Source organism: Cyprinus carpio, chromosome A23 (assembly GCF_018340385.1).
Source record: "Cyprinus carpio isolate SPL01 chromosome A23, ASM1834038v1, whole genome shotgun sequence".
NCBI classification, from domain to species: Eukaryota; Metazoa; Chordata; class Actinopteri; order Cypriniformes; family Cyprinidae; genus Cyprinus; species Cyprinus carpio.
The window spans coordinates 1,733,733-1,800,714 of record NC_056594.1 but is presented as its reverse complement, the minus strand read 5'-3'; the positions used below and the strand labels follow the sequence as shown (position 1 = coordinate 1,800,714).

The 66,982-nt window shown below is 38.6% G+C and overlaps 1 protein-coding gene across 1 annotated transcript; it reads right to left on the bottom strand.

The window, feature by feature from the left end:
• Positions 1-17,476: 17,476 nt before the first annotated feature.
• LOC109103279 (NLR family CARD domain-containing protein 3-like) lies at positions 17,477-44,758 on the bottom strand. Its single transcript, XM_042712574.1, is given in 9 exon segments — positions 17,477-18,073; positions 18,166-18,212; positions 18,758-18,931; positions 19,755-19,928; positions 21,856-22,729; positions 22,732-23,696; positions 38,816-38,926; positions 39,022-39,187; positions 44,522-44,758. Coding segments are annotated over 8 exon segments (3,048 nt in total). The 5' UTR covers positions 39,186-39,187; positions 44,522-44,758; the 3' UTR covers positions 17,477-17,534.
• Between the last annotated feature and the right edge of the window lie 22,224 nt (positions 44,759-66,982).

The window sequence follows — 66,982 nt, the reverse complement described above, 5'->3', positions numbered from 1 at the left end:
AAAAATAAAAAAAAAAAATAAAAAATGTAATACAGGCCATTCCCCCCACAATTTAAGCAAAAACTCACTTGATTTAGATAAATATTTCAGAAAACAAGACGTAGTATTCCAAGCAATTTGCTTCTAATTATTTAAGAAAGTTGAGATATTTGTACTGGGAAACTAGAAAAAAACACCAAAAAAATCACTGGGTTTTGCTGATTAAGACTCATTTTAGTAGACATTTTTGATGGTTTTGCAGCGGTTAGAAAAGCAGCACAGATGCATTGATGCATACATGCCCTTTTCATCTATTTGTGTGAATATTTGCAACTGCAGCCTCAGGCTACAGCATAAACTGTGATGGTTTTGTCTACAATTGATTATGAGCCTTTGATCTGTCATTTCAACTTTGCATTTTCAATCGATCTGTTTCAAGTTTTGTTTTCAACAGCTAGTTCATAAAATAGAAGGAAAACTCACGTAGCCTAATCAGAATCAGGAACAAGTTTGACTTGTTTAGAAATACAAGTTTATAGCTTTCTCATGCCTGCTTCTCTTGATTAAAATAATAGCTAAAACAGCTATTTCTCAGAAAAATTCCTTTCATCTGAATAATGAAACATACCCACAATTGATTGTGCATAGACACCACACACACACACACACACACACACACACACACACACAGAACATGTGCACTTTAAAAGATCATGAAACCCTGAAATGCATTTTTGAGATTTGCTGAGGAGGATATACAGGAGTATTTAAGCACAGAAGAGAACTCAAAAGAGAGTGATTTCTTCAATTTGATTTGTTCCTGACTTTAATATTAGTATTGTCACAGGAATTTCTGAGAAAATATCCTATATGGCCAAAGAAATCCTGGTTTTGGTATCGGTGGTGCTTTGTTCTCTTTTCCTCATGAACCTCTAACTGAGCTATGAATTAAACAAACTCATGGCTTGTTTAATCAAATTCATTTGGAGGCTTGGTTTTAACCATATGAGTAATTAGTTTAGATTATTTTCCACCTGTTTCAACATTTTTATTTGTGTATATTGGCATGAATCTTTTCTATTTATTCACTAAAATGTAAACAAAGGGATCAATTATGCAGAAGAAAACGTATGCAAGTCTGCACAATAAGCCAATTAACAAATAACTCTTTATTAGCCAGGAAAAACTAAACTAGAAATTAGAAATGACATTACAGAATTCATAATGAAATGCTGGTGATGTCAGGGTACTCAGTGTGAATACTTTGGGGAGAAACTGAGTGAGTGGCTCTTGACCAGAATAAGCAGTGAAAAGGTCCAGACTGTAAAACAACAATTTGTTGAGTCAACTTTTGTCTATTTTCTTGTTGTCTGGACAATTTATAAAAAAAAAATAAAAAAATAAAAAAATAGTTATGTCTACAAAAAAAAGTTGAAATGGCAAATCTCAAAATAATGTTTTACAAGGTAGTCTTTCTGCTCTGAGTCAAAGTCTGACCATGCAAGACTACAAAAGGAATAACTTCAAGGGTTCCTTCGCGTCCCCTTCGCGGTCAGTGAGCAAGCAGTTCCTAGTGGTTTTATCACAATGAAGCACAAAGTAGCTTTCTAGGGCCTTTACTCTCTCTGTGGAACAAACTTCCAAACACCATCTGATCTGCTGAGATGCTCACAATCTTCAAGAAACTGTTAAAGACATACTTCCTACTCTTGTCTTAACTAAAGAAACATCTAATAAACTTCTATCTTTTCTCTAATTTTAAGTCCTGCTCAAACCTCTGTAATGCTCTAGTTTACACTTGCATTGCGATACTGCACATATTGTTAATTCTTTGATAAATTGTGATGTATCATTTGTTGCTTTGGATGAAAGGGCCTGCTAATTTCATAATTTAATTATTATTAAATTATTATTATAGCTGTTCCACAGGCATAAACAAAACATAGCACATTTGTTGCATATTAATTGTTGAATAATAAAACAAAGATAGCAAACATCAGACAGCTTAAATGATGTCATCCATGTGTCTTGTTTGCAGCTGTGAGATGCCAAAGGTTTGCTATGATCATCGCTAAAACATGTTCAAGAGTGATCCCTGTATTCCATACATCTGACTTAGGTCAGGGGTTTTCAGCTTTTACAAACCCAGGCATCCCTCCTCCATCGTCAAATCACCTTTATTTCTATAGCACTTTATGAACTACAGATTCAATAACTGTAAAGTTTACCAATTATAAAACAAGTTCAATTAAGCTATAAGCAGCTCTACAGAAGGCAACAGTATCATTATTCATCCCAAGTTCAATGTTGATTGAATTTCATTTAATAACTGTAAATTTCATCAATTATGAAACAAATTTGATTCAGCTAGAAAGCAGCTCTACATAAGACAGTAGTGCCATCTTACAGCTCAATTCAAGTTTTGTTTTCATCTGATAGTGTCAATTGGGCATTTCTAAATTGTCTAAAATGTCTGGGTTTCGACTTTGTTAGGCTATTGTTTTCATACTTGTTGTAGGTAATGACTGAAAAGTATTTTGACCAATAGCATGCAGGCATTGTACATAATCGACCAATCGTGGTGTACGAGAAGGTGGGATCAAAGTGATGCAAACACACATAAATATAATGCATGAGGACTGTAGAGAGCAAGTCAATAGGAAAACAAAGCCAAAATTATATTATAATAACTTTACTGTAGCTAAATGTATTGCTGAACATGGTAATTAACCAGCCATTCATTAATGTCTATTCAAAAAATAGAAATAACATTCAATTTTTACACAAAACACAATTTTTCATTTCTTCTAAACATATCACCCTGCAGTATGTTCACAGATCTGCAGGAGATTCACTCACGAAACTTGTGTACGTGGCCCAAAAGCCCAAACCAAGAGCAGGCAGACAAGTGACACACACATACTTAGTCTGTAATTTGTCTCTCTCACACACTTTCGTTGCCTCTTTATTTCCACTCCAGTATGACAGCATGATCAACACAAGATAGCTGATGCACACAACAACACGTGTGCTTAATCACAGGGACTGTGGGTGATGAAAGACAGCAAGATGAAGTAAAGAAGTGACGATGAGAGACTTCTTTGTGATTCACACTAATCACAACAACCTCATACACTGCATCATAACTGACAGACAAACACTCATTCTCACATGCGCATAATGCTTTTTAGAAGAGCATTATGGGATAGTTTTCTTTTTTTATTGAGATTATTTTGTTGCAAACATTGACATGATTAATATTGCTCTGTCCCAGCAGAAAAGAATGTAAGCATTTCATGGTGTGCTAAGGCAAGCATCATCACTACTATTGCTCATGCTTTGGGTTTGGATCTCCTAAATGGATGATTTCAGCTTACAACCTACATCATTTGCACTACACACTTAACCATTCTTTTATTGTATGACCTCACACACACAGACATGTTGGCAGTGTTTTCTTATTTATCAAGTTCAGTCACAAACACCCAAATGATTACTTATTTTGGGACACACTATCATTTGACATAATCATAGTTCCTCCATTTGACTCTCACCTCAGTTGTGGATATATGAGTGTCTTTGCTAACACATACACATACAACTCAGCATACATTTGAGAACAACTGATTTTCCCATCAAGAGACATGTTTTACAAAGGACATCAAGGCCCAAGCACAATACCAAAAATGGGTCAGTTTACAAAAGTAAACAGAAATGTTCTTATTAAGGTAGCCCTTCAAGTTTAGCGAATACCTCAATGAGACGAGCCCTTGGCACAGACTTTGATGACTAAACCAGCCCCAGGAGAGATCCCTATGGACAGCTATCAACATGTCATGCCAGGACCAGCTGGGACCATTGTGCATTTTAATCAAGAAGGACATTCATTATGCTTAAGCTAAACACAAGCTCTACTTAAATGTTTCAACCTGCTGAACAGACTGCAACTTTTTCCATCCTAATGCCAGTGTGACGTACCACGATCAATATCACACAGTGTTAATTCGCTTAAACCAGAGCAGAACTGCTCCCCCAACTGAGCCTGGTTTCTCCCAAGATGTTTTCTCAGTTTGTGTCACCTGATTTTGAGTTTGGGTTCCTTTCCACTGTTGATTTCTGGATTGCTTTGTTGGGGTTTGAAAGACACTTAGCCTTCAGAAATGTTTCAATATAATCACACTTTCACCAATGGATAAGTCAGGGCTAGATATAACAGTTCCTAATTAATCAGTTTTGACAAGGTTGACAAGACTGCGGGGAGGGGGGGCTTTTAGAGGTTACCAACATCAAGGTCATCAGGTGGGCACCTTCTGTCCTTGATATTTCATGACATGCTCACAACATCTCCAGAGGTCTCAGTGGGGAACCTTGCAGCCATAGTTTACCCCTCTTATTTAATTTGAGGCCCAAGTATAGTCCTTTCTTTTCAACCATAGCCACACAAAAAACAAAACAAAAAAAAACATTAAACTGAATTAAGCTGGATGATAGCACTACTGCCTTGGTATTGAACTAAACTGAATCAACATAGAACTGATTTGAACTAAATAACGACATTGCTGCTTTTTGTACAGCTGCTTATAGCTGAACTGTCCTGATGATTTTCACACTGTTATTGATATGAACTGACTTCTAAATTATTGTTTTATTTTCCTGTTTATCTGTGTGATAAGCAGCTTTGACACAATCTGTATTGTAATGAAATAAAGGTGACGACTTAAAATTAAAAACATGGAAATTTCTTTAGCTAATATTACCATGAACTGTACAGGCCCAATAACATGCAAAAATATTAACATGACAATATGAATAAGAAAACAGAAAATATTGTAAAAACAACAGGACAAGCTAATATTTATTCAAATCACTTACTTTATGGATATGGCTTATTTTATTCAATATTTTATTCAATGTTCAAATATTTTATTCAATGTGTCAATTTTATTTATTTTTTATATCCATATACATTATTAATATATATTATTATAATTCTACTTATTCTATGATAGCTATCTGTATAGCTATCAGAAAAGAACTGTGACCCATTTTGGGGACACGACCCACCAGTTGAGCTGGACTGTAGGATTGACTTTTCAGCTACTCTCAACACTTCCACATTCAGCTCATACCCCCTCATCTTCTTGCTCTTTGATTTATTGTTTGTCAGTCTCTGCACAGATTCATATTATTTGGCTTGAATGCATCCAGATGTGAGAGAGTGTTCCTGTCTGTGTGTTTATGTGTTTCCACATGTACTTTCTTATTGTGTTGTTCTTATAGGCCTGTGGTTGTCAACTGGTGGGGTCGTAACCAAATATGGGTGGCAGATCTGTTCTGATATGGTTGTGGACAGCTGGCGAAAACAATGTGAAATGCAAATAATACAAGGCAACTAACCATAAAATCATGCATAATTAGGACAGCAAAAGAATACAACTCAGACTACAATACAGTTGGGTTCACGTTTGGGATGGATATTAAGTTGACAACAGTGTGTTTTGTGCAGTGAACTGTTTTATACAAAGAAACAACTGAAGTTTAATTTTGTGCAGTATCAATAATTTTGGTGGGCCTAATGTGTTGGGACACCAATTGATGTTCTGTGTAAAAATCTGGGTCCTGATGCAAAACCATTTGAAAACCACTGGCACAAGCAGTTCGTTTTGAAGCAGATCAATTTCCAAATTCAGTGTCAATAAGGAGCTCAGTTTACTTAAATTCACCCTACAGTTCAATAGTTTAAGAGGAGGAATGGATCTGACAGATGTTTGTGTTTGTGGATGCACGTGTGTAACACTTTATGTGATAGAATTTTTTTATTCATTGTGTTTAGTCAGCTTTGATTTCATATGTCTATTCTAATAATTGTTTATACTGAGTGTGGGAAAGTGCAAGAAAAGCCTATTCTGAAAATTCATGATAAATTCATCGCAACCCCTCTAATCCATCCATAAGTGCTCTAAACATAAAGGACACTGAACATTCTGCATTCACTGATGATTACTAAATTTTAGCTTGTCATTTCCTTTTTATCTGGGAATCAAGTTTACCAATAGCTAACACTTCGAGATGCTAAAGCTTCGACATGCCCACGAGATATTAATTTGTGGGAACGTCATATTAACTCATGGGAACGTGATATTATGTTGTGGTCACAAGATCATTTTGACGAGGTAAGGACATTTATATATCGTGGCCTCAAGATGCTACGTTGTGGGAACGACATCCATTTCTTGTGGCCAGAAGTTTAATGCGTAAACAAACCTGCATGACCATAGCAACCTGGGATTATCAGAGATTAATTCATTAATATTTTATTTTGAATTAAGAAATTATTATATTATTTATTATAGAAATTATTACATTATTGTATTATTATATTAACCATAGGCCTTGGCTACCGGACTGTCTTACGTGTGATAGTTAGCATTTAATTGAAGTTTATCATGAATAAATGTTACATAAATTGCATAATATAAAATAAGACTACAAGAAAACATGTTTATCCATCCTACAGTCTTGTAAGTCCATTAATTGATAGTCTTTTCCTGTAATATTTGTATATTATTATTATTATTATTATTATTATTGGTTATATTTTTATATTTCAGAATATTATTTTTTCCCCTTCATTACGATCTCTTTACTTAACGTTCTGAATACTTTTGTAAATATTAAATATTTTGCTGACTGGAATTTTTGTTGGAATGCAGTTTAAATTTTACATGTATTTCTTTTTATTTCGGCTAATTAATAGACCATAATTATAAATACTATAGTGTTTTGTTGAGGAATTCATCATTCACATAGTTTCATTTGTAAATGAAAACACAACACGCTCATTTATCATCACACATGGGCATAAATACAATCATAAAGTAAAAACTTTGTTGGTATAATTGTCAGGCGTTTATTTGCTAAATATATGGTAGGCTAGCAAATACTAGCATAATTATACAAAACATTAACTAGGTAAAGCGATACACTAATTGAAAGGGGAAATAAGCATATATAACAATAAATATAAAACTATAGCTCTAATAAGTTAATAATAATATACAAATGTTAAATTAAATGTTTATTGTTAATAAAAATGTTTTATCCATCTCTGATAATCCCGGGTTGCTATGGTCACGCAGGTTTGTTTACGCATTAAACTCATGGCCACGAGAAAAATATGTTGTTCCCTCAACATAGCATCTTGAGGCCATGACATAATATCACGTTCCCACGAGTTAATATGACATTCCCATGAATTAATATCTGGTGGCCACAACATATTATCACGTTCCCACGAGTTATGTCGTGGCCACAACAAAACTACGTGAACCAAACATGTCAGCTCCCGGGCACTGTAGGGAATAGGTCTCTTCATGCAATCTCACATTATGAGGTAAACAGAATAACTGATCTCTGATTAGCAGCAAACAGGAACATCTTCCTGTGAGGTGCAAATACAAGATACTCTGACTGATTTACTGAAAGACTGAAACTGGCAATCAACAGAATTTAAATAAATTCAAATGTAATCTTTAGTAGATTGAGGAGAAACTATTCATGCATCCTTTTGTCATTTTTGACAAACGTGAATATTATTTAGAATTTCTCATGCATGTTCCATAAAAGGGTTTGGAATGACATGAATAATAATGAAAATATTAATTTTTGGTCAAATATTACTTCAAACTTTTTTTTTTTTTTTTTTTAGAATGAATTAATTAATTTGTAAATAATTTATTCAGGGTGAATAAATGTGATTTCAGTAATATACACTCACTGGCCACTTTATTAGGTAGACCTATTTGCTTGGTAAAACAAATTGCTAATCAGCCAATCACATGGCAGCAACTCAATGCATTTAGGCATCTAGATGTGAAGACGACTTGCTGAAGTTCAGACCGAGCATCAGAATGGGGAAGAGAGGGGATTTAAGTGATTTTGAACGTGGAATGGTTGTTGGTGCCAGACGGGATGGTCTGAGTATTTCAAAAACTGCTCATCTACGGGAATTTAATGCACAACCATCTCTAGGGTTTACAGAGAATGGTCCGAAAAAGAGAAAATATCCAGTGAGCGGCAGTTGTGTGGACGAAAATGCCTTGTTGATGTCAGAGGTCAGAGGAGAAGACAGACTGCAGACTGGTTAGAGATGATAGAAAGGCAACAGTAACTCAAATAACCACTCGTTACAACCAAGGTATACAGAATACCATCTCTGAATGCAAAACACGTAGAACCCAGAAGCAGATGGGCTACAGCAGCAGAAGACCACACCGGCTGCCGCTCCTGTCAGCTAAGAACAGGAAACGGAGGATACAATTCACACAGGCTCACCAAAATTGGAAAACAGAAGATTAGAAAAACGTTGCCTGGTCTAATGAGTCTTGATTTCTGCTGCGACATTTAGATGGTAGGGTCAGAATTTGGTGTAAAGAACATGAAAGCATACTGTAGATCCATCCTGCCTTATCTCAACGGTTCAGGCTGCTGGTGGTGGTGTAATGGTGTGGGGGATTTTCTTGGCACACTTTGGGCCCCTTAGTACCAACTGAGCATCGTTTAAATGCCACAGCCTACCTGAGTATTGTTGCTGACCATGTCCATCGCTTTATCACTACAGTGTACACATCCTCTGATGGCTACTTCCAGCAGGATAATGCACCATGTCACAAGGCTCAAATCATCTCAGACTGGTTTCTTGAACATGACAATGAGTTCACTTTACTCAAATGGCCTCCACAGTCACCAGATCTCAATCCAACAGAGCAGCTTAGGGATGTGGTGGAACGGGAGATTCACATCATGGATGTGCATCAAATCTGCAGCAACTGCGTGATGCTATCATGTCAATATGGACCAAAATCTCTGAGCAATGTTTCCAACACCTTGTTGAATCTATGCCACAAAGAATTAAGGCAGTTCTGAAGGCAAAAGGGGGCCCAACCAGGTACTAGCAAGGTGTAGCTAATAAAGTGGCCAGAGTGTGTGTGTGTGTGTGTGTGTGTGTGTGTGTGTGTGTGTGTGTGTGTGTGTGTGTGTGTGTATATATATATATATATATATATATATATATATATATATATATACACACACACACATTTTTTAAGGAAGTGTTTCCAATTTCTTTCTTGCCATCTGTTTATCAAAATAGTCTCATAAGTGATGCTAATAAGACCATCTGCTACATGTCTTAAATAAATTCTAAAATATGTTTTGAAACATGTCCATAATATATTCAGTCATCTGATTCATGATATATTTCTCAACAAACATACTGCTGATTATTCTCAAATATTCCACCATGAATAAAGAAATAAAATACAAACAGATAGATAAACACAAAGAGCAAATGTATTATACAAATTCTGTTAAAAGATAGGACAAAAATATGTTTTGTCTTGAATGGCTGGCATTTTCTGGTATTTAGTATGTTTCTCATGATTGTCACACATTGGTAATTTGCTAAACTGGAGTTTCCCAGCCATGGTGGCGATGTTTCAGTAACCGAGATTCACACATGGGACTGATCAAGAGTTCAGCTTAATAAACAGATGCAATACCTGCCAACTAGCATGCGCGCACTCACACGCACACACAAACATACAGAAACACAAATAAATAAGTACACGCCAGTATGCATGGATGTGCAACACACACTCTTTTAAGCTCTTCTTAAATTCCCACACACAGTAGTTTCTGTAATGATCACTTATATAAAACATTAAAAAGTTCACTATTTTACAGCACTCCAAGGAAAATTTATCTAAATGTCACCAGTGCATCTATTTAAAGAAAAAAAAAAAGGCCATGATGCTTCCCACAAATTCCTAGCTTCTCTTTTTTGGGGTGTCAACCACAGACATTTTAATCAGCATAATTATTTTGTATGATATTTTAACAAGCTTAAATAAAGTTTAAGTATGCTGGCGGAGAGATAAGGAGCAAAGCGTCATGGGTTAAACAGCTTTAAGATGGTATTTACACAGATGTCTATAAACACAATAGGAGAATTAACCTACCAATGATCATATAGAACAGATCCCAAACTTTAAGCATTAAACTTTTATCCTCCACCATTTGTGCTAATGACACTGTGCTGGTAGTGATTAGCAACAACACTATTTTTCAATAAACTCCTGACGGAGTTGAACATTTTAATTATTATTTGAATTGTCATTTAGTGAGTGTCAACATGTTACACAGGGATTCCCAAACTTTTTTGTCAGCCGGACCTCTTTGACCTAATACTATTTACCATGGGTGTCCAATGCTGCTCTTGGAGTAACACTGTTCTGTAGACTTCAGCTCCAACCCCAATTCTTCTTCTTCTTCTTCTTCTTCTTCTTCTTTTTTTTTCTTCTTCTTCTTCTTGTGTGATTTGCGGCAGCTTAGACACTTCAAAGGCGTATTGCTGCCCTCCTCAGTTAATCTCAAGAACTCCATCTCATAGATTAAATTCTCAAATAAAGAGTAAAAAGTGTGGAGTAAAAAACTTATAACAACCTGTGTTATTTCATATTGCTTATTTCCAAGAATCGATTTTAAAGATAAAGACGAGACTCTGGATTCCAACAGGTCAGAAAAAAATGCGGTTTCTTGCAGCACGAAGAATTTCACACTCCATTACATGCTTCACGGTTTCTAATTCTCCACACAAACATCTGCCGTCAGGATGCTTGCCAACCCTTGCCAGACCATAATTTAGTGCACAATGCCCCAGTCTTAATCTAGTGATTACCACACTATCCCTCCTCTCTAATCTTGTGAATGATGTGTGCATCAATGTAGGCTGAATTGAAAAATAAATGTCTGCCTTTATTTCCTTCTTCCCATTCTTTCTGCCATATTTGCTTTATTTTTTATTTATTTTTTGCTGTATAATATTCTTGCACTCAACTCTTCCATACATTACTTTCAAATCAACTTCATTCTTGTGTGTAGCTTTTTTTGCCATCTCATCAGCTTCTTCATTCCCCTAAATCCCTACTGTGCTGGAACCCACATAAACCCCACTGTATTTCCCTCTTTTATCACCCAATTTAGTGCAATCAGAACTTCAATGATTAAGTCTGGTCTGGCCTCACTCTTCCTGCTCTTAATTGCCATTAGAGCTGCAGTGGAATCTGAACATAAAACATTTCTCCCAGGTGTTTGTCCCTCCAACCACCCAAGGGCCCACAAAATTGCTACTAATTCTATATAAAAGGCTGTCATGTTATCTGACAACCGAAAACCTTGTTTTATACATAACTGAGGGATACTTATCCCTATTGCTGCTTTTCCATCGAGTGGATTCATAGAGCCATCTGTATATATCTGCACACAGCCTGACCAATTTCCTTTTTAAATGTTCACAAACCATGGCTACAGTATCACCACTATCTTCCTTAACCTGATCTAGCACTGAAAAATCAATTGTAGGCTCTGGCAGGAGCCATGGTGGGATTGGAGACCAACACACTGCTGGTCCTATTATGTAGTCTTTCATACCTAATTCTTGAGCTCTCTTGTCCACAGAGTTAATCATGCTCCTCTTTCTATCCCTTTCACCCCTTCTCTGAAACTCCCAGTGTTCCTCTAATAAACTTCTGGCTGGATTTTTGAAATTAAAACTTCCATTTACCACCTTTTCCTCACTGGAAAGAAATCTGTCGACTTTAACTTGAATAGTACGATCCCTCATAAAATTATTTATCCAATTTAACATTTTACCTCTAATCCCTGCATCATACAGCTTAATCACCAGCACCTCCTTCCATACCATGTCATATGCTTTTTCAATATCTAGAAAGACTCCCACAACTGCTTCTTTATTAGCTAAAACTTTTTAATATCTAAATCTAATAGTAAAACAGAATCCATTGTGGATCTACCTATTCTAAAACCGCTTTGATAAGTAGTAAAGTATTCCTGTTTTTCCAAAATATATACCAATCTATCAGTAACCATTCGTTCCATCGTTTTACATAGCACTGATGTAAGAGCAATTGGGCGGTAAGAGCTGGGTTCTCCTGCATTTTTGCCAGGCTTCAGTATCGGCATAATTATTGCATGTTTCCATTCCCTTGGCAATATACCACACTCCCATATACTGTTTATTAGCTTCAACAATTCATCTAACACTGGATCATCTAAGTTGCGAAGAATCTGACATCCTATCCCATCTCTACCAGGTGCGTATCTGTTCCCTTTTGGATAGCTTGCTTATGTTCTCCCATAGAAAAGAAAGCATTCACTGCATTTGTATTATCTTTATTATACTCTAATTTAAATTTCTCATTCTTCAATTTCTCCTCTCTTTTCTTTTTGCTAGCCGAACTTAAATTCTTTGAACTATGCACTTCCTTAAATATTTTTAACCAACATCTCTCCTTTATCCTTACTATTAACTGCTTCTTGCCCCTCACTCTGTAAAACTGGTACTTTTATTGATTTGTACACAACAAAAAAAACACAATAATCAGAATCAGAATCAGAATGAGCTTTATTGCCATGTATGTTTACACATACGAGGAATTTGTTTTCGTGACAGAAGCTCCGCAGTGCAACAGAATGACAGCAACAGAACAAAAAACACACAATAAAAGAATAAAAAATACAAATAAGTAGGTAAGGAATGACAATATACAAATTGACAATTGTATGGCAGACATATTACAATGAGCAGTTAAGTATGTACAGGATATATTATGTGCAAAAATTTTTACGTGTACACTAAGTATGTGTGTTAGATAAATAAGTGTGTGTGTCTGTAAATATAAATAGTGTAGTGTGTTCCACAGTTATTATCAAGTGTTCATGAGATGGATTGCCTGGGGGAAGAAACTGTTCCTGTGTCTGGTCGTTCTTGTGCTCAGAGCTCTGTAGCGTCGACCAGATGGCAACAGTTCAAAGAGGAAGTGTGCTAGATGTGAGGGGTCCAGAGTGAATTTGCCAGCCCTTTTGCTCACTCTGGATAAGTACAGTTCTTGAATAGACGGGAGGGTTGTACCTATGATTCTCTCAGCAGTCCGGACTACCCTCTGCAGTCTTCTGAGGTCAGATTTAGAAGCTGAGCTAAACCAGACAGTTACTGAAGTGCAGAGGACGGATTCAATGATGGCAGAGTAGAACTGTTTCAGCAGCTCCTGTGTCAGGTTAAGCTTCCTCAGCTGGCAAAGGAAATACAACCTCTGCTGGGCCTTTTTCACAATGTGAATGTCCCACTTAAGGTCCTGAGAGATAGTGGTGCCCAGGAACCTGAATGACTCCACTGCAGTCACAGTGCTGTTCATTATGGTTAGTGGGGGGAGAGCAGGGGGGTTTCTCCTAAAGTCCACGATCATTTCCACTGTTTTGAGCATGTTGACCTCCAGGTCGTGAGAGTGCACCAGACAGCCAGCTCTTTAACCTCCTGTCTGTAAACAGACTCGTCACCATCCTGAATGAGGCCGATGAGTGTAGTGTCATCTGCAAACTTCAGGAGCTTGACAGAGGGGTCCTTAGATGTGCAATCGTTAGTGTACAGGGAGAAGAGCATTGGGGAGAGAACGCAGCCCGGGGGAGCTCTGGTGCTGATTGTATGGGTGCTGGATGTGTATTTTCCCAGCCTCACTAGCTGCTGCCTGTCTGTCAGAAAGCTGTTGATCCACTGACAGATGGAGGTGGGCACGGAGAGCTGAGTTAGTTTGGGCAGGAGGAGGTTTGGGATGATCGTGTTAAAGACTGAGCTGAAGTCCACAAACAGGATCCTCACATAAGTCCCCGGTCTGTCTAGGTGTTGCAGAACATAATGCAGTCCAATGTTTACTGCATCGTCCACAGACCTGTTTGCTCTGTAGGCAAACTGAAGAGGATCCAGCAAGGGTCAAGTGATGTCCTTCAGGTGGGCCAGCACCAGTTTTTCAAATTACTGCATGAACACATACGTTAAATGTATTAGTGACCATAGTTTCCTAACATTTGTTTACATTCCTAAAGAACTACAAAATTTGCGCCAACTCTCCCTCTTTGTCTCTTTTATGACTCTTCTAGCTTTTGCCCTTAATTTTTTATATAAAATGGATTGTTCTTCTATTGGGTTTTTCCTCAATCTTCGATATGCTTTATTTCTAGCTCGAACAACAATAGTACATGCCTCATTCAGACCATACATGCAATCACTTCTCTTGCAACATCTGATTTATTCTTTGCCAACTCTTTAATTCTCCACACTGCTTCTGAAAAGAAGGCCAAAATTGCTTTCTTTTTGATCACTATCTAATCATCTGGGACTTTTGAGAACACTTGTTGTGGCCTCACCGGTCCTGTAGCTTGACCACTACCACTTGCTCCTTCAATCCTTCTCACTGCTTCAGCATATGAAACCTTGTTCTCATCTCTTACTTTCTGCACTACCATAACCTTTTCATGAGAGGGACACCCTTTAAATGCAGCCACATGGTTTCCTCCACAATTACAGCATTTAGTCTGGCTTTTACACTCTTTAATGTCATGATCTTCACTACAATTTCCACATCTGCGTTTACCTCTACATATTGCTGCTATGTGCCCAAACCTCTGACACTTATAACATCTCAGAGGAGGTCTTTCATACTTCCTAACTCTGAAACCATGAATATCAATAGCTTTCTCTACCTTCTCCTCTTTGGTTCTTTCCCATGCGGGTAGCTTTAACCACCTTCCCTCCTTTCAGACTGTTTCTTCCTCTGAAATTTCGTAAAACACATTATAAATAACTCCTTTTGCTCCATTTGAACCAGGGATTAAACCCTCTACACTCTTATCACTGAAATGCTTTACTTTACAGGCTTTAGTTTGTTGTTCAGCTGTTTTACACATTATCATCAACATACCATTCGCTAAAGTCTTAGCTTGGCTGACAAACTCCCGTTTTATAGCACTTGAGATTTTCAGTGGGCTAATAGTTCCAAAAACCCCCGCTGTCATCCCTCACTTTAAAGAGCACTTTAACCTGTTAGCCAGCACCCCCCATTATGGGACTCACAGCTGAAAGTGCCCTACCCAACTTAAAATTGTAATGCTGCATTCACACCAAACGCGAATAGAGCATCTGGCGCAAATGATTTCAATGTTAAGTCAATGTAAAGACGCGTTTACGTGCATCTGGAGGTCTCGCAGCGCGAATGAGGCGTTTGGCGCGGTAGACGCGAATTCGCCTCACTCGCGTGTCTAGTTTGCACGAATGACGCGAATTAACGCGTGAATGATGCGAATTGAGCATCTGGCGTGATACACACGTTACGCGCGAATGGTGCTTTTTGTGCATTTACACGTTTGACGTGAATTTGCATCTGACGCCCAAGTTAAAAAAAATGTACTTTGGCGTCAATTCACGCAGCGTTAACCAATCAGCAGCCTGCTTGCTGCTGTGGCGTGTTCAAGCGGCAAACTAGACACGGTAGATGCGAATTTGACGCTCTATTCATGTTTGGTCTGAACGCAGCATAACAGTTCCTTACTTCAGTGTGTCACACACATAATTTTGGTGTCTTTTGAAAGAAGACCCTTTGGACTGTACTTTTTATCAACCAGAGTTGATAATGCTCAAAAATATTAAAAGTTTTAGACACTGAAGTGCCTTGAAATTTTTTTTTTACCACACTGAATTTCTTTTTCTTTTATTTGATATAAAAATACATGAAATCAGTCCTGGAGCAATCTAGAAAAGTAATGGGTTGAAAGTCAAATGTCTCATGAGTTTCTATTTCAGATCTGAAGGGGATACCATGAAAAATTAGATTCCTGCAACCATTTTTCTGAGATATGTCTAGTATGTAGAAACAATAGTAGATAAGTTACCTAGCAGGCTACTATAATACACAAGTTCTAGAGCACCACAGCTATTTGCTAATTGCTTTATTCATCTGTCCTATAATGACATTCAGTGAGCAATATCTGATAAACTGATAATCCAGTAAACATACTGTACCTTAGGGCAGTTTGCACTGAGCACCAAAGCAGCTTTCCAGTTGGGTCCAACCGAGAGACCTGCACGGGACGATTTTTCCTGATTTTTTCCCATATGATGTTGCTAAAAAGAACATTATTTTGTGTATTTGGTGTAATGAAATGTGTTTACGCCGTTTAAGGTTATTAAGGTTATCATTATTTTCCACATACTATACATTATTGCCTTTCTAAAACGAGTCGTTTTTTTACAAAGCTCATCATTCTTAAAAGCGAGGTGTGCTCTGATTGGCCAGCTATCCAGTGCATTGTGATTGGCTGAATGCCAAAAGCGTGTGACGGAAATGTTACACCCCTTGCCATACTGTGTTGGTGTCCCAGTCAGAAAACCGGCTCGACAATAAAACCCATTAAAAACTAGCCATTTGTTGCATAATTATGGATTATAATGACTTATACTGTGTTTTTACGTGTTGCATTGCATCGTGCCTCATAAACATAAAACCATGTCTGTATTTGTGATCGGAGAAACGACAAACAACAAGCACTAGTACACCAGCGGTCCTCAATTCCAGTCCTCACACCCCCCAGCTCTGCATATTTTGCATGTCTCTCTTTGTTAACACACCTGATTCAGATAATCAGCTCATTATAAGTGAGCTCCATGCATGAACTGTGTAACCATTGACATGGTCCACACACCGTGTTCATTGCTCCCTACTCCCTGAGCAGGGGAAATCTGTTGAAGTTTACTTCACTTCGGAACATTCATTCACGGATTTGCGCTGCGCAATGTCTTCACACATGTACAAGTGTGACATCATATACCTCTGTAAATAAATACAATTTAAATTCACATCTTGCGCACTTCAATGCACTTTGAATGGAACATATACATTCGCTTCAAACTGGAATCATGGCAAGATTTCCTGTGATGTCCACTTCGGAGGGCACTTAAGTCCAAATAGAACAAACGTCTGAAGCGATAAGAGAAACATACAAAATGTGCAGAGCAAGGGGCGCGAGGATTGGACTTGAGAACCGCTGCTCAAAACATGCCTTTGAATCATTAGTGTCAAATCCTTTACATATGTAAACGTGCTTACAGACTGTGAGTCAGAACATACGACAATGTAGTCTTCTCACCCAGGATCAGGAAACAGTCCTCCATAAAATGTGCTGCACACACTCGAATATTTGGGTTGCACTGTTCTGGAACAGTGTTGTAAATACATGATAACCACTGATTTATAGTTGTGTCCTCTTTTGGAAGGCCAAACAAAGTACTTTCACAAAGAAACAGCATCTCCACGATGTAGCGGTGGCGGCAACAGCGAGAATCAAAGGTTACACCTTCTTTCTTTGCGTAAACATTTGGGCGGTGTTACGCAAATCTTCCCACATCATGACGAAGACATGTGGGGGCGTGTTTAAACGAAGGGTTTTAGGAGGGTGTGGACCAGTCTTAACTATTATAAAGAAAATCTATTTGGGTTTGAGACTTTAGTCTTTGCAACTTTACAGATCTTTTTTTATTCACCAAGAGCTTGTAACACTCCAAAGAAAAAGGAAAACTTGAAATTGCATCATATGACTCCTTTAATGAAACTTCACTGACAAGACAAGATAGCAGTTTGTGGATGCTGTTAAATCCGACGAAGAGACACTGAAGAGTCAATAAAAACCCTAAATCCAGCACAGAGGGGTTCAGTGAATGTGGAGTAAAATGTGTGTAAGTGTGTGAGTGTGTGTGTGTCATAGACTCTGTAGAAGGACAGAGTGCCACCCTGCCAGTCCAGAAACACTCCTACTCTCTTAGAGGAGAATGGGATGGGGGCTATGTCAGTGCTTTTTTTATTGTGCCAGACAGTGAAAATGTCATCAGAGCAATCAAGGCTCCAGGACTTTTCATTGAACCCAAACCTACAATCATCACTTCCTCCTTTCCTGCTCATTCCTTTATGTGCCACTGATATAACAGCCCCCCTCCAGCCGCTCCATTCGACCTCCCAGTAGCAGCGTCCCGACAGACTCTCTCTACACAGAACCTGAGGAAAGTAATCAAATCTCTCTGGATGATCAGGAAATGACTGCTGCTCCTCCAAACGTGTCACCTTTTTGTTCTGCTCAGACAGACAGAGATGAATGTTTACTGTGTTTGGATCCAGTGTGAGATCACAGGCATCTGAACACAAGAGAAAAAACAGAGGAGAGAATGAGAACACAACAGGGCAACAGTGACAAAAGGTGTGTGTGTGTGTGTGTGTGTGAACTTACACTTGCGTAGTCCTGCTGTAATCATGACCTCTCCAGCATGATCCACACTGTAAAAATAAATAACAACAATAACAATCTCTGCTTTTCTGATTCAATAAGAGCATAAAATAAGTGAAATGTGAAAAGTAAATAAAATATACATTTCTATAGAAAATCTTTCCTTTTAATGGGAAGTATGCCCTCTTTCTTCTGTCTGGTGTGAGTTAGTTTGTCTTAGCACATGGATTTGTCTCTTATAAAATTCTCTCTTATTATTCCTCTGTTCCTTCATCTTCTCCTCTATCTCTCTCTGGACACAGTCCTTTTTGGGCACCCATGTCTTCCTGACCATTACATAGTCTTTGAGTGCAATCAGCTCTACTCCTCCCAGCAGAGGAACTCAGTGTTTGCCTTGGAGTGGAGTTGGTTTTTGTTGTGTGAGTTTATAGTGTAACTCTCCCTCTCTTTTCTCACTTAATAAACCTGAATTTATCCCTCACCTCTCTGGGTCCTCTTTCCAGTGAACATGAGATTACAGCTCCTACACAATTTAACTTGTTTACACTTTGAACTCCAAATAAACAGAAAAACTTTACCATAAGGCCCAACATACTTGAGTTTCTCCAGTTTATAGTGTGGATCCTCCAGTATATCAGAGAGCAGCTTCATTCCTGAGTCTCCTGGGTGATTGTAGCTCAGATCCAGTTCTCTCAGGTGTGAGGGGTTTGCCCTTAGAACTGAAGCCAGATAACAACAGCCTTCCTCTGTCACCATACAGCCAGATAATCTAAGACACACACATCAATAGTAAAGACCCTCAAGACACTACTACTTACTACTACTTACTACCATGTAAATGAAACATAAGGGTTGTGATATTTTCTTTTTCTATAAAAGATCTATTCATTGTAATATAAATTATGTTCTTTCCACATATTTTAAAATGGAGCCAAATTTGGCAAAGATCTGATGAATGCTGTAAGGAGAGTTAAAAAAAAAAAAAAAACTTTAAATAGAACTCAAAATTGCAGGGATCATGATGGACCATGGCAAATACAATGTCATGTTCTAAAAATTCAAAAACTCAAAATGGCAGAAGCCCAAATAGGAACTTTTAAGCAATTGTAGCTATTATCCATATTTATTGAACAGCTGGTCATGCTGTGCTGAAACTGCTCACATACCCTGTGGGCATCACTACTATGGCATATACCAAGTTTCAGTTGGATAAAATTGACATTGTGGAGAAACAGCCTCAAGTCCTGTTTGGTTCATGCATTAAATTCATTAAATTATTATGAGAATCGATTTGTCTATCATAATAGTTTTATACAATTTTTGTTAGCGTGGTCTAATGATGATCTGAACTAAATACGGTGATTGTCTGATCAACTGCCTAGGATGGAAAGGTAGGTTTTTCAGAAAATTCAAAGTGGCATGTTTCTAGGCCATACTGTTCAAAAGTTCAAAACATGAGTGAAATTTGCTGTATATGATCAGATTGTCTTCTACCTGTGTGCCAAGATTTCTTTTCACTATTCTATGGACTGACATAGACTTCAAGAGTTGTAGAAGAAGAAAGAGATTATCTTAGTAATGTAATGAAATACCTCAGTATCTTCAGTGTACAGTCTGAACTCTTCAGTCCAGCACAGAGAAATTTGACTCCTGAATTCTGCAGGTCATTGTTACTCAGGTCCAGCTCTCTCAGTGATGAGTTTGATGATTGAAGTGCTGAAGCCAAGCCTTTGCAGGATTGATCAGTCAGATTACAGATTGACAGTCTAAACAGAACAACCAATTTTCAAAATAATCAAACAACTATTTAAAACTCCACTACAATTTATTTTATTTTATTTTTTTGGTTAAAAATGTTAGTGTTAAGTTTCTATGTAGCCTATGCTTATAAATTGTGTAAAATAGAAACCAATGGCAGGTTTTACAGCAAAAAGTTTAAATTGTTAAATTAAAAGGGATAATAAGGAAAAAGCACAAACTCAGTGTTAACAGTTAAGAGGAATGTTCTGCAGGAACAAACACATTCTCTTTCCTCTAAACAGTAACATGCAACTGTCATTCCTTTATCTGTTCTTGATAATTATATGAATTTGGAACATCATTACAGATAAGGATATAACTGTAAAATGCAAAAGCCTTAAAGAACAGCAAGTCTGTCAAAGAACCTGACAGCACAGGTTATATGCTCATGAGTTTGTTTGGAGGGCTTAATATACAGGTGCATATCAATAAATTAGAATGTCATGGAAAAGTTCATTTATTTCAGTAATTTAACACAAATTGTGAAACTTGTGTATTAAATAAATTCAGTGCACACAGACTGGAGTAGTTTTAAGTCTTTGGTTCTTTTAATTGTGATCATTTTGGCTCACATTTAACAAAAACCCACCAATTCTCAACAAATTAGAATATGGTGACATGCCAATCAGCTAATCAACTTAAAACACCTGCAAAGGTTTCCTGAGCCTTCAAAGACAACCATCAGTTTGGTTCACTAGACAATCATGGGGAAGACTGCTGATCTGACAGTTGTCCAGAAGACAATCATTGACACCCTTCACAAGGAGGGTAAGCCACAAACATTCATTGCCAAAGAAGCTGGCTGTTCACAGAGTGCTGTTTCCAAGCATGTTAACAGAAAGTTAATTGGAAGGAAAAAGTGTGGAAGAAAAAGATGCACAACCAACCGAGAGAACCACAGCCTTATGAGGTTTGTCAAGCAAAATCGATTTAAGAATTTGAGTGAACTTCACAAGGAATGGACTGAGGCTGGGTTAAGTTTCCACAGTCTGTGATGATTTGGGGTGCAATGTCATCTGCTGGTGTTGGTCCATTGTGTTTTTTGAAAACCAAAGTCACTGCACCCGTTTACCAAGAAATTTTGGAGCACATCATGCTTCCTTCTGCTGACCAGCTTTTGAAGATGCTGATTTCATTTTCCAGCAGGATTTGGCACCTGCCCACACTGCCAAAAGCACCAAAAGTTGGTAAAATGACCATGGTGTTGCTGTGCTTGACTGGCCAGCAAACTCACCAGACCTGAACCCCATAGAGAATCTATGGGGTATTGTCAAGAGGAAAATAAGAAACAAGAGACCAAAAAATGCAGATGAGCTGAAGGCGACTGTCAAAGAAACCTGGGCTTCCATACCACCCCAGCAGTGCCACAAACTGATCACCTACTTGCCACGCCGAATTGAGGCAGTAATTAAAGCAAAAGGAGCCCCTACCAAGTATTGAGTACATGTACAGTAAATGAACATGCTTTCCAGAAGGCCAACAATTCACTAAAAAAGTTTTTTTTTTTTTTTTTTTTTTTTTTTAATGGTCTTATGAAGTATTCAAATTTTTTGATATAGTGAATTGGTGGGTTTTTGTTAAATGTGAGTCAAAATCATCACAATTAAAAGAACCAAAGACTTAAATAAATGTAATAATGTAATAAATGTATTGTTCATTGTTCATCATTGACATCTTATTGTTAAGTGTTACTTATGTTGATTGGGCGAAAAAGAAAAAACTCAATAAACAAAGTAAAAAATTATTTGACTGATATCTTTTTTACTCCAAGGTTTCTGTAGAAATCATGATATATCAATATCATGAATTATTATGGCCACAATAACCATGATATGAAAAATCTAATATCGTGACAGTCCTAGAATATACATTATAAGATAAATGAATACTCACATAGCTTTTCTGCAGTTGTTCAGAGCTGTTATCAGTCTTCTCGTACCCTCTTCTGTTGTGTTGTATTTCTTGCAGTCAAGCTCATCCAGCACCTCCTCTGACATCTGAAGCATGTAAGCTATTGCTGAGCAGTGAGCAGCAGAGAGTTTATTCTTTGAGTGTTTGTCTGACTTCACAAAGTCCTGAATCTCTTTGTAAAGAGTCAGATCATTCACTTCCAGCAGACAGAGGAACAGATTGATGGATCTGTCAGCTGAAAAAACATCATTAGCTCTGATTGTGCTTTTAATGTACCGAGTGGTGTTCCTGATGCTCTCTGAGCTGTTCTCTGTTTGTCTCAGAAGACCCTGTAGGAGTTTCTGATTGGACTCTAGCGAGATGCCCAGTAGGAACCGCAGGAACAGATCCAGGTGTCCATCTACACTCCATAGGGTTTGGTCAACTGCTGAAAGTAGTATCTCAGAAAGTGAGATCTTCCTAAACCCGAAACATTCAAAAGTGTCCAATGCTTGCATGTTTTTAGTGATATATGAATGAAACACAAAGTAAGCAGCAAGAAACTCCTGAAAGCTCAGATGTATGAAGCTATAAACTTTTCTCTGATGAATCACAGATTCCTCCTTAAAGATCTCTATGCAAATCCCAGAATACACTGTGGCCTCAGTGAGGTCTATGCCGCTCTCAATCAGGTCCTCCTCATAGAACATCACATTGCCCTTCATCAGCTGTTTGAAAGCCAGTTCAGCAAGTTTCACAATCATTTCTCTGTTTGACTTAAGGAGCTTCTCTAGATTGTCCTCTTCATATTTCTGATTCCTTGTATTTATTTGAATGAGCAAGAAATGTATGTACATTTCAGTCAGAGTTTTAGGAATTCGTCATTGTGTTTTAGGATGTTTTGAAGCACAGTGGCTGAAATCCAGCAGAAGACGGGAATGTGGCACATGATGTGGAGGGTTCTTGCCCTTCTGATATGTGAGATGATTCTGCTGGCTTGATGCTCGTCACTGATTCTCTTCCTGAAATATTCCTCTTTCTGAGGGTCACTGAATCCTTGAATTTCTGTCACACGGTTGATGTATATGGAGGGGATGAGTTTGGCTGCTGCTGGTCTGGAGGTGATCCAGATGTGAGAGAAAGGAAGAAGTTCTCCTTTGAAGAGGTTTGTTATCAATACACCCACTGATGAAATCTCAGTAACATCTGAAACTTTCTGTCTGTGTGAAAACATCAGTGTAATTCTGTTTTCATCCAGACCATCAAAGATGAAGACAACTTTATACTCCTCATAAATCTTAGAGTCCAGATCTTTAAGTTCAGGATGAAAGTCCAGCAGAAGTCTGTGAAGACTGTATTGGTGATCTTTAATCAAGTTCAGCTCTCGAAATGGAAGCACAAACATGAAATCTACATCCTGATTGGCTTTGCCCTCTGCCCAATCCAGAATGAACTTCTGCACAGAGACGGTTTTGCCAATTCCAGCAATGCCTTTAGTAAGAACAGTCTTGATTTGGTCTTTCTCCTCACATCCTGGTTCAGGTAAGGGTTTAAAGATGTCATTGCAGTGGATTGGAGTGTCTTGTGAGTATTGTGGTCTCTGTGTTTTCTCCATCTGTACAACCTCATGTTCTTCATGCACTTCTTCACTCTCTCCTTCTGTGATGTAAAGCTGTGTGTAGATTCTGTTCAGCAAAGTTTGATTCTTTTGTAATTTGATTCCTTCAAATAAGCTCTCATATTTGTTCTTCATGCATGTTTTGTGAGTGTGTTTGATTCTCTGGTGTCTGATGTCAGTCTCCACTAAGTATGAAGTGCAGGTCAGATGATCATTGTGTTCATTACTGGAGAGACAGCAACAAGAAAAGCAAAACAACAAACTGAGGAAAAAATGTGAAAGTACAGAAAACTATTATACAAAAATATCAATCATGATTTGATATTTTTATAGTTAGAACAGAAAATGACCTGCATTCTTAATGTTTACCGTTAAAACATGTTACCAATGTCCATTATATTTTCTAATTCTAGTCAAACACAGTGTATTTTTTCTTGTTTTGTTGTTTTTACAATTTTAGTATCACAAGCATCTGCACATACAACTGCTTGGCTTAATCTTTGAGACAAGCATGTTATTTGAAGTATGTAGTCAGACATTAGCATAGCTTCAGGAAATATATATATATATATATTAAATGATTACTATATTATACTATAAATAAATACAAAATACACACATCTTTACATTAATACTGCACATTGAACATGGCAAAAATCAAATGTATTCTGAGATGATTCATTAATCATTGCTGTTCTCTGTATTTTCTGGGAAGCCCCTTTGCCTAATTTAATATAGAAGAACTGTCCCAGATAGCAAAAGTGTTTGGGGCACAAACAGCTCTCTAAAAAAATTAAGAGACCACTCACAATTTTTCTTAAATCAGCATCTGAATTTCTGCCCAGTCCTGCAGATTTGCTTATACAACATTAGGAAGGTCAGGCCCTTTCTTTAGGAACATACTTACTCCTTGTTAAAGCACTTTTTTTTTTCCAGATTTGACTATGGCAACACTCTCTTTGCAGGTCTTCCAGCCAGTTCTATCAAACCTCTACATGTACTGTGTTAGGCTAACCAAGACTTGTCACGACTCTTACTGTACATATCATTGCTCTTTTGTTGGTTTTGATTGCTTCTATTGTCCTCATTTGTAAGTCGCTTTGGATAAAAGCGTCTGCTTAATGACTAAATGTAAAAGTAAATCTCTACATGTATGGCAGCCATTCCATTCCATTGTCTGTTGAATTACAACATGGGCACACCTCATTCTGCTTAATTAAGTACTGATTAGGTGATAACCTAAACTAAATCATAACAAGGAAAAATATAAAAACTGTTGCTGTGGTCATTACTATCCTATCCTCCTGCAAAAGGATCAGCTGGATGGCAAAACAATGCTAGTGTGATGGGATGAATATTGCTTCCACAACCCCCTCTGCTGGAGAATAGGAAGAACTCACTACAAGTTTAGCTGCCAGTCACTGGCTGGTTAATGATTAACATGACTGTATCACAATAAAAGTAGAGCGTGCCAGTGACATAGTGAGCAACGCTGGTTTGCCAATGTAACAAAAAAAAAAAAAAAACACCCCGAGAGAGGAGGAGGAAGAAGAAGAAGACATACAGTAGGTTGACAACCAAAATGGGTAATACCGCCACGGCGTTAACTGCAAGTCAGTCGCATGTTAAAATCATTCGTGAAACTACCGCCAGGTGGCGCAAAGGGACGGATTGCGAAATGAATGTAATTGTAAAATGAAAGGAAGACGTAAAACAACCATAACATTATAATATACATTATAACATCCTTAAAAGCCATTAAAAAATAGGCTAGCCTTAGGCTACAGTCTACTCAAAAATTTAAAGAAAGACCTTTACACAAAGGCTCTTATGCATGCTATTGTTATTAAACAGTCATTACATATATATATATATATATATATATATAATATATTATATATAGATATATATATATATATATATATATATATATATATATATACGGATTAAAAAGCTAAATGTTTTCATTTCTCTTTTCATTCTTGGTTAAAAAAAAATATTAATAATCTTCAGGTTCCATATGCAGAGCGAAATGAGAATGGTCCAGCATTTACAAATAATTCTTATTCATTCTGTTATTATTCTTGATTTTTCAAACTGCTAACACTTTGCATTTTTGCATTTACTGCGTGACCAAAAATTGTGAATTGTGACTTTGATCGCGCTGGTGCCTCACGCGCACATATCTGGAAACAGCAGTCGTTCACCGAGCCATGCGGCGCCAGCAACGGTCCACTTTGGCATATTTTTGCTCATTATGATTTTTTTTTGTGTGTGTAGATACTGAAACACGTGTGAAATCCAAAGCCTATTTTACCTAATGAATAAGAGTTTAGCTTCAAATGGGCAACATGTTTGGATTTGTCCCGAATGAGAGAGATAAGCCCAACCTTGTGTATCGCTTTAAATTATTTTTAATTATTATTTTTGTTTTGTTTATAAGCCTATATTATTATATACTGCAATAATATTTATCCATTAGAATTATATATTTGTAATTCTTGTTCTGTTCTGATAAATGTGTTGAATTTAAAGGATTTGTTGTAAAGTGAAGGGAACTAAAAATATCCTGTTGGTACATTAGCCTATAGCATTATTAGGCCTGCCGTTATTATTTCTGAATGTAGTAAAATGCAACTCTCACAAATTTAATTTATTTTTTAGCGTATTTAAAAAAAATGCAGCAAACGAAAATAGGTGATTAATCGGTTAACATGTGTTATTGTCGGTTAACAAATTTACATTATATACTTAGGAATAGAGTATGGGCCTAATCTAGGCTATGTTGTTAACTATTTACAAGTTATGTGTAGCTATAATTTTTCCAGCTTTATTTTTCCATTGCATCTGAAAATGACTTTGTGCATCACATTCACTTTGCATGCTCAATCTGCCTCCCGTGATGCTCAGCTGTGGACGATTTCAAAATGTTTGATATAAAGGTTGCTGTCACATATTAGCAATTGTTCATTAAAAAAAAAAGTCAAAATATATTGTTTTATGCTAACATGCAATCACTTTCTTCAGATACTATACAAGATACAAGTTCATTTAGGCTATTTAACATGCACTGTGACATTTTACCGTTTCAACTTATAAACTCCTTAAGATTTTAAAATAATATTAAAATTAAAGAAAAACAAGTTAAATAAAAAAATTTAAAAAAAGGTTTTAATTGCTTATTATAAAATCCAAACGTGGACGGAAGCGGGAGCAGCTGACGGAGGACTCCGCTTGGTCTTAAAGCCTGCCTCAAACGTCTACGTTCACAAACGTCTACAATTTTCTCAAAAATAATGATTAATTATCAATTGATAATTTGTTATTATTTTGGTCTAGTGATAATAATAATATGGGCTGCGGGAAAATAATGAATAAAAAGAGAACGGCTGCTGTGAGTGCAGGCATGTTTCAGCCTAGTAACATAACAACACACCGTTCCTCACAGCCAAAAAAACAGACTGAGTTCAGTTCAGCTGGAGGGGTTGGGGGTTTTGGGGTAGTTCTGTATAGTTTGTGGGGGTCGAGATAAAGGTGTGAATCTCTTGCTCTTTCATATGCACAGTGTCTTATGAGGGTTTAAAACTTGCAGAACAGGTTTTTAGGACATATTGGTTTTAAAACAACTTTAAAGAAAGGTTTGATCCACTTCAAATGTCGACTACTGTATAGCGCAATAAAGTTTATTAGTTATTATAACTTAATTTCAGAGGAAGTTACCTTAATTAAAAAAATAAAAATAAAAAATAAATCTGTTGCATTAGGCCCTGATTTTTTTCACAAAAAAAAATCGATTTACGATTTAAATCGATTTTTTTGCCTCCCTACTTAAAATCAATATTCAAATGACAAATAAATTGTTCAAAACAAGTTTTAATATAATTCTTTATCATTTACCAGTCAAATTTATAACTGAAACAAGATGATTTAAAAAAGCAGTAGGCCTAGCTAATGTTATTACCTTAATGCTGGAAAGACCTTTATTTTATTTATTAATTTATTTTTTTAATACTAGCCCATCATGCATCTAACCATCCACTCGGCGTTAAGAGCTGTTCAGATTAAAACTGGCGACTCCGCCAGTCAGTGTCATGGACGTTGGACAGACCAAGTGTAAATATATTTTCTAGTCTATATTTTCATCTCGTTATACCGCTGGTTTAGGTTATGTATTTATTTCTTATATAATTTCTTATATAAATTATTTGTAAACATAGCAGACACTGTCTAACCATGTCTACACCGGACGGTCTTGTTCATTTCGTAGGGCGAAACATCTCTCTCACTCGGCAGCAGAGTATGTGAGAGTGGAGCAGCAACAATTTCCCTCCATGCTCCGAGCATTTAATAATCGCTCCCGCTCACTGATACCAGAAACACCGCTCAACCTTCACTCCGTGGCTGAAGTTGAAATGTTATGTTCATAACGTAGCCTATAAAAATAAAATTAAAAAAATAAATAAAATAACAGGAGAGTTTCAAAGTGTAAGGAGGGTTTAGTCTGAGTGGATTCCATAAGCGGGTCTTTATTATAGGATCTGAGCATAAAATCCAAACAATAGGCACTACTCGTGGTCAGGTCACAGGCTTGGGTCAAAACACAGGCAAAACAATCCACAGGCAGATAAATCCAAAACAGTAATCCAAAAACGTTAGTCAAAAGAGCAAAAGCAAAGGTCATAACAGATAGCATCAATGGAACAATGAAAGAACGCTTAGTAAGGCAGTGAACTGGCAATACTTCGCAAAGTGGCAGTACAAACAAATGCCTTAAATACAGGGTGACAGGAAATGACAAGACAGGAACTGATGTGGCAGGAACAGGAAGTGGCAGAGTTCAATATTCAGGTGAAGGCTCCCTCTGGTGGACTGGAGCCTGATCAAACGTTACAGATTCCCTCCCCCTAGGAACACCTCTAGGTGTTCTTCTAGGACGACCCCTTGGTCTGGGTGCCGGACGATCTGGGTGAGTTTGGTGAAAGTCTCTGATAAGTGATGAATCCAAGATGTCCTTAGTTGTTACCCACGATCTCTCTTCCAGGCCGTATCCCTCCCAGTCAATGAGATATTGCATCTGATCCCTCCTCCTGCGAGAATCTAGGATCTCCCGGACTAGGTAGGCAGGAGCTCCCTCGATCTCAAGCGGTGGAGGCGGTTCTTCGTCAGTGGCTTCGGGGCTCAATAGGCCGTGGGCCGGTTTCAGGAGGGACACATGAAAGGAAGGAGAGATGCGGTAATTAGCAGGCAACTCTAAACGGTACGTAACAGGATTAACTTGACGTATAATCTTAAAAGGACCAACGTACCTTGGACTTAATTTCTTGCACGGGAGTTTCAGGCGTAGGTCACGAGTGGAAAGCCACACCATTTGACCTGGCTGATACTCAGGATGTGGACGTCTGTGTCGATCAGCTTGGATCTTTTGAGATCGAATAGCCCGCTGGACACGGACATGAGCATTGTCCCAGACCTGTTCACTTCTTCTAATCCACTCATCCACAGCAGGCACTTCAGATGGCTCCCCAGACCAGGGAAACAGAGGAGGCTGGTTTCCAAGGACACATTGGAAGGGGGTAAGCCCAGTTGAAGAGTGAGTGAGGGAATTTTGGGCATACTCTGCCCATGGGAGGAATATGCTCCATTTCTCCTGTTCCTGGCTACAGTATGATCTCAAGTATCTGCCAATCTCCTGATTAAGACGCTCTACTTGACCATTAGCTTGAGGATGATAGCCAGATGTGAGACTGACATTGATGTTTAAATGTTTGCAAAAAGCTCTCCAAACACGGGATGTGAACTGTGGCCCTCGATCAGTCACAATATCATCTGGTAGTCCGTAAATCCTAAATACTTGATTAAACAAAACTTGGGCAGTTTCCATGGCAGTGGGTATTCCTTTCAATGGAATGAGATGACAAGACTTAGAGAAGCGGTCAATAGACCATAATGGTGGTGAATCCTTGAGAGTTAGGCAGATCAGTGACAAAGTCAATAGACAGGTGTGACCAGGGCCGTTGGGGAATTGGTAGCGGTTCTAGAAGTCCTGCAGGCAATTGTCGAGGTGTTCGTGACTGAGCACAGATCTGACAAGCACTTACATAATTACTGACATCTGCAGATAATGTGTGCCCACCAAAAAGAATTTCTGACCAAAGCCGTGGTGCGATTAATTCCAGGATGTCCAGAAGCAGGGGATGTGTGAACCCATTGAATGATTCTGTTACGAAGACTGGTGGGAACATAGATTTTCCCAGCTGGGCACTCTGGAGGGGATGGCTCTTCGTGTTGGGCATGTTGAATCTCTTCCATAATATCCCACTGGATGGGTGCGATGATTATGGAGGGTGGTAAGATGGTTTCTGGTCTCATCTGTGAATTAGCAGAGTCATGGATACGTGACAATGCATCCGCCTTACTATTTTTGCTCCCTGGACGGTATGTGACTGAGAAATTGAATCGAGTGAAAAAGAGTGCCCATCTTGCCTGACGAGGATTCAAACGCTTGGCATCCTTGATATACTCTAGGTTTTTGTGGTCTGTAATGACCTGAAAGGGATGAAGGGCGCCTTCTAGCCAGTGTCTCCATTCTTCAAGAGCGGCCTTGATGGATAATAATTCCTTGTTACCAATATCGTAATTGTTTTCGGCTGGAGTTAACTTTCTTGAGAAGAATGCACAAGGGTGTAACTTGCCGGGTGTTCCATGATGCTGAGAGAGGACAGCACCGATTCCACAGTCGGATGCATCAACCTCGACGATGAAGGGAAGTTTAGGATCTGGATGCTTAAGAATGGGAGCTGTGGTGAAACTGGACTTGAGCTTGTTGATTGCTGAAGTAGCTGCCTCCGTCCATACTAACTTCTTGGGTTTTCCTTTAAGTAGTGAGGTGACAGGTGCAGCTATGGTACTAAAAATCACGGATGAATCTACGGTAGAAGTTTGCAAATCCTAGAAATCGTTCCAAAAACATAAAAGTGCTTGGTATGGGCCAGTCCGTGACAGCTTTTACTTTGTTGTCATCCATTTCAACCCCTGAATGGCTAATATTGTATCCCAGGAACTTAATTGATGTAACATGAAACTCACACTTTTCCGCCTTGACAAAAAGACCATTCTGGAGTAGGCGTGACAACACAGTTCTTACATGAGAGATATGATCCTCCATGGAGCAAGAGTAGATCAAGATATCGTCTATGTAGACAATCACATACTGATTCAAGAGATCCTTGAAAACTTCATTAACGAAGGACTGGAAAATTGAAGGTGCATTGGCCAACCCAAATGGCATAACCAAATACTCGTAGTGCCCCCTGCTGCTGAGAAAAGCCGTCTTCCATTCATCACCCTCACGGATTCTGATGAGATTGTTGGCAGATCTGAGGTCCAATTTAGTGAAATAGCTGGCCTCACGTAATTGCTCCAAAGAAGAAGGGATAAGAGGCAAAGGATGGCGATTCTTAACAGTGATAGCGTTGAGTGCACGATAGTCAATACAAGGTCTTAAACCACCATCTTTCTTGTCAACAAAAAAGAACCCAGATGCTGCAGGAGAGGTGGATGGCCTAATAAACCCATAATAAAATGATCCTTCAATCAAACAAACAAACACCATGGTTTCAGGAATAGACAGCGGGTAAACACGACTCTTAGGTGGAGAGGTGTTAGGAAGGAGGTCAATGGCACAGTCCCAGGGGCGATGAGGTGGCAACTTGGTGGCCTTGTCTTTGCTAAATACCTCGGCTAAGTCGGCATACTCAGTAGGGACATTAGTGGGTAGTGAAATTGGATTCTTGGCTAGATGAGTCATGCAGACTGGAAGCTTGGTGGGCAGCTCTAGACAGTGAGAGTGACAATGAGGTGACCAACTGACCAACTCCCTCTCCTTCCAGGAAAACTGTGGGTCGTGCGTAGACAACCAAGGATATCCGAGGATAACTTGGTTTCGTGGTGATGATATAACATAGAGAGTGATTTCTTCCATGTGAAACAGGCCAACTCTAAGTTTTATGGGAAGTGTTTGATGTGTGATATGACCTTTACCGACAGGACCATCATCAACGGCAGTAACAGCAATAGGTGGTTCACATTTGGTTGTAGGAATGTTCAACTGCTTAACTAAATCTTGATGAATCACATTTGCAGCAGCTCCAGAATCTATTAACGCTGAAAAATGATGGTCTTGATTGGCAACTGACAAAATGATGGGAAGTGACAAGCATAAACTGATTTGTAAAGTATTGAACCTGTGACTCACTCGATAACTTGAAGAGGGGTTTGCAGCAGGTTTAACAGGACAGTCGGAACAGCGATGTCCTGATTCACCACAGTAGAAACAGAGTTGATTGAGTAATCTTCTTCTCCGTTCATCAGGGTGGTAAGTGAGTTCGTCCAATTTGCATGGCTTCAGTAGGAACAGACTGACATGGTGTTTGCGCAGTAATAGTAGGCACATAAGCGAAGTTAGACTTGGGACTTGGTTGAGTTCGTAAAAGATTGTCAATCTTGATAGCAAGGGTAACAAACTGGAAGAAGTCGAGGGAGTCATCTTTACATAGTAATTCCGCTTGTAATTTAGCAGACAGACTTGAAAGAAAAATGTGCTTCAAAGCAACATCATTAAACCCACTTTGTGCTGCGAGAGTGCGAAACTGGATAGCATAGTCAGAAGCTGGTCTGTTGCCTTGACGTAACTGAGTTAGTTGAGTTGCTGCGTCCATGCCCCCAGCAGGATATTGGAAGACATCACGAATCAATTGAGTGAAATAACTATAAGACTGCTGGATATGTGTGTCATGATCCCAAACAGCTGTAGCCCACTCTAATGCTTTCCCGGTAAGCAAGGTCATGATAAACGAACACTTTGTATGGTCTTGGTGGTAAGTTTCAGGTTGGTTAGAGAAATAGATAGAACACTGTCGTAGGAAACCAATACAGTTGTCAGGAGAGCCATCAAACTTATCAGGTAAAGCAAATCTTACCGGGTCAGGTCGTGGGGCAGGGAGAGACCGAATGTACTGTGTCAAATGCTCATTGGTGGCTTGTAGCGTCAACAACTGGTGTTGAAAACCATTCAGCAGATCCTTTTGATACTCGATGGTAGAAAGGAGTTGAGAGACTTCCGCTGGATCCGCACCAGGCAAAGTATTCTGTAAGGAGGGTTTAGGCTGAGTGGATTCCATAAGCGGGTCTTTATTATAGGATCTGAGCATAAAATCCAAACAATAGGCACTACTCGTGGTCAGGTCACAGGCTTGGGTCAAAACACAGGCAAAACAATCCACAGGCAGATAAATCCAAAACAGTAATCCAAAAACGTGAGTCAAAAGAGCAAAAGCAAAGGTCATAACAAATAGCATCAATGGAACAATGAAAGAACGCTTAGTAAGGCAGTGAACTGGCAATACTTCGCAAAGTGGCAGTTCAAACAAAGGCCTTAAATACAGGGTGACAGGAAATGACAAGACAGGAACTGATGTGGCAGGAACAGGAAGTGGCAGAGTTCAATATTCAGGTGAAGGCTCCCTCTGGTGGACTGGAGCCTGATCAAACGTTACACAAAGGGGATTAGGCTATTGTGTGCAAACTTTTTTTTCCTACCATATGCCAAACTAATAACATTGTCAGCATTAAAAGGTATAATTGCTGCTTTTTGCTGTGCAAATTTTGTTTGTGATGAATATAACAGTACATTTTCGTCAGTTATTTTATCTACAGATCGATGCATTTCTTACAGATTTCAAAATCAGTTACAGATGAAGTAGCACTGTAAAATTACATTTGTTTGAATGCATTATTGCGACAGCGATTACATGTGAATGTGCTGTATCTGTTTAAATCATGCTTTAACCCAAAAATAATCAGTAAAAGGAAGACAAATTTCTTGATAACTAGCCTGTAAAATCCCGCTTGACTATTGCCGTCATTATAACCTTCTGATCGGAGAGATTATGTGTATTCTATCAAGCTATAGCTAAATATGTTTATCATGTGAATTCTTGCTAAATATGCAGTTATATTACGGGCTGTTGGCATGAATTGTACTCGTGATGGAGTGGTGCTGGAGCGCTCTTGGAGCGAGTGAAAACCAGACGCTCCGACTTTTAAAAAATCCGCTCCTCGCTCCAGTCAGAATAACACCGCTCCGCTCATACTCTGCTCGGCAGCGTATCTCAAACGCGCGGGGGAGGGTTGAGCCCAATCAGAACTACGGGAGCCCTGAGTGGAGCGTCTGCGGTTTTATTTTGTTGCGTCCATACAATATTTTTGTGTGAAATATAAATTTTCACAGATTGTAGCTTATGCATGACCAATATTGAAGTTTTCTAAATCCCAAACATCCAGACATCAGTAAAGTATCCGTTTATGAACATGAATGTTTTATAGGCTTTTTTTTTACGGACGTAACAAAAAACAAGAGTTTTTTTATATTTTGTAGATTTTATGTGATTTAAAATGCACAAACCAGAATCACAATATCTGCAGAGAAGGGCTGGCCATTCTCAAAACATAAAATATCAATTTCATTTCATATTTTATGAAAAAAATAAAAATAAAATCTGAGTTAAGACATCTCTGCATTACAGACCGTTCTGAAAGAAGAATTTATGCAAACGCGTATAAAATGCTTTAAAAACTTTAACAAAGATGTCTAGAGGATGTTTAATAGATCTGCCTCCCACATAAGATTTTTCTAGTTACTAGTCGTTCATTTGTCATTATTCAACTAATCGCAGGTTTATATTAAATTAACATCTATAATCCATAATGAGCCTTATATATTCCGCACTCAAGCACATGCATTAAGTTTGCCCCAAAGCACAGGCAGAAGTAGCTTAATAATTGTGAAAAAGGAGACATTTTAATTATTTATTAATAAACAAATGTTTTCTTGTTGGCTTCAAGATGAAATTCACAGTGCTGACTCTCTCCACATGGACGTGCCTTTAGAGAGTTAAATTGATTTGTTTAAAAGATATTTCAAGCTTTCTGTAGATATATTTCTCATGTATGTGAGACACCCCGATTTTCAGTTATTTCATTATTAGGAAAAAAATCATGTGACCGAGACGGCGCCTCCATTTCATGCATGCGTAATAATTTTCGCACAAACACTTGAATATGAATAATAATTCACATTTTGCATATGCATTACAAAGCAAATATTTTTTTTTTACATGCAATTATCCTAAATAAAACCAAACAAGATTTGTAATGAAGATAGAATATGTAGACAAATAAGAATAAATGCTGCATGTGCACTCAGCATTATGTGCGCCTAGCAAATCTTGCACTGATATTTTAAGGAATATTATACAAACCTGCATTTAAATGATTGAATGATTTTTTTACTTAAATTACATGAAAGAAGACTGAAGTTGTCAATTAATGAAGCTCTTTTTTTACATTGTGTGTATTTCGTTGATTATAATGAGAGAACTTGAGTTTAATCATGAGGACGTTTTATTAATCAGTCCATTCTTTAGAGTTTCAATGATTTAGTTAAATTGTGCAGGTTTAATTTATTAATTTCTTGTTTTAATGAGGCCTAAATAATGGGAGCGAAATTATACAGTGACTCACGTTTTACTAAAATAAAGAAAATATTTTATAAAACACGCAAGCCTAGCTCACTATGCTACCACTTTTAATGCTCCAATGCAAAGTAAACCACAATTTCTTTTAAATAATAAAACACATAATTCATATTATATAAATAATACTGCACACTATTTAAATGTGTCAAATCTAAAATATGGTGTAGAGAAAATATAAGCACAGGCTCATAGGCTTGATATTTATCCTGCTTGAATTCATTTAAAGAAATGCACATATCTTCATAAGGACTAAACTTTCATCTGTGAATATTAAATATTTTTTCTTTCATTTTCCCCGACTGCAGTCAAATATAACACTTCGGTGAGGCAAAGCTGACGTCTATTCTTGACAATGTGCTTTGATGCACTTGTTTGAAAACTTGTGATTAAAGCGCCACTCAGCAGTCAAAAGCTGCAAATGCACTTTGCAGACGCGGCGGCGGCGGTACGTGCGGCGGTAGAACCAACGTTTTGGATGGCCACCTACTGTAGTGAGCACTTAACTAATTTCCCATACCTTACGGTTTCCATTGTGTTGCCCTTGCCTGGTGGAGTCGTGTGGTTTGGGTTTTCTATTCCTTTCTCTGTTTAAACCCAGGTATGTGAATGAATGGAATTCCATATGTGGGAGGTGTAATACTGTGTGTAACCAAAGTCAGTGTCCTGCAGTTCGGGGGCAGCGGGATATGTCATAGCAGGAGCTTATAGCTCATAGCTTTTTCATATCAGTCGGATTGACCCAGTGAATATGACCCAGGTTTTATATTTTAAATGTTTAAGTTTAATGGACGTCAGTGTCTGAGCAGGTTGAGGGGAAGTGCCTATCGACTTATGTCCAGCGTAGAGCCGTGGAGTGGGTCAATATTTGGCAGGACATACAGACCTAGACTGCACTGCTGTTTTGTCTCTACAGTTCCTGCTGTGTTTATTGCAGTCATTGTCTTTATTAGATTTTTGGTTTGATTATTTGGGCTGTTTCTTTGTGTCAGTTGTTTGCTGTTGGTTTTGGGGACATTAAAGGGTTTATTTAGTTGTTTTCTTTTCTTGTTAACCTCTTGGGTAACAGTGATCAAGATGGCTGGTGTGATATACTGTACTTTCAGTGATTTACAGGGCTGCTAGTCACATACCCTAATATCTTGCATAGATTTGTAGTTTCTTTTCTTTCTTTTCTATTTTTGTGTAATTGTATATTTGTTTTGACTTGTATTTCCTTGTCAGTGCTGAAAGTTCTCCCTTTGGGGACCTAGAGAGATACACCATTTACTCTTTGGGGAGCAGTGTTTTTTCAGTCATTTCTGGGTAGACCGAACCTGTATTGTGGAGTGGTTGTTTATATCCTGGCGTGGAAGTCCCTAGGTGGTGTAGTGGGTTACTATTGCAGATTTTAAGTCAAGGTTGTGGTCTTTCTCTCGATTTTTTCTCTGCTTTACTGTCCTGCCACACTAGCAGTACCTCAAAAGTAATTGGAATCAAATAACAACTATTAAAATCCCAAAAGAGTGGAAATGAAAAGATTTGAGTGAGGAAAAGAAGGGTTCAGTTCTGGCTTTACTGGCAGAGGGATACAGTGAGCGTCAGGTTGCTTCCATCCTTAAAATTTTTAAAGACCGAAGTTCATAAGAACAAGTTTAACCTGAAGACATTAGGGACAAAAAAAGCAACAGACCGGCAGAGGGCAAAAACGACTCTCCACTGACTGGGATGACCACCAACTCATTTGACTGTCACTCAACAACCACAGGATGACATCAAGAGATCTACAAAAAGAATGGAAAACAGCAGTTGGGGTGAAGTGCACTGCATGGACTGTTTGAAGCAGGGCAAAACTAGAAAAAAAGACATTCATCAATGAGAAGCAAAGAAGAGCCAGGCTGAGTTTTGCTAAAGACCATAAGGATTGGACCTTCTTTGAGTACAATTTTCAGCTTTGCCCAACATCTGGTCATCTAATGGCTAGACAAAGATCTGGAAAGGCCTTTGTCTCACACCCACTGTGAAATTTGGTGGAGGATCTGTGATGATCTGGTGGTACTTTTTTTATGAAGGGTGCACAAATCAAGCCATATTCAAGGTTGTGCTGGAAAAAACTTGCTTCCTTCTGCTCTGGCGATGTTCCCCAACTCTGAGGATTGGTTTTTCCAGCAGGACAATGCTCTGTGCCACACAGCCAGGTCAATCAAGGTGTGGACGGAGGCACACCAGATCAAGATCCTGCCATGGCCAGCCCAATATCCAGACCTGAAAACCTCTGGAATGGGATCAAGAGGTAGATGGATGGTCCAAAAGCCATAAAAACTAAGCTGAGCTACTTGAATTTTTACACTAAAAGCTGTGATTGAAATTCAGAGTTAAAAATCAATATGAACTTGTCTTTGCATTATTTGTGGTCTGAAAACTGTATCTTTTTTTGTTATTTTGATTCTGAATTTGGAAGAAAATTTGTCCGTAAGTTATAGAATAAAACAAAAATGTTACATCTAATTTGGTTTTGCTGTCGGGCTTTTTACTGACTTTTAAAAAGCATTGGGTGAAAAAGATGTACATTCTGCCAAATTCTGAAATGTGTTACAAAAGATGGGAAAACCTCAGGGTTTGTTTTCATGTAAAGTAAAGTTTAAATAGGTAACAAGTACAATATATTTGATTTCTGATCATTTAAAATGATTTATAGTTTGTAATCTGCAGCATTTGTGCAATAATATTACCCTAAAGAAATTAATTATGAGTTTCAATCACATTTACTGTCATTAGTCATTTTACATGTTCATAAATTGAGGACTACACTGAAACCACACCTATCTGTCTTAGTGCTCTACTTTTCATTGTACTAATTGTATTTTATTCCAAATGAGATTCTCACATAAAACTGAATAAAAGCTAATATGTCACTTTCATGTCCTAATTTGATGTAACAGATATTATAACAGTAATCCTAAGTGGTTTTATGGGAACAAAATTCAACACCTGCCTTGATGCAATGATTGATAGGTGAGGTTGTGAACAACAAATGCCATGGAGAGCATTTTCAAATTCCCATTGAATTTTGCTACATTCATTGCATGTTGTTAATGAAAATATAAATTTAAGATATTTTGGATGAAAACCGGTAGGCTTGAGACTGTCCCATAGACTACCAAATAAATAACAGTGTCAAGGTCCAGGAAAGTATGAAAAGCATCGTCAGAATAGTCCATCTGCCATCAGTGATTCAACCGTAACATTATGAAGCAAAGAGAATACTTTTTGTACATGAAGATAACAAAAATAACAACTTTATTCAACAATTCCTCTCCTCTGTGTCTCTCCAAATCAACGTAGCACCATTTTGACAAATCCGAGCAGTATGCCTGTGGCTTACACTCTTCTGTGTCAGCTGCGCCTCAAGGACATGTATTTACATGTATTTTTTTTTACATGTATTTACGCTTTGGTTTGAATGAAAACAGCACATCAGCACAGTGGTGCTGGCACAGAAGAGCATACGTCACCTGCGTACTGCTCAGAAATTACAAAATGGTGCTATGCTGATTTGGAAAGACAGAGGAGAGGAATTGTTGAATCAAGTCATTATTTTCGTTTTCTTTGTGAACAAAAAGTATTCTTGTCGCATACATGGTACACACATGGTATAGGAAAAATGAATTGAAACATCAGATAAAGTAACTGTTTTTAAAAAATTTAATTATTTTAAACATCATAAGCCAAGAATCCAGAACATTTCATCAGCTTTCACTGTGTTTATACTCACACAGGGTTAGAGGTCACTGTTCCATTACAGAGATTAGGAGGCTGAACAATGGAGTCATTACTCTTCATAGACACACAGCTGGATGCTGGAGATGCTGCTGTCTGTCTCATTCTGATGATATAATTAGCAAAGGTTATTCAGGGTCTGCAGAAGACAATCTGTTACTATTATTTGATTTCTTGTTTCCAGAACTGACAACATCTCACCTGGTGTCAGAGGTCACTGCTTCATTACTGAATTTAGGAGGTTGATAGATTGAGTTCTCACTCTTCATAGACACACAGCTGGGCTCTGGACATGGTGCTCTCTGGTACTGAACATCCTCCTTACATCTCTCCTTATCAGCACTCATTTTAGAGATAGATTTCATGACTGCAAGTGACATGAATAAATATATTTATGAAAACTGATAAAATTTTGGTCAAGTCAAGTCAAATCACCTTTATTTATATAGCGCTTTAAACAAAAAAAGATTGTGCCAAAGCAACTGAACAACATTAATTAGGAAAACAGTGTGTCAATAATGCAAAATGACAGCTAAAGGCAGTTCATCATTGAATTCAGTGATGTCATCATGTAGCTCAGTTCAGTTTAAATAGTATCTGTGCAAAAAATTTGCAAACAAGTCAACGATATCGCTGTAAATGAAGTGTCCCCAACTAAACAAGCCAGAGGCGACAGCGGCAAGGAACCAAAACTCCATCGGTGACAGAATGGAGAAAAAACCTTGGGAGAAACCAGGATCAGTCGGGGGGCCAGTTCTCCTCTGACCAGATGAAACCAGCAGTTCAATTCCAGGCTGCAGCAAAGTCAGATTGTGCAGAAGAATCATCTGTTTCCTGTGGTCTTGTCCCAGTGGTCGTCTGAGACAAGGTCTTTACAGGGGATCTGTCTCTGGTGCTCTAGTTGTCCTGGTCTCCGCTGTCTTTCAGGGCTGTAGAGGTCCTTTCTAGGTGCTGATCCACCATCTGGGCTGGATACGTACTGGATTAAAGATTGGTCTTTAATCTAGATTTAAACTGCAAGAGTGTGTCTGCCTCCCGAACAATGTTAGGTAGGTTAATTCCAGAGTTTGGGTGCTAAATTGGAAAAGGATCTGCCGCCCACAGTTGACTTTGATATTCTAGGTATTATCAAATTGCCAGAGTTTTGAGAACACTGCAGACGTAGAGGACTATAATGTAACAAGAGCTTGTTCAAATACTGAGGTGCTAAACCATTCAGGGCTTTATAAGTAATAAGCAAGATTTTAAAATCTATACGATGATAGGGAGCCAGTGCAGTGTTGACAGAACCGGGCAAATATGATCATACTTCCTGGTTCTAGTAAGAACTCTAGCTGCTGCATTTTGGACTAACTGGAGTTTGTTTACTAAGCGTGCAGAACAACCACCCAATAAAGCATTACAATAATCTAACCTTGAGGTCATAAACGCATGGATTATCATTTCTGCATTTGATATTGAGAGCATAGGCCGTAATTTAGATATATTTTTGAGATGGAAAAATGCAGTTTTACAAATGCTAGAAACATGGCTTTCAAAGGAAAGGTTGCTATCAAATAGCATACCTAGGTTCCTAACTGATGACGAAGAATTGACAGAGCAGCCATCAAGTCTTAGACAGCATTCTAGGTTATTACATGCAGAGCTTTTAGGTCCTATAATTAACACCTTCTGTTTTTCAGAATTTAGCAGTAAGAAATTACTCGTCATCCAGTTTTTTTAAATCGACTATGCATTCCGTTAGTTTTTCAAATTGCTATGTTTCGCCGGGCCGCAAAGAAATATAGAGCTGAGTATCATCAGCATAACAGTGAAAGCTAACACCGTGTTTCCTGATGATATTTCCCAAGGGTAACATGTAAAGCCTGAAGAGTAATAGCCCTAGTACTGAGCCTTGAGGTATCCATACTGCACTTGTGATCGATATGATACCTCTTCATTCACTGCTACGAATTGATGGCGGTCATATAAGTATGATTTAAACCATGCTAATGCACTTCCATTAATGCCAACAAAGTCTTCTAGTCTATGCAAAAGAATGGTGTGGTCAATAGTGTCGAATGCAGCACTAAGATCCAATAGCACTGATAGAGAGATACAACCACGATCAGATTATGAGAGCAGGTCATTTGTAACTCTAAGGAGAGCAGTCTCAGTACTATGATACGGTCTAAATCCTGACTGGAAATCCTCACAGATGCCATTTTTCTCTAAGAAGGAATATAATTGTGAGGATACTACCTTTTCTAGTATCTTGGACAGAAAAGGGAGATTCGAGATCGGTCTATGATTAGTTCTTTGGGGTCAAGTTTTTTTGATGAGTGGCTTAATAACAGCCAGTTTGAAGGTTTTGGGGACATATCCTAATAACAATGAGGAATTAATAATAGTCAGAAGAGGATCTATGACTTCTGGAAGCACCTCTTTTAGGAGCTTAGATGGAATAGGGTCTAACATACATGTTGTTGGTTTAGATGATTTAACAAGTTTATACAATTCTTCCTCTCCTCAGGGGATCTATAGTGCACTGTCTGATGTGATACTGTAGCTGACGGCTGCATGGTTACAATTTTATCTCTAATAGTATCGATTTTAGAAGTAAAGTACTGTAGTTCATAAAGTTATTACTGCTGTGATGTTGGGAAATGTCAACACTTGTTGATGCTTTATTTTTCGTTAATTTAGCCACTGTATTGAATAAATAACTGGGGTTATGTTTGTTTTCTTCTAAAAGAGATGAAAAATAATCAGATCTAGCAGTTTTTAATGCTTTTCTGTAGGATAGGTTACTTTTCCTCCAAGCAATACGAAATACCTCTAGTTTTGTTTTCCTCCAGCTGCACTCCATTTTCCGGGCTGCTCTCTTTAGGGTGCGAGTGTGCTCAATACACCACGGTGTCAGACTGTTTTCCTTAACCTTCCTTAAGCATAAAGGAGCAACTGTATTTAAAATGCTAGAAAAGAGAGAGTCCATAGTTTCTGTTACATCATCAAGTTGTTCTGAGGTTTTGGATATGCTAAGGAATTGGGATACATCAGGAAGATTACTTACAAACCAGTATTTTGTGGTAGAAGTGATGGTTCTACCATACTTGTAACAAGAAGTAGAATTTACAGTTTTATCTATATAAAGTTTGCACAAAACTAAATAATGATCTGAGATATCATCGCTTGGCTGCATAATTTCAACACCATCAACATCAATTCCATGTGACAGTATTAAATCTAGGGTATGATTTCGACAATGAGTAGGTCCTGAGACGTGTTGTCTAACCCCAATAGAGTTCAGAATGTCTATGAATGCTGATCCCAATGCATCTTTTTCGTTATCAACATGGATATTAAAATCTCCAACAATTAAAACTTTATCTGCAGCCAGCACTAACTCAGATGTAAAATTAGCAAACTCTTTAATAAAGTCTGTATGGTGCCCTGGTGGCCTGTATACAGTAGCCAGCACAAACATCACAGGGGATTTATCATTAACATTTGTTTCTCTGGATAATGTTATATGAAGCACCAATACTTCAAATGAGTTATACTTGAAGCCTGCCCTCTGAGAAATCCTGAAAACATTGTTATAAATTGAAGCAACACCTCCCCCTTTACCTTTTGGATGTGGCTCCTGCTTATAACTGTAATCTTTGGGTGTAGACTCATTTAAAATAATGTAATCATCAGAGTGCATCTAGATTATGATCAGTGATCATATTATTTACAAAAAGTACTTTCGTAGAAAGGGACCTGATATTCAATAAGCCAAGCTTTATCATTTGTTTATCCGTATTTCATCTGTTTTTTATTTGTTGAACCTCAATTAAATTGTTGCTCTTAAATTGGTTTGGACGTTTTTTGTATTTTCTATCCCAGGGAACAGACACAGTCTCTATAGTGTGATATCTAGGTGAAAGAGTCTCTATGTGCTGAGAATTAACTTTTAATTAACTTTTGGTATGCATGAATAATGAGTTTATGGCATATAATGTAACTAAATATAATAACCAAAATAAGCTGCTTATCTTTTTCTTTGTACCATATAAGGAACAGCAAAAATAATAAATAAATAAAAATCTTGAACACTGGATTTTTCTTTTTATATAAGATGTGATAGACATATGCCGGTATTCAGAAATATGATATATCATGACAATGAACATGCATGATATTGTTATCGTGGGCATTTCAAAATACTGGAAATAATTATTTAGGGTAAATAATTTTTGTTTTTGAATGCATTTTAAGAATACTTTTTGCATCAGCTAGTTAAAATTCAAAACACTGCTGTATGCTGCGTCAAAGAGGCATGCGCACTCTGATGTAAACAAGCCCAACACGGATGAAAAGCCCAGGCGGAACGAGTAAAAGAGACGCACATTCACTATCTGACAGCAGATGGCGCTGATGGAGCAGCAGAAATACAGCTGTAACCAAAGCAGCTGCTACCTTCTGTTTTTGAACAGGATTTAAATGATTTAAACAGCCATTCAGATTTTTGTATTTGCAATGGGGTTCATGACAGCACTGAACACCTAAATATTTAGACCAGTGGTCTCCAATCCTGCTGCTGAACAGCTACCTTCCTACAGATTTCAGCTCCAACCCCAATCAAACACCTGAACCAACTTTTTTTTTTATTTTTTGCAAACTTTTTACATTTTTATCTGGACCACAACATGCCCTAAATTACATTAGTTTATTATTTAACATAAACTGCCAATTAAAAATTCTTCTAAAGCATTTATTAATCTTAGTTAATTTCAACATTTAATAACATGTTATTAAAATCAAAAGTTGTTCATGTATTTAATATACCCAAGCAAACATTTTTTTTTTAAACAAAGAATAACTTGTGAAACAAATGTAGCTATTGTTAATGTTAATGAATTAACTAAGGCTAAGTAATGAGACCTTATTTTATAATTTTTTTTTTTTTTTTTTTTTTTTTTTTTTTTTTTGCACTTTAATCTGTTTGAAGCATTTGTTTACTTTATACATTTTTGTGCATTGCTTTATTGGATTTAAATGTTCAGTTCTTTTTGTTATAAGAAAAGTTATTGAACCTATTACACTCTATTATAACAACACTTTTTTGCAACTTATTTAAATATTATATGTGATAAAAGCTTAAGCAATTATCACAACATGAAAATGTGATAAACATGCCTAAGGATGCATTATGCTAATATGACTCACACTTAATATCCTCTGTGATATTAAGAGAAATGTTAAGAATAAACACGAGAGAGCAAACAAGGAGGAATATGGTACAAAGACCAGCTAAAAGCAGTTCACTTTTAGAATGATGAAATCTAGAATAAGGACATACATTTACACTTAATAATTAAGCAGATGCTTTTATCCCAAGTGACTTACAATTGAGGAATACAACAAGAGATTCATTATAAAGAGACAAATAAACATGAGAAGTGCCTGTAATACAAAGTTTGCAGACATCGAATAGCACAAGCTACTGTAGAACAGGGAAATAGCTACAGTAACAAAGATAGTAGCGTATATGTATAGATATGTACATTTCCCATGCAGGCTTGCATAGATATGCCAAATGCCAAAACATTTGTATCTTAGTTCTGTTTACCCATGAAGATTTAGCAGAATATCGCATTTCCACTGTATAAATTGTTTCACCGTAGGTCTTTTTGCTGAGATAAGATCAGCCAGGTGATATGTTAACACAACTTACCATGAGATTTTATGATCAGCTTCTGTGTCTTTTCATCAACAGGCTGAATTAAACGGAGTTAAGTCATCAGGAATTCAGAAAATTGCTTCACCCACATAAATGACAACGTTTGTCAAGTACTCACCCCACCCACAGGTGCGTGCAACTTTGGTTTCGGGTTGCCTAACTGATCTGGGAGATTTGCTGGTTGAGTCGGGGGAGGAGCTGAAAATGGAGAAGTCAAGTTGGACAACTTTTGCTTCCCGGCGCTCACACAGTGCTTTCTTTAAAGCAGTCAATGTGGATTAGATATAACATTTGTCAAATGAACAGACATTTGAATTTTACATGTGGCAACCAGAAACACATTTCACTGATGTACCTAATACACCGCTGCCTGTAAAGTAGAAAGTTCAAGATAAGCCATAGTACTTAAATACCAAGTGAATCTATAGTTTTATAGTCTGTTTAAATTATTCTGATAAACATGACACAATATATTAATGTTCATTGGCGCCATTGTGTCGTGGGGACACCATTCTTTCCCAAAACGTGCTCGTCTGCATTTTGAAGGCGCTATATGATTTTTTAACCACTAGGTGTCACACGAGAGCTCAGCAATCCACATCTCAGACCGAAACAAACTCCACGCCCCCATGAGGTAAATATTATTCTTTCGAGCAGGGGGGCAGGGTTTCATATTTTATTGAAGCTTCCCCGGGCGCCGCCATTGATTAGCGGACCTCCACCTGCTGTTAGCTTTCCATTGACTCCCATTCATTTTGGCATCACTTTTACAGTGAATAACTTTACATCTGAGGCGTTTAAAGACTCCATTTGTCCATCAATTATTTCTAAAGAAACACGAAAATGTATGAAAGGCTCCATTACCTTGTATCTTACGTTATGGCCCCGTAGAAGCAGTTTTTGTAAAAATAGGCTAATGATTGCGTCATAACCTGTGACTCTCTGTCGCATAGTAGAGAAATTACCATATGGACAGGAGGAGAAGCTTGCAGGTTTTACTGTCTATGAGGCAATCGGGGGGATTGTGATTATGCAAAATGACAAAATAATTAATCAGAATACTTACCAAAATTTGCTCCTGTTCACACTCGGCGTCTCTGCAAGATTTGGTGGGTGATTAAGATTTCTCTTGGCACAGCTATTAGAAGACTTACAATTGTCAGACAGGTTGCTCATGTCACATCTACGTCATCAAGCTCAGTTTGAATCTGCGCAGTACGCTCGACCCCCAGGAAGTGCATGCTTCTAATTGACTTCACTTGTCTCCGTTGAATCCAATGGGGTCACTGTGTCCATTTCTTTTACTGTCTATGCTTTCGAGCCCTGCATTCCAGTGTTCATACTATCCATCCTAAATAGTATGTGAGATTAGAATAAGCGTTTGCCAAAGCATAGTATGTTGAAAAGAGTATGCCAAAAGTCCCCAGATGGTCTACTATTATTTCAGGTAGATTTTTGAAGTGTGGATCCCTGCACACTGTAATGGCTTTTGAGCTGTTGAGAACTACAAACACAAATAAAAAGCATTAAAAAACTACAAACATGGTGGATGTTCACAACCAACAGTTAAGAGGTTGAGATAAAGGGGTTTGTGTTACTAATTATCAACATTTAACCTGGTAAAAACTATTTATTTAATGTTATCTGTGTTATATTTCATCTGCAACAGCAATGTGAACTTTTATAAACATCCATTTGTTTGTTAACTTTTAAATGCATCATTATGCAGAAAATATGAGCAGAGTTTACTGCATGAAGACCCAAGGCTCACAGATCAACATGCTACTTCTTTTCTCTCCGATGCAAGTTAAATGAAATTAAATGTGGAGGATGTTAACTGTGACAAGATGATTGACAGGTCAGGTTACAGTGTAACTGTACGAGAGAGCGTTCCGTTAAAGATGCAACTGTATGATGTTATAGTATGTCCCAAAGCTTGTCTACTCTTCTACTACACACTCAAAAGAATGTACTTTTTCTTCACCAAAAATTACATACGTTATGGATGTAGTATAAGTAGGCACATTGGGACGCAGCAGTAGTATGGTGCGGGAGCTCACTCCCACAGCCCCTTTTTAAGGGAGGATCAACAGTTTCAAAGGGAAGGGTTTACAGAGGGTATCAATGAAATATAGGCTACAAGCAAATGCTGCAATCACAGAGAGCGTGCGTTGCCGATGCTTCATTCAAACAGAGCACAGCTACATTTCCTAAAAATAGCCTATCATAAGACCTTTGCGATTTTGTGTTTACATGTGTGCAACAAATTCCGATCTATGTCAGATGTGAGCAAAAAGTCTGATTTTTTGTGCAAATGTAAGGCTGCATTTACACTGGCACTTTTTTTTTTTTTGCTCACATCTGACACAGATCGGAATTTGTTGCACACATGTAAAAGGCCATTCTATGGAAATGTCCATTTTACTGTCCCTAGCCTATACAGAAATATTACACTTTAAAAACACTTTAGGGTTACACTTGTTTTATACTGTTCTTTGGCCTCATGGAGAGGCATCAGGGCTCTTTTAGACCTTCCACCAGAGCCTCAGTTAGTGGGGATTGTGTCCTCCCGAAGTTTAGAACATCTTTTGGACAGTCTAGCTTCTCCTTCAGAGGGGCTACACTATGGAACTCTCTCCCCACTGGATTCAAATTGCAGAACAATATTAACATCTTCACCAGAGAGCTCAAACAGTGGCTTAAATCGGGCCAAAGTTGTTCCCATGTGTAAATTGTGCCGTGTTTTGTTTAACAATGTGTTTTTTCTGTTGTAAAAGCCCCTATGGACAGGTGTTGAAAATTAGCACATGTGCTATAACACTTTAAACAATGCATCTGATTTGTCCAATGTTATTGCTATGTCCATATTAAATAAAAAAAAATTAATAAAATAAAAAAAAACTAACATCATTCAATCACACTTTTAACAAATCTGATTAAAATAAATAAAACATTATCTCCTTATTTGTTGCATTATCATTATTTTCTGTAACTCTGACAACATGTACAAAAAAAAAAAAAAAATCGAGAAATAATAATTTATAAAAACCTTTAAAACCAAAGAAGGTAACACTGGGTTATGATTGTGTACTCCAGGAAGTCACAGAGAGAGGGTCACGTTCCCATTCACATCAATGGAGAGAAAGTAGAGACAGTTAAGAGCTACAAGTTCCTTGGCATGCACATTTCTGAGGATTTTTCCTAGAGCCCGTCAGCGTCTCTACTTCCTGCGGAGGCTGAAGAGATTTGGCATCTCCTCTAACATTATGTCAAATTTCTACCACTGCACTATAGAGAGCATTCTGACCGGCTGCATCACTGTATAGTATGGCAACTGCTCTTCTTTCGCATGCAAAGCTCTTCAGAGAGTGGAGAGAACAGCAGAGCTCATCATTGGATATAAACTCCCAGCCTTACAGGACATATATCAAACTCGCTGCTTGAGAAAGGCATCAGCATCATCAAGGACCACACTTATCCTGCTCATCACCTGTTTGCCACACTGCCATCTGGCAGATGCTTACGATCCATTCAATCATGGACAACCAGACTGAAGAACAGCTTCTATCTTCAAGCCATCAGACTGCTTAACAGCCAGCTATCCTTCATCTAAAACGGGAATACATGCTGCTCCTAAGTTTATTATTTATTGTACTTGCACTGCAACTTTTAATATTCTTTTATGTAGCTCTGTGACAATCTACAATGACACTTTGGACACTGCTCTACTCGGAAATAGAAAATCAGAATATGTGCTGCTCTTAAGGCTATTTATTGCATCTGCATCTGCACTGCCACTTTTACATTTACATTTACATTTACATTTAATCATTTTGCAGACGCTTTTATCCAAAGCGACTTACAAATGAGAACAATAGAAGCAATCAGACCAACAAGAGAACAACAACAGTATACAAGTGCCATGACAAGTCTCAGTAAGTCTAGTACAGAATACGTAGCCAGGGTTTTTTTTTTTTAAGAATATGCTAGACAAGAAAAGAAAAAGTAAGTGCTAGTATTAGTTGGTTAAGTGCTGGCGAAAAAGATGAGTCTTTAGATGTTTTTTGAAAATGAGTAACGACTCAGCTGTTCGAATTGAGATCGGGAGGTCATTCCACCAGCTGGGCACAGTCCAGGAAAAGGTCAGTGAGAGTTATTATGAACCTCTTTGGGATGGCACCACAAGGCGTCGTTCACTTGCAGAGCGCAAACTTCTGGAGGGCACATAATATTGAACTAGTGAGCTTAGGTATGTTGTTGCCGTGCCAGTGGTGTAATGTAGGCAAGCATCCGTACCTTGAATTTGATGCGAGCAGCTACTGGTAGCCAGTGTAACCTGATGAGGAGAGGAGTAACGTGGGCTGTTTTTGGCTCAATGAAGACAACCCTCACTGCTGCATTCTGGATCAGTTGCAGAGGCTTGATAGTACATGCAGGAAGGCCTGCCAGGAGAGCATTACAATAGTCCAGTCTGGAGAGAACAAGAGCTTGAACAAGAAGTTGGGTGGCTTGCTCTGACAGAAAGGGTCTAATCTTCCTAACGTTGTATAAGGCAAAACTGCAGGACCGGGTCATTGTAGCAATGTTGTCTGTGAAGCTTAACTGATGATTCATCACAACTCCTAGGTTTCTGGCTGTCCTGGAAGGAGTTATGGTTATCGAACCCAGCTGTATAGAGAAGTTGTGATGAAACGATGGGTTAGCTGGAACCACCAGCAGTTCTGTCTTAGTAAGGTTGAGCTGAAGGTGATGGTCATTCATCCAGCTAGAAATGTTACTCAGACAGGCTGAAATGCGAGCAACTACCATCGGGTCATCTGGTTGGAATGAGAAGTAGAGTTAAGTGTCATCAGCTTAGCAGTGATAAGAAAAGCCATCCTTCTGAATGACAGATCCTAATGATGTCATACAGATGGAGAAGAGAAGTGGTCCAAGTACTGAGCCTTGAGGAACCCCAGTAGCAAGTTGTTGTGACTTAAAAACTTCACCCCGCCAAGAAACCATAATGGTTGCTGTCCAGGGGTAGGACTTAAACCACAGGAATGCGGTTCCAGAGATGCCCATCTTTCTGAGGGTGGACAGGAGAATCTGGTGATTAACGGTGTCAAAAGCAGCAGACAGGTCCAGCAAGATGAGAACTTAAAAATTGGAAGCTGCTCTTGCCAGTCGCAGGGCTTCAGTAACTGAGAGCAGGGCAGTCTCAGTTGAGTGGCCACTTTTGGAGCCAGATTGGTTGCTATCCAGGAGGTTGTTCTGTACAAGGAACACAGAGAGCTGGTTGAACACAGCTTGCTCAAGTGTCTTTGCAATGAATGGAAGAAAGGATACCGGTCTGTAGTTTTCTAGAAGTGCTGGATTTAGAGATGGTTTCTTCAGCAGTGGGCTTACCCGAGCCTGCTTAAATGCTGAGGGAAATGTTCCAGAGTGAAGAGAGGAGTTGATAATGTGAGTAAGTGAAGAAGAAATAGCTTGAAGTAGGTGAGTGGGGATCGGATCAAGTGGACAAGTAGTAGAATGACTGGACAGGATAAGTTTGGAAATGTCCGTCTCTGAGAGTGGAGAGAAGGAGGAGAGAGAGTGTTCATTAGTCATTATGAAGTTATCCTCAGTCTGCAGTGTGGAGAATTGGTCACTGATGGTTCTTCTCTTATTTGTGAAGAAAACTGCAAAGTTGTCAGCTGTAAGAGTCAATGGAGGAGGAGGAGGAGGTGGATTAAGAAGAGAAGAGAAAGTTTTGAAGAGTGTGCTAGTATCACAACAGTTGTTAATTTTGTTGTGGTAGTATGATGTTTTAGCAGTGAAGACATTTGCAGAGAAGGAAGAGAGAAGAGACTGATACACACTGAGGTCGGTAGAGTTTCTCAGAGGTGGAAAGTAACGAATTACATTTACCCGCGTTACTGTAATTGAGTAGCTTTTTTGTGTACTTCTACTTTTTAAAGTAATTTTTAAAATCTGTAATTTTACTTTTACTTAAGTATATTTTATTTGAAGTATTGTACTTCGCTACATTTTAAAAACACATTACTTACTGAGTAAAAAAAAAAAAAATGCTCCCTGGAAACTCCTGCAGTAAATAATGGGCAGGAGGGCAAATTGGCGCTAAAATCACAAGAAAGATGCAGACGGACAAAACAGGCGTTAGTGGTGCAGACGCCGCTGAAAATGAAACCCCGTCATATTCTGAAGTTGAACTCGAAGGACATGAAGTGAACCCCTGGTCATATTTATGCTCTATTATGCAGTGTAAGCTGTGCTTACCTAGAGAGACCAAACTAGCAGCTTATAAAATCTCGACAAGACGTCAACCCTTCGCAAGCATGTAGAGGTAAGCTAAATAACTGCATCGTTGCACTGGTGGTTAAAATGAAGCTTTGACATTTTAGCAAACGGTTTTGCACAAATTAGCCAAAAAGACAGTGGTGCGGAGTGTAATATCATAATTGTTGTTTTAATGATGTTCGCACGCGTTTAGAGTGCGTTCTTTCACTGTGATTCAGTCTTGTAAAATGCATTTAGAATTGTAAGGGAAACAGGTCAATTTAGCTCAAAGGGAATCATTTAAGATTTTAAGGGGAATTTGAACAGAATCACTGTTTCACGGCTGATCACTGAAACGGCCAGCGATTCACTGAACGAGCCGTTTAACATCAAATCTGCGCTGGATATTAATATCCAAAGTATAGTGAAAACACTATTAATTAGCACAGTAACAAGATCGGCAGTTTAAGACATTAACTTGTAAGCACAAAACACAAGATACTTCTCTTTTCAAAATGAATAAGCCTTTATTAGATAAATCTAAGACATATAAACTAATCTAACACATAAGCACACGCACTCACACATTCACACAAGTTGCAGGAAGATAGAACGTTAGGAAAGAATGAGTTTAAGAGGATGAAAATGTGAAATCCCAAGTTGACAGCAATACGTGAAATTGCATAGACATGAACAACCATTAATCACTAAATTAACCCTCGCATTGAGTTCCTCAATTAGGTTAAAATTATATTAGGATAACACCAGTACAGATCAGAGTCTGGAGGTACGTTACTTGTGATGCCTGTGTAACGGGGTTCCCTTTGTTGTCGCTGAAAAGGGGGTTTCCCGAGGTTGCTGATTGGCTGGAAGTTCAGTAGTCGTTGAAGTGATGTCTTGGGAAGCCCGTGGTTGGGCGTAGGCTGACGATGCAGAGTTGTGGGCTGGTTGAAGTTTCATACGGGCACGCGAGGTCAGACTCGGAGACACGGCGTTACAAAACTTAACTCAGAACACGAAACTCTCAAACGGAAAAGAAAAGAAGTAAAGTTTGACGAGACTAGGTGGTGTTTCTTCTCATCGTGGCTAAGTAGCAGCAGGCGTGCAGGCCGAAGCACGCTGGAACGGCGCTCGAAGAACACTAAAAGTGATGACAATTAAAAGCATGACTAAAAGCTAAAGCTAAAAAGCAAAGGCTAAAAGCCGGCATGACTGATAGCAAAAGCTAAACGAAAGCTAAAAGCTAAAAGCAAAATTTGATGGTGTCCTGAGTATTTAAACTGGCATTTTGGCCACACCTCAAATGTTGTCTTGACCAATTAGATATTGTCTTTTCTCGGGGTGTTGCATTGTTTGTCCCACCCATTCATAAATCATATGTTATCTTATCAAGCACGAGGTCCGAATTTTCCCGCTCTTGCAGGGTATAATTTGGACATGATTCCTATAACAAGAATATGATACATTTGACAAATAACTGATGGTCAGAAACGTTTCAAGCAAGAAGATTCGAACACACACATACTAAACATGAATATGATCCCTTGAGCTATTCAAGAGTTATTTAAAAAAAAGACATACACAATAAGTAATTAGAAACATTATAATCAAATGTGTGGGTTACATGTATGTACATGTACATGTATGTACAAATATATGGAGTTAAGCAATGGACTGATATCCATTTAGAAGTCTTTTTTGATTTCATTTTGGTGCATATATGCATTGGAAGGCATTCTCTGTGCCATTCTGGGGAGTAAGGATATGTCCTGTGAAGACCAGAGGGGTTAACAGGTCTCCTTAGGAATTTCAGTCTGGTTTTGCTAGGTGGGGGGAAGTCAATCCAACGATCTTGTTTACTCTCATGGCTTTACATGTGAGGGTCAGACTGTCCATCTCTTCGATTACTTGCCCCAAATTAGACAATCTCTTCTTTGAATTGAAATGGTCAATAATTGTTCTAATGGTGTTAATGTTGAAAGCTGTTCTGTGAAATAGTTGGTTATCAGACTGTGGTGCTAGGAGTTGATTTACAACATCCTGCCTTTCTGTGGAATTCGGCTCATGTTTCAACCAGGCTCCAGATCGAATCTTTAATTTGTCTGGTTCACGCTACAGAATGATCACAAAATTGAAGATATAGGGGCAGAAAATTTACATATTTATATCATTTCATATAGTAAATCAAAATCACACAAAGAATGCCGTCTTTTCCTCCAAAAATCATCATGATTACACACACACACACACACACACACACACACACACACACATATATATATATATATATATATATATATATATATATATATAATATATATATATATATATTTTTTATTTTTTTTTTTTTTTTTTTTTTTTTTACGACAGGTCAGTAAACTAGTTAATTAAGAGACTTGGGTTTTAGACACCATATTGCCTGTTTTTGCTCTGTTTCTACAACAAAAAAATAATTACAAACACAGCCACCAAAGCACAGTTTTGCGTCTCTGAGCAACATGACAGTGTTTCGTTCCTGAATGAATCAACCGTTTAAATGATTCGGTTAAATCGCAATGACTCACTTATTAACAGTGACTTGCTGACACATACTGGCCATTTTAATTTCACATTTAAAGTATCTTTTGATTTTTTTTTTTTTTTTAATAATTAATTTCTTATAATTTCAAATGAGTATTCAACATTTTATGTCTTTTATATCAAAACATTATTCATGCATTTGTAACAGCAGGTTAAATGCATTCTTTTCCTGCACTAAACAGTGTGTAAATACATATAAATGCCACTTCCGATGAAGCTTCTGCATTTCTTCTGCATTGAAAAGATGAGTTTGTTGATACTGATTTGCCTGGTAACAGCCCAAATGTCTTATTATTCTAAATAACTGATTCCTTTAATTAAAAACAACTAGTTTGAGATTAATAGGCCTATCCCAGGGGTGTCAAACTCAGTTCCTGGAGGGCCGTAGCCCTGCAGAGTTTAGTTCTAACCCTGCTCCAGCACACATATCATGCAGTTTTCAAATAAGCCTAAATGATTAGATTAGCTGGATCAGGTGTGTTTAATTAATGACGTCTCCATCTACATGACGTCATTAGGATCTGTCATTCAGAAGCATGGCTTTTCCTATCACTGCTACGCTGATGACACTCAACTCTACTTCTCATTCCAACCAGATGACCCGACGGTAGTTGCTCGCATTTCAGCCTGTCTGAGTGACATTTCTAGCTGGATGAATGACCATCACCTTCAGCTCAACCTTACTAAGACTGAACTGCTGGTGGTTCCAGCTAACCCATCGTTTCATCACAACTTCTCTATACAGCTGGGTTCGTCAACCATAACTCCTTCCAGGACAGCCAGAAACCTAGGAGTTGTGATGGATCATCAGTTAAGCTTCACAGACCATATTGCTACAACGACCCGCTCCTGTAGATTTGCCTTATTCAACATTAGGAAGATTAGACCCTTCCTGTCAGAGCAATCCACCCAACTTCTTGTCCAAGCACTTGTTCTCTCCAGACTGGACTATTGCAATGCTCTCCTGGCGGGCCTTCCTGCATGTACTATCAAGCCTCTACAACTGATCCAGAATGCAGCAGCAAGGGTTGTCTTCAATGAGCCAAAAACAGCCCATGTTACTCCTCTCCTCATCAGGTTACACTGGCTACCAGTATCCGCTCGCATCAAATTCAAGGTACTGATGCTTGCCTACAAAACGACCACTGGCACGGCGCCAACTTACCTAAACTCACTAGTTCAACCTTATGCACCCTCCAGAAGTTTGCGCTCTGCAAGTGAACGACGCCTTGTGTTTGCCATCCCAAAGAGGTTCAAAATCACTCTCACGGACTTTTTTTCCTGGACTGCTCCCAGCTGGTGGAATGACCTCCCGATCTCAATTCGAACAGCTGAGTCTTTACTCATTTTCAAAAAACATCTAAAGACTCATCTTTTTCGCCTGCACTTAACCAACTAATACTAGTACTTACCTTTTTTTCTTTTCTATCATATTCCCAAAAAAAAAAAAAAAAAAAAAAAAAAAAAAAAAAAAAAAAAAAAAATCCCCTGGCTACGTGTTCTGTACTACACTAACTGAGACTTGTCATAGCACTTGTATACCGTTGTTGTTCTCGTTGATCTGATTGTTTCTACTGTTCTCATTTGTAAGTCGCTTTGGATAAAAGCGTCTGCTAAATGATTAAATGTAAATGTAAATGTAATTAGGGTTATATCTAAACTGTGCAGGACTGTGGCCCTCCAGGAACTGAGTTTGACACCCTTGCCTGTCCCATTTCTGCCTCCCTCCCACTGTTAAAATGTAACTAAGTAATTTTTACTCTGAGTAAATTTTAAATGAGCTACTTTTTACTTTTACTTGAGTAGATTTTTAGACTGGTACTTTTACTTGTACTTAAGTAAAATTTCATTAATGTAATGGTACTTTTACTTGAGTAGAATATTTTTGTACTCTTTCCACCTCTGGAGTTTCTGTAGTAGACACTCGCTTGAGATCAAATGAGGCGAGCAGAGTGTTGAAGTCAGCAGCCTGGGGTTTATCTAGGTGGATGTTGAAGTCACCAAGCAGTACCAGAGGAGTACCATCTTCAGGAAAGTTTGATAGCAGCACATCCAACTCCTCCAAGAAGTTTCCCAATTGACCTGGTGGACGATAAATGACCACAAAGTGGATTTTAACAGGGTGGGTTACAGTAATTGCATGTGATTCAAATGAACCATTACCTGTAGGTGATGGTTGAAGATCAAATTTCCAATCTTTTGATATTAGAAGACCAGTACCTCCACCCCTCCTAGTCGTACGAGGAGTGTGGGAACAAGTGAAATTAGTGGAAAGGGCTGCGGGAGTGGCAGTGTCTTCAGGTTTGATCCAAGTCTCAGTTAGTGCCATGAGGTTGAGACTGGAATGAGTAGCAATAGAAGAAATGAAGTCTGCTTTGTTAACAGCAGACTGGCAGTTCCAGAGACCAACTGGAATAGAGAGCGTAGTAGTAGAGGTCAGAAGGACAAGCCGTAGATTTGTCATATAGTCCTTCCTTCGACGTACATTGCGTGCTCTCCGAGTGTTAGTAGTGATAGTAGAGATCTGAAAGCACATAGTGAGTACAAGTGACCTAAATAAGTATTTGAGAACAAGCTATACAAAAAGTAAAGAAAGGGGAGAAAAGCAATACTCAAGAGCCTTGTCGGTGTCCTTGCTCGGTGGAGTCGCACAGGTAGAGTCGATGGTCTTTACACTCGTCGGTCTTCACACAAGGAGGCTTCACACGAAGACTGCCGCGACCACTGCCGCTAACCCCGCAGTGAAAACTACCACCTTTATATTTGCCTGATTACCTGTTATTAAAGTCAGCTGGCCACACCTCACCAAGCGCCACTTCAGCACGTATTTACCAGGGTAAGACACACAGTAAATAAAACAAAGTTTCCTAGCAACGACGATCACGCAGTAGTCTAATGAGAAAACGAGGCAAAACACTTTTAAACTGATGTCCTTATCTGTTGCTCGACTGTTTCTTCAGTTTTTTTCTTCTGTTTCTTAATTTTCTTTCATGTAGCTCTGAGACATGACAGCTCTATAATGACATTTGGACACTGCTCTACCCCAATATTCTTATATCAGTACCTCAGGACTACTTATAACTGTTAACACTGTCTACCCTTATTGTATCTGTTACTGCTACTTATTTGTATTTAATGCTCTGTCTGTGTTTGTTGTTCTGCCTATGGTCACTGAAATCACTCAAAATTGTAGTGCCCTCCACGTACGTCTATATATGTTTATGTAAGGTCCTGTTATTGTCACTGTATGTCTGAGCCTTGTCACAAGCATTTCAGTGCCCAGTTTTCCCCAGTGTTAACTATGCAAATGATAAATTAATACCTCTTGACCTCTTGCCGTTAGATTTTTGACAACAGCACATATGGAGGGAGGCCACACACAGCTGATCTGTTCCCGGAGAGCCACCATTTCTGAACAAGAAGAACAAACACTTTTAAAATCAGAGACTGGAAGGGAACTCGGATGTACTACCAGTTCTGGTTCCACATCCTTGGATTCTTCTGCTGGCCCATGGAGAGGGAGACGGGAAAGGCAATCCACGGTGTGATTTAGTGAACCTGGTTTATAGACAACTTCGAAACAAAGCAGGCGTGTCAACCAGCACGCAATCCTGCTCTATTCATTCCGTTTGTAGTAAGCAATGTCGTAAGAGCTTGGAGGTCAGTAGGTAAGATAAAACATTTACCCCACAAATATGTGTGCCACTTCTCCGTAGCCTACACACACGTGAGTGCCTCTTTTTCCACGACTGAGTATTTACTCTCTGTCAGAGTACGAGATGCAAAAACCACTGGTTTCTCTGTGCTGCCTCACTGTATTTGGGAAAACACCGCTCCCAGTCCATAATCACAAGCATCGGTTAAGATGACACAGTGAAGGGAGGGGTCGTACAGGGGTCGTACATCAAAACTGGCCTGTGCAGCTTTAGACCATGTGAAAGTGTCTCTTTGTCCTTGGCACACTCGCACATGGGGGCTACCACTATTGCAAGATTTGGGATAAACTTCGAGTACCAGGATGCAAGACCCAAAAAGGATCACAAAGCAGCAGCATCAGATGGTGGTGGTGCTGTAAGTATTGCATCAACATGCTCATGTTTAGGCAGAATACCATCTGCTGTAACGACATGACCTAGAAAGATGTAGTCTAGTCTGTCGAAAGTGGCACTTCTCATTGTTTAGGACCAGTCCAGCCTCTTTTAGTTTTAGCAGAAAAGTATCGAGAGTCTGGTCATGTCGTATCAGCAGTGGCCCAATAGATGATTAAATTCTGGACACCAGGTACCCCTTCCAGGATGGTTGCCATCATCTTCCCTATAAGGGACCCTACAAAATCAAAAGAGGCCTTTATGTGGAGTGTCCTTGTGGAGAGGTACCTGGTAGTATGCGTTGGCAAGGTCGATAGTAGAGAAAATTTTAGCAGCACGCAGGCTAGAGAGCAACTCATCTACATGTGGTAGTGGGTAGCAGTCAGTGACCACAGCCTTGTTTGGCTCATTTTTTTTCTTGTAACTACAATGGGAGAAACTGAAGCAGAGGCAACAGTTTCTTCTATGATGCCAGCATAAAAGATGTTCAAAATCATATTAGACACAATAACACACACCGAAAATTAAACACCGAAGTTTCTGATGTATGGGTTGGACCGTATGATCAGTTTTTACTTTATGTATGAACTGTTTAACACACCCTATCTCTGGTGGGGGTGCAAGGGAGTGCTTCAAGTACCTTGGTGTAAACATCTCCGAGGACCTGACTTGGACTACCCACATTCAAACACAGGTAAATAAAGCCAGGCTAAGACTGTACCATCTGCGACAGCTGAGAAAATTCAGGGTCTCACCAGCAATCCTAAAAAAACTTTCTATTCAGGGGCCATAAAAAATGTATTGACTCAGTGTATATCAGTGTGGTATGGGAACAGCTCCAGTCAAGACTGCAAAGCCCTGCAGAGAGTTGTGCTTAGCTGAGCGCATCTCAGGGTCTGCTCTCCCCTCTCTGCAGGACATTTACCTCAAAGGCTGTAAAAGCAGAGCTGTTAAAATCATCAAGGACTCCATCCACCCCAGTAACCATCTTTTCACTTTGCTGCCATCTGGTAAGCTCTTCCGTAGCCTGATGGCAAAAACCGAGAGACTTAGGAGGAGTTTCTTCCCCCAGGCCATCAGGCTCCTAAACTCCAAACCAGCCTCTTAACATCTACATGTCTCCACTTAATAATCACTTAATCATTAAGATATTCATCATTCTCTACCTCACATTGACATACTGACAGTGTCAACATGTTTGCACATTCGCCTCTTGCACATTCCTGTGTATCTTAATATTTAAGACTACAGTAAAATGCACATATGCACATTTGCCCCTTGTACATTCCTGTGTATCTTAATATTTAAGACTATAGTATACTTTCATGCACATTATTTTAATTCTACAGTATACATCTTTTTTATATTTTATTCTTATATTTTTATTGTCTACTTTTATTTCATTCTTTCATACCTATATTTATTTTATTTTCATCTGTGTTGTATTCTTTAATAATTGCCATGTCCATGGAGCGGACCTGACTTACATTTCACTGCTGGTTATATATGATCTATATAATCGTGTATGTGACGAATAAAAATCTTGAACCTTGAATCTTGAAGGAAGGGTGCGGACGCAATTGTGGACAGGACAGGAGTGACTGGTATGGCTTCTGCAGTTGTGACTGTATCAGCATTAATAGAGAGATGCAGGCTACTGATTAAGTCCATAACTTATAATGCAGTGCCGCCCTTTACCACAAAGAATGTGGCTGAAGCGCTAGAAGTGAGGCACTGAATGAACTGTACCAGCACATCAGTGAGCAGCAGACAGCCCACCCTGATGCTTTTCTCGTCTTGGTTGGGGATTTCAACCACGCAGACTTAAAGAGTGTGCTCCCAAAAATACACCAACACATAAATTTTCCAACAAGAGGTATAAACACTTTGGACTTTGTTTACACCACCCAGAGAGGAGCTTACAATGCTGCCTTCAGAGCTTGAGATGAGGTGGGCCTGAGGACAGCTAGGGCCAACCTATCCCGCGGCATCAGAGAGGCTAAGAGACAGTACTCCAGGAGGATAGCTGATCGATTCAGTGACAGCAGAGACACTCCGAGCCTGTGGCAGGGGATACAGACCATTATGGCAAAGCTCTGGGTCCTGACAACATTCCTGGGTATGTACTGAGAGACTGTGCAGTGGAACTCACTAATGTCTTCACAGACATTTTCAATATCTCGCTTAATCAGGCTGTTGTTCCCACATACTTCAAAGCTACCACCATCATTCCAGTCACGAAGAAGCCGTCTACATCCTGCTTCAATGACTACCGTCCAGTTGCACTTACCCCTATTCTCAACAAGTGCTTTGAACAGCTAGTCATGCATAGGGCTGTAGTACTCGAGTCCGGACTCGAGACTCGAGATTTCCAGCACTAAAAATCCCTTGCAGTAGCTCTGCTAATAAATTCATTTTAAAAATGGCTATCCTTGTATGGCTATGATCAGCTGTTTCTCCATCTTGGCTTAGCTTTCAGTTTTGTTACAGGAAATGATGTGCATGACCAGCGGCGCACTTACTGCGTTCTGAAAAGTTTAGATGTTTCTAATTTAATTTTCTACCTGTTAAATTGTGTTTTATTTACGTCTACGCCTAGGTAGCCTTAAGCTTACCCTTTACAATAATGAAATACTAATTAATGTTGTACAGTATAGGGGTTGCAAGACTACTGATTTTTACTAGTCGATTTTTTATTTAAAAAATACTTGAGTTACTCGACTACTCGTGGTTCAGTCTATTGTTAAAGAAAGTTATTTTATTTTATCAATAAACGCTTATTAATTTACAGCCTTATACAACAATTACACATGTAAATTTGCAAAACTTTATAATTATGACATTACATATTTAAATTTTCATGTAACAGCCAGTATTTGTATCTGTAACAAGCACAACATTTTTCGTATCTGCATTCAGATAGCGTCAGATCTGACAGCGTCGTACAGTTACTTGACAAGAACGTTATGACTTTTTATCTTTTTTTTTCATAGTTATCAATGAACAAGTATGTCGTGTTAAACTAAAATAATTATTAACTTCTAAAATAATATTTATCATGCAAGCAGAGAGATGCCATGACAACCGTTTAGTGATCATTTGAACACGACAGAATCAATTCAATGCGCACATTTTCATTATGCATTACTCTTTAACTCTTTGAGTCTTTTTTTGAACTTCACTAAACAAATGTGCATGTGCCGTGCAAACCAGCAAAAGATAAAGATGCAAACATGTAGGGCAAATAGAAAATGTATCCGTATCTACGCTGATTATTAGCCTACTCTTGAGAGAGAACTGGTTTGGTTTTTGAGAGACTGAGAAGCGCAATGCGGCTGTTTGATTGGTGAGCGTGCTGTGCTTATTCCATTCATTCATTTCATATTGTAGCCTAAGGTTTAAATCATTGCCTTTTAAATATATACAAATAATATAACGTGTATAATGTATTATTATAGGTGAAATTACTCTTACAAAGCTCTGATTTCTGAGAGATGCACGGAGAGGCAACAGCAATGCGGTGTTTGATTTGCGCTCTTTTCACTCATTAAGTTTACATTCATTCACTTCACACTCGTGACTTTAGAGGTCTGTGTATACTATTGCGTTGATCCCATGACTCAACTGTTATCTAGCAAACACCGGACTGTGCCAGCTTCAGCCGACTATTCAGGCGGAATTATTCCTTGTCCGTTATTCGTTTTTGAAGCCATTATCCATGCCATTCTGAATAAGGTATTCGGCTTCAGGCACACCCCTAATTATTACATTACATATTTTATTTTTACATGCAACATAGATAAGGTCATAGAAAGTAACAGCTCCATGCAATATTGTAATCCTAAAATTCATGTACTTGCAAACTCTTTGTATGCATTATGGTTAATACATGCTTGAGTAGTCGACTGTTTCTGACAGTTCTCGACTAGTCTATGCAAGCCCTAGTACAGTATGACAAAAATTTCGCTGTATTTATGTGCGCATGCCCAGTAGAGCCAAACGTATCCCATCTAGCCTTAACTGCGTGCATTTGTCATATCCTGAGCTTTGCGTGTGTGTGTGCTGCGCCAAGGCATCAGTCATTTCAATTTTTGACCACAAACATAATGTCAGCAACAGCAGCATTATAAAGTAAATAAAATGTAAATAAAGTACATAAAAATAATTTGACCCTACAGCTCCAAACTTGGTCCTAGAGGGCCAGTGTCCTTTAAAATTTAGCTCCAACCCTAATTAAACACACTTGAACCAGCTAATCAAGCTCTTACTAGACACACACTACAAACTTCCAGATAGTGTTAAGGCCAGTTGGAGCTAAACTCTGCAGGGCATTGGCCCTCCAGGATCTAGTTTGGAGACCCCTGTCCTACAGAGTTGTTACTTTGCACATGCTTTTGGATCATTACAAATAATAATGTAAAATAGTTTTCTTAGAATAGGAGATATGTTGTCTCTCGTATAACATACATTAGTTAAGTATGTGGTCTTGAAGAGGATCCTTTTTTTCTCTCATTTGGACTTGGTCTTGAATTGGACTCGAAACTTTTGGACTTGGACTTGACTTGGACTCGGTCTTGACTCGGTCTGGACTAGTCCTGGTCTTGGACTTGACTTGGACTCGACAAAGCCTAACCTGAACACTAATCTAGTCATGCACCACATCAAGTCTGCACCCCCCCCACCCCCCGCCTCCCTGGACCCCTTCCAGTTTGCATATCGGTCCAACCTCTCGACCGATGATGCCATCACCACTACCCTCCACTCAGACTCATATGCCAGAATGCTGTTCATAGACTTCAGCTCAGCATTCAACACAATCATCCCTCAACAGCTCATTAACAAACTGGTCCAGCTGGGGCTCAACACTTCACTGTGCAACTGGCTGTTAGACTTTCTGTCTGGAAGACCTCAGGCAGTATGGGTCGCAGCAACACATCAAGCACCATCACACTGAACACTGGGGCCCCCCAAGGATGTGTGCTGAGCCCTCTCCTCTTTACTCTGCTGACCCACGACTGCACACTGTCACACAATTCCAACCTATTTATTAAGTTTGCAGATGACACGACCGTGGTGGGTCTCATTAGCAGAGGAGAAGAGACAAACTACAGGAGCGAGGTGAGCCGCCTGGCTGGGTGGTGCAGTGACAACAATATCTCTCTCTGAACATGGAGAAGATGAAGGAGATTGTTGTTGACTTCAAGAGAGTGCACACTCAGCATCACACAGCTTCTTCAGTCTGCTGCCATCAGGGAGAAGACTGCGGAGTCACCAGACCAGGACCAGCAGACTGAAGGAAAGCTTCATTCATCAGGCTGTCAGGAACCTGAACTCCCTCCCGACCTTGGCCCCTCCCCTCTTTTTCCCCATTCACCACTGAACTCTGAACCTCAGTCCACTGAGTGCACTGGGATTTCCCTTTCTGAGTCTTCTCTGTCTGAGACCATTTTTTTTTAGCTTGATCAGCAACCGCTTCCATTGCAAGCATTATGGCTGTATCTAGTATGAGGTCTGACTCCAGTAACAGCCTTTCTCTGATACTGTCTACAATGTATCATGTCATCAGCTTTATCTTCAAAACCGCAATTGGCAGCAAGGACACACAAAGTGGCTACATATTGTGTTATAGTCTCGTGTGGAAGTTGGGCACGTTTTCTGAATGCATATCATTCCACGACGACATTGACTTTTGGAGTGAAATGTTTCTCTAATGCACTGATAGCAGAAGCAGAAGTATCCCCCGTCACATTAATTACTAATAAGTAGTTTTGAAACATCCGCAACCACAAATGTCGAAAGGCATAGATGGTTCCCCTGGGCAGGGAAGAAACATCACAGGTGCTGGAACATTCACAGACATTTTGAAATCAGCAGCAAAACAACCTTGCAGGTGGATTATCCTCATTGCCAATTTGTGGTGTTGCAGATGAAAAGGACCGAGGCAACTCTAAACAACAGGGATTTTATTACAACCTAACCATCAGACTCAACCAACTCGAGTCACATCAAACATCAGAACTCTCTCAATCGCTCTCTATCTTGTTACTTATCATGTTGTGATACTGCCACCTAGCAGTCATGTGCAGAATCACAGTGTTTCACAGAACACAACACTAGTGCTGTCTCAGTGTCAGCTGCAATGAAGCTGCCGAATGCCAATGCTGACTCGCCATCTCCACAGTAGCCTAATGGACATGCCTTTAATAGAGAAATTCATCTTTTCATATGGACTACATAATTATTATTATTATTATTATTATTATTATTATTATTATTATTTTGTAATTGGTTTGTTCAATAGTAGACATTTCAAGCTAGATTTTTTTCATAGATTTATGTCTTATGTTTGTGAGGCAAGTAGCATTGTTGTGACGTGCTCCATTTCACAGAGACTGCATAAGATGCCAGAAAGCGCATCCTGTTTATTTTCTCTATTTTACAAAAGCACAAAGTTTTGGTGCTATTGTGAGTGTACATAATTAAAAGCATATATTTAATTCTTTTTTTTTTTTTTCAAATGCTGTATCCTATTAGGCTACTCTTATCTGTATGGCCAAAAATGACGGAATAGCCTATTTAAATTTTTTTTTTTGAAGGAAACAAAATGCAAGTGATATCTTTGGGAACTGACTGATCTATGGGCTACTTGTTTAATTTCATAAAATTAAAAATTTACTTTTAAATTAGGCTATTCATAATAATAATAATAATACAAAATCAACATATCTACTTATAGTATTATTTATATTAAAAAAACAATAATAATAATAAAAATAATAATAATAATAACAATAACAACAACCTGTTTTGGTCATATTTACTATTAATTGCCCCACTCCCCCTGTCAATGATCTAGCACTCCCTCAGCACCTGCATTCAAAATTCTCTGGCGCCACCCCTGTGCCTAATACACTGTTGCCTGTATAGTAAATTTTGTTTTATTTTTTTGTTTTTTTGATAAACATGACACAATATATTAATGTGCATTGGCGTTATTGTGTCATGGGGACGACAATCTTGGTTCCCAAAATGTGCTTTTTAAAGGTGCAATATGATTTTTTTTTACCACTAAATGTCACATGAGAGCTCCGCAATCCGCATGTCACTTGCTTAAAGGCACAATATGTAAGATCTTTATAATAAAATATCCAAAAATCACTTGCACATTGTTATATATTTTATGCAGTTGTGCACTTACATTATCCCAAAACTTCCCAAGGATTTGTAAATCCAGAGAAATTCCAATTTTAAATAATGGCTCGTTCTGGTTTCACTGTCACCTATCAATGATGTAATATCCACGCTATCGGTTTCCGCATTTAGAAATTATGGCAACACACGTTAACAAAAATGCTGCTGCTGTTCAACTAAATCCATTACGGCAGTGACAAATAAAATAAAATGAAAAGTGTTGACTGCAGCATTAAATTTAGATCTGCTTAATGTTGCACCATGAATCTTTTTCCATGTTTTTACACTGTTGTGCGTTATAACCAATCACACATGAGTCTGTTGAGTTTATGAACGTAGCAGCCAATCAGAAGCATTTAGATGAGTCATGGCTCAAACACCGTTTTGTTCAGTGCGTGCATGCTGAGAGTATTCTCTCATCATAAGCAAAGTGCAGATGTGCCTATGATGTAAGTAGGAGATTCATTCATCAAGCAGTGTATAGACAGCTTTACTGATTATAAGGGGAGTTTTTTGATAGTGTTTAAACTCGCGCTAGACTGAAGTCCGGCATACTGTTCTTTGACAATGTAATGTTAAATTTTCTTTGCTGGCTTTTTCTATATAATTTATTCGCTGTTTGAATAACTATGGAAGGTACAGGTAATAAAAAAATAAATAATTCATTACATCCGTGAACATGATTCGGACATCTCTGGATGGTGAAAACGACATCGTTCTACTCTCCTTCATAGCATCAATAAGCTTCACCTTTGTTGTTGTTTTGAAAATGCGACCTCTAGCGTCGAAAACTTACATATTGTGTCTTTAAGCACCTGCGCCCTTTCCCCTTGATGCTCAAAGTGCCCTTTTGTCAAGGCAGTTTTTTTTTTTTTGATAATTAAACACCCTTTTCTGAGGGCCTGCCAAATCTAACTATTAGTAAAATTAATGAATAATAATTTAGACGTAAATAATATGATCCAGAAGAAAACCTTTCACCTGACGATCTCATCCGAGATGATCCCTCACGTTCAGACACCTTTAGAAATGAAGCACTACCAGAATGCATTCAATAACATCCGCAGCTGATGATAAGTCTTCAGTAGGTGTTGGTGTGATGGCGCGGTTCTTGGAAGAGCTTCCTGCTTTCTTCCTTCCAGCTCCTGCATTCCCCTGAGCACTTCATCACCTCTGAAAGACCTTTTTCTAAAAGAGTATTCGGGTTGTGTTTGCGTTTTTTTAACAATGTCATTCTGCCCATTTGTTTCTGGGTGCGGTCGATATATGGCTTCTCGTGATGGCCACGATCGCTGTGTCACATGTCTGGGCTTTCAGCACACTGAGACTGCGTTCATGGATGGTTCATGTTCTCATTGTGGGGACATGACCATCTCAGCATTAAGATCGAGACTCGATTACCTTAAACCAGGGCTATTCAATTGGCGGCCCACGGGCAGAATGTGGCCCGCCAATCATCTTCATGCAGCCCGCGAGAAGAGTATGTGCAGATCGCACATATGCCTTGAATTGTGTTTGCACTAATTAAGTTAGTTTGTCCACAAGGTGGCAACATTGGCCCGGGTCTGTCGGAAAAAGAAAAGGAAGAGACGCAATTTTGTCAAGCCTGCAGTTTTCCCGTGGAATTGGGCTACTTTAACAATGTTGCCGCAGGTTGTTTTTCATGTCAAGTCAAGTCAAGTCATCTTTATTTATATAGCGCTTTAAACAAAAAAGATTGCGTCAAAGCAACTGAACAACATCAATTAGGAAAGCAGTGTGTCAATAATGCAAAATGACAGTTAAAGGCAGTTCATCATTGAATTCAGTGATGTCATCATGCAGCTCAGTTCAGTTTAACCTGTTAACTGTCACCCTGTCCCGTATACGGGACGCCTACGTTTACTGCACTAAATCCTTATCTAATCATGACAAACTATATATCGTTGGAAAGGTCTAAGACTCCTAAATAGATATTTTACCAATGTTTTTTGTTAGAAATTATGTAGAAAAAGTAATAGTTTAATTTATGACAAGAGTGCACCCTCAAAAATCTACATCATAACAAGGAGTTCTGACCTTGTCAAAAAAAAGGCTTCTTCATTGCCTTTTTCTCTGTCACACTTTAGAAATAATCAGAAATTATATATCAACTGAAAACTTAAAATCTCAAAATTCATCCTTTAAAACCCATTTTAAAATCAGACATTGCATTACCACGAAAATGGTACATCAATATCATATTATAAAATGTTTTTGTTCATGAATTATAAAAATTTTAGTTTGGAAAGTGCATTTTCAAGTCTATGTTAAAAAATGTGAGTGACAGTTAAGGGGTTAAATAGTATCTGTGCAA